This window comes from Pseudorca crassidens, chromosome 14 (genome assembly GCF_039906515.1).
Source record: "Pseudorca crassidens isolate mPseCra1 chromosome 14, mPseCra1.hap1, whole genome shotgun sequence".
Lineage (NCBI taxonomy): Eukaryota > Metazoa > Chordata > Mammalia > Artiodactyla > Delphinidae > Pseudorca > Pseudorca crassidens.
Genome location: NC_090309.1, coordinates 11870773 through 11938752, shown reverse-complemented (window position 1 = coordinate 11938752; position 67980 = coordinate 11870773). Strand labels below are relative to the sequence as shown.

The following is a 67980-nucleotide window of genomic DNA, read 5'->3' as shown; positions in this document are numbered from 1 at the left end:
CCAAGCTCCTGGAAAACATTATTTAAGTTCTTACTGGAAGAATGTTTTCAGAAGGCAACACTGCAGATGTCATGGTGCACACCAAGTCTGGCCAAGCCTCAAATCTATTTTTCCTTTTCCGAATTTCACTTAGCAGAGCCCACTCAGAGTTCAAGGCACAGAGCTCAGAAGGCTGCAGCCTCAGAGCAGGAACCGTTTTCCTTTGGAAAGGAAAGTTGGAGACCCCTGGAAAGGGGACTGGTGGCGCCTGGTGCAGCCTGGCCACCTGGGCAGGAGTTACCCAGGAAATCCTGCTGGGCTGCCCCCTCCACCTTCCTGCCGGAGGAAGGAGAGCAGGTCTGGTACTCCTATCTGCATTCCTGTGGAGACGGCTTGAGAGAGACCTGGGCAGAAGATTGCTTTTCCCTGTCCAGGTGGAGGGCGCTGGGCAGCAGTGACCTGAGCCCGGGCGGCCTGTGGGAATAGTGGTTTTCTGCCTTTGCTCTCTGTGCCAAAGCCCAGCGTCCCCCTCTCTGCCTGCACTCTCCCCACCCCTACCCCCAAGGAAGGATTCCTTCTGGTCACTGTGGCTGTGTTTATTTTGTATTTTATCCTACCTTGTGTTTACATGGCAGCCCCCAAAGCCAAGGCTTCTCAGGCGTGTTCCGGCTGTGTGCTGGAACCAGACAGATGTGCGCTGGAACCAGCCAGATGTGCACAAGACCTATTGTCCCTTGAGCCCTCTGAATGGATTCGTAAAGCTGGAAGGCACTCCCGATTTCGCCAGTGAAGAAACTGAAGCTGGGAATGGCTGAGTGACTTGCCCATGGTTTGCAAACCCAAAGGTCTCCAGAGCAGGGCTGCTTCCAGCACAGGCTACCTTATCCCACATTTTACTTAAATAATGCAATCATAGGATTTCAGGAATTTTATTTACAGGAACAGAGTTTTTCCTGTTTCTTTTTTTTTTTTTTTTTTGGTTTCTTCTTCTTCTCTTTCTTTTCTTCTTCTTTTACTTTTCAAGCATTTCTAAGTTTCAACACAGTTTTTTTTTTCCTATTATCAATTTCCATTTGTTTCCCTTGTCCTATGGCTGACTTCTATCTAGTGCTCTGGCATCTGCTCCGAATTAACCTTCTAAGGTCCCACTGCCCCAGCAGTACCGTCCCTTCTCTCTCTGTCCTCAGCTGCCCTTGACCTGTGGTCATCAAGGCACACCCTCCACAGCCTGACCTGCCAAGGCTGCGAAGAGCAGACAGACCGTGAGAAGAAGCCAAGCGCCCTCTATTCAGGGCTCCGGAAACCAACCTTTGACTTAATAAGACGGGCCTACCTCGATATTGTTTCTTCTGTTTCCTCTCTATCTCATTTTCAAGAGACTATTCTGGAATGTCAGGGGATGAAGGGGGTCTAGATGTCGAAAGAAAATATTGGTAAAGCCTTTCGGCAGAATCGGTTGCCATCTCCTGGGCTCAGTGCTGTCTCTCTGATACACTCACATTCCCTGTGTAAAGTGGGAATACAAAATGGGGGAGGAGCGGAGCGGCTGGGCCCGTGAGCCATGGCCGCTGAGCCTGGGCGTCCGGAGCCTGTGCTCTGCAAAGGGAGAGGCCACAACAGGGAGAGGCCCGCGTACCGCAAAAAAAAAAAAAAAAAAAAGACCCGATCAGAAGCCGTACCCAGTCTAAATCAGCCATTCCAGAGCGGTTTCCTGGGACCCTCACAGTGACCGACACGCCGCTTTTTCTCTTTCGGGTTTCTCTGTGGCTGAATCTTGTCTGTCATCTCATTCTGAGCTGCTTCTCCCTCTTTGTCTCCTTCACTCACCTCTATCTGTGATTCTAAGTGTAATCGACCCCCACTAAGCACCTGCACAGGGGCCCAGGAGCAAAGCCCAGCATGTGAGCCCGAGCCAGGATAACAGCGTAGGAACAGGGGGAGGATGGTCTAGCAGGAGCGCAGTGACTCAGTCTAATTCACTCTTTACACAAATATCTATCAGGTGCTAGCTCTGAGCACGGCCCTTTTGTGAGGGGCTACGGGAGGCTTTCACACTAAATCTCGAGCCCCAGCCAACCAGATCGTGTACTCCTGTGTTGAACTTTGAAGACTGTCCGCTTATGTGTGATGTCATGACAGCTAGAAGAGACGTTCCTCCCTACAAAACCGTTCCCAATTTTACAAAATGAAAATCTGTAGGAAAACAGATTCAATTGTGCCTTGATTAAAGACCGAACACCAGTTAACATCTGCCAAAAGGAGGAAATGCTGCAAATCCATGAATGCTGTCCCACAGTGAAGTCCAAGTCCCTGTGGGAGAGGCAGAACATGGACGCAGCCAAGGACACACAGCCCTTGAAATCAGACACACCTGGGCTGGATCTTACCCACTACCTGTTGCCAGTGTGACCTTGCAGCTCTCCTAAGCTTGGCAGGTCTCAGTTTCCTCAACTATGTATGGAAACAGCATTTATCTGAAGAATTATTGAGGGATTTCAAAATGATGAACATAAAGTGCCTAACACAGCGCCTAGCGTATAGTGGGGCTTAGTTAAAGAGTCTTTGCCTAAACTGACTCACGGTCCTTCACACGGGGACAACATAAGAAGGGAACCAACATTTCTTTAGCACCTGCTGTGTGCCAGGCCCTCTGTTAAGCGTTTCATGAATGTTCTCATTTATTCCCTCACAACCCAGCAAAATAGGTCCTATTATTATTCCCATTTTGCAGATTGGGAAACTGAGGCTTAGAACGCCTGATCACCCAAGATCCACATCAGGTTAGTAATCGGGAGAAACAGGATTTACACGTGGGTGTGTGCGATCCCGAGGAGCATGCTTTCTGCTGCCTTAGAAACTAAACACAAGAATTTGCTCACCGTTCTCCTCAGCCCATGTTTGATATCTTCTAAGGCAGATAGATCAAAATTAGCTTCAGGAGTACTTTTTCAGGGATACAATTTTACTGCAAACTGAGATTACACCTATACAATTAGGCCTGATTACAATAACCTCCAAGGAATTGTTGAAATTAATTCCTGGGTCTAGAATTTCATACTTAATATTCTTCAAAACAGGATGGCTTTGCCAGATGACTCTATTTGTCCCTCGGGATGCACTCCGCACTCGTTCCCACCCTGCCCTCGGCCTCGATGCCAACCTGTAGGGACTGCATCAACACCCTTGGGTGCTCTGTCCTCTGGCTGTGTGTAGCAGGTGGAGGTGCTCAGTAGGAGGTCAGATAGAGAACGGTGAGGTCCTGAGCTTGACTCAAGCTGGCTGTGTCCCTCGACAGAAGATCACTGCTCTTTTCAAGGCAATCTGTTCTCCGTCCCTCTCTTTCTCTGGGATTCCAGCAGCCCCTCTCCCTCTCATCCTCCGGGGTCCAGAGATAGGAAGAGCACCTGCATTAGAAGCTCTGGGATAGGGCACTCCCCTGGTTGGCGTTTGTACATCCTGTTCATATCCTGTTAATAAATCATCTGCACATTATACTAACTTGAGCAAGCCATCTCTCGGCTTTTGACCGATAGAGTGACCATTGGCAATAAGTTGAAAATATCTTTTTTCTCCAGAATTGTGGCTCTAGCAGGAAATGAGGTGACATACACACACACGATCAAGCTTGTGCACACACATTCTCTGGGCGAGGCACGAAGAGGTTACTGACAATCTTTCCCCTTGGTAATACAATACTATTTTTGTCTAAGGTTGTAATATACCCAGTTAAAAATACCCCTATACCACCTCTTCAGACTCCCTAAATACAGACTCCCTTGGCTGCGTGACCCAGTTCTGACTGATGGGATATAAGTGAAGTCTGGTGAGTGGGGCTTCCAGGAAAGCCACTTTCTTGATAAATAGAAAGACTCAACTGGTGTGTGTCCTTCTTCCTCTTGCCTGGAGCATGGGCCCAATGCCTGGAGGTGCGGCAGCCACCCCATGACCATGAGGACCAGATGGAAGTTTAGAAAGAGAAAAGGCCTATGTTCATAGCAGCAGTATTCACAATAGCCAAGACATGGACACAACCTAAATGTCCATCGACAGATGAATGGATAAAGAAGATGTGGTACATATATACAATGGAATATTACTCAGCCATAAAAAAAATAAATTAATGCTATTTGCAGCAACATGGATGGACCTAGAGATTATCATACTAAGTGACGTGAGTCAGAAGGAGAAAGACAAATACCATATAGTATCACTTATATGTGGAATCTAAAACGTGACGTAAATGAACTTATTTACAAAACAGAAACACGGGCTTCCCTGGTGGCGCAGTGGTTGAGAGTCCACCTGCCGATGCAGGGGACACGGGTTCGTGCCCCGGTCCAGGAAGATCCCACATGCCGTGGAGCGGCTGGGCCCGTGAGCCACAGCCGCTGAGCCTGCGCGTCCAGCGCCTGTGCTCTGCAACGGGAGAGGCCACAACAGTGAGAGGCCCGCGTACCACAAAAAAAACCCCAAAAACCAGAAACACAGTCATAGACATGGAGAACAGACTTGTGGTTGCCAAGGGGGAGGGATGGATTGGGATTTTGCCATTAGCAGATGCAACTATTATATAGAGAACGGATAAAGAAGGTCCTACTGTATAGCCCAACATCCTGTGATAAACCATAATGAAAAAGAATATATATATAAAACTGAATCACTTTGCTGTACAGCAGAAATTAACACAACATTGTAAATCAAGTATACTTCAATAAAATAAACTAAAAAAAAGAAAGAAAGAAAGAGAGAAGGCAGAGGGGGCTTGCTCCCTCAATGATTTCTTTGAGACATGCCAGTCCTTGGGCCTCTTACTTCCAGATGTCTTGTTTGCTAAGAAACGTAAATCCCTGTTTGGTTAAGCCACTGGTAGTTGGATTTCTGTTTCATGCAGTGGAACCCAAATCTATGAGTCCATTGGGTTATAAATATATAAATGATTAAATAAATAAAAGGGGGGGGACAACAACTCTTCCTTACAGAAAAATTACAATCAGTAAAAGTAGAAAAAATGTAAAAAATAGAAAAGTCACCTTTAGAACACTACAGTAATAATTGCTGCAGGTAAGACCCACTGATGAATGCTAAAATTAGTGGGTAAATATTTAAGCAGAAACAGGAGTTTGGCATAGCTTCAAAGTATCTCCCCCCAAATATTTACAAATATTAGAAAGGGAAAAATGTAAATTTACAGTGGATCAATGGGGCATATCAACATCAATATCATGTACCCTCTGATCTGAGGCACAGAGAAAGGTACGTCACTTCTGGGACACGCTTACCCAAAATGCATAGCATCAATCCAATCATGAGAAAAAAATGAGATAAACCCCAATTGAGAGACATACTGCAAAATACCTAACTGGTATTATCAGGCAATGAAAGATCTGGAAGACAAGGAACTGCCCCAGATAAGAGGTGCCGAAGAAGACATAGTAAACGCAGTGTGGGATCCTGGAGTGGGTTCCAGAACGGAATATGGACATGAGTGGAAAAACTGATGAAATATGCATAAATGCTGTGCTTTAGTTAAAGGTATCGTAGCAAGGTTTCATTCACAGCTTTGACAAGTGTTCTGTGGTTATATGCTAACAAAGGGGGAGGCTGGATGAAAGGAGTAAGGGAACTGGACTAATTCTGCAACTTTTCTGTAAATCTAAAATTACCTCAAAAAGATAAAGAAGCATGTCTGTATGTTATAAAATTTGATTTTTAAATTTCATCTTATATCAATTATGGTAAATGAGAATATTCAGGAACTTTTCCCGTTTTATCTAATTTTTCAAATTTATTAGCATAAATTATTGGTATTATTCCCTTTTTATCTTTTAAAAATCTGTTGGATATGTAGTGATAGCCCCTCTTTTATTCCTGATATTGGTAATCAGGGCTCTCTCTTTTCTTTCTTTTTTTAAAATAAATTTATTTATTTTATTTATTTATTTTTTGGCTGCATTGGGTCTTCATTGCTGCATGCGGGCTTTCTCTAGTTGTGGCGAGCGGGGGCTACTCATTTCGGTGCGTGGGCTTCTCATTGCGGTGGCTTCTCTTGTTGCAGAGCACGGGCTCTAGGCACACGGGCTCAGTAGTTGTGGCTTGCGGGCTCTAGAGCTCAGGCTCAGTAGTTGTGGCGCACGGGCCTAGTTGCTCCACGGCATGTGGGATCTTCCTGGACCAGGGCTCGAACCCGTGTCCCCTGCATTGGCAGGTGGACTCCCAACCACTGTGCCACCAGGGAAGCCCATCGATCTCTTTTCTCTTTTTTTTACTAGTATAGGTAGACATTCATTGATTTTGTTTATCTTTTCAAAGAACAAACTTTTAGCTTTGTTAACTTTGTTTAAATTTCATGGGTTTTGGATTTTTTAAAAAAATTGAAGTATAGGGGACTTCCCTGGCAGCGCAGTGGATAAAACTCCACGGTCCCAATGCAGGGTGCCCAGGTTCAATCCCTGGTTAGGGAACTAGATCCCACACACATGCCGCAACTAAGAGTTCACATGCCACAACTAAGGAGCCTGCCTGCCGCAACTAAGACCCAGCGCAACCAAAAAACAAAAAAACCTTTAAAAAAAAGTTTGAAATATAGCTGATTTACAGTATTAGTTTCAGGTGTACAACATAGTGATTCATTATTTTTACAGATTATATTCCATTTTAAATTATTATAAAATGACTATATTTCCCTGTGATGTACACTATATCCTTGTGTTGCTTATTTGTTTTATAATCAAGAGTTTGTATCTCTTAATCCCCTACCTCTATCTTGCCCTTGTCTCCTTCCCTCTCCCCACTGATAACCACTTGTCTGTTCTCTATAACTGTGAGCCCATTTTTGTTTTGTTATATTCTTTCATTTGTTTTATTTTTTGGCTTCCACCTGTGAGTGACAGCAGAGCATTTCTCTTTCTTTGACTTCATATTACACTAAACATAATACCTTCTAGGTCCATCCATGTTGTTGCAAATGGCAGAATTTCATTTTTTATGGCTGAGTAATATTCCATTGTATACATGTACCACATCTTCTTTATCCACTCAACTGTTGATGGACACTTAGGTTGCTTCTGTATCTTGGTTATTGTAAATAATGCTATGAACATTGGAGTGCATGTATCTTTTTGAATTATTGTTTTCATTTTCTTCCAATATATATCCAGGAATGGAAGAGCTGGATAATATGGCAGTTCTATTTTTAGCTCTTTGAGGTGCCTCAGTACTATTTTCCATAGTGGCTGCACCAATTTACATTCCCAGCAACAGTGCACTAGGGTTCCCTTTTCTTCACATCCTCACCAACATTTTTTATTTGTGGTATTTTTGATGATAGCCATTCTGACAGGTTATCATTCTGACAATGATATCTCATTGTGGTTTTGATTTGCATTTCTCTGATGATTAGTGATGTTGAGCATCTTTTCATGTGCCTGTTGGCCATCTGCATGTCTTCTTTGGAAAAGTGTCTGTTCTGGTCTTCTGCCCATTTTTTACTCAGGTTTTTTTTTTCTTTTTTTTTTGATATTGATATGTATGAGCTGTTAATATATCCTGGATACAAACCCCTTATTGGTCATATCATTTGCAAATATTTTCTCCCATTCAGTAGGTTGTCTTTTCGTTTTGTTGATGGTTTCCTTTGCTGTGCAAAAGCTTTTAAGTTTAATTAGGCCCCATTTGTTTATTTTTGCCTTTTTTTTTTTTTTTTGCCTTCCAAGACAGATCCAAAAAATATATTGCTACAATTTATGCCAAAGAATGTTCTGCCTGCGTTCTCTTCTAGGAGTTTTATGGTTTCAGGTCTTAACTTAGGTCTTTAATCCATTCTGCCCCCCTGCAGTATTGGGAAAGTAGACCCTTAATTGTGAAGGCTACTGCCGAGCTGTATGGTAGTAGGACAAATCAGAACACCACCAAGCTTGATATTCTTACTGAAATTCAGGAATTTTTATTGAATAAATGCGCCCTAGGTTGCTGCAAGACTGGTCAATTTCCAAAGTTCAAAAAAGGTTAATTCTGAAAGTTTTCATGAGGATTTCCATTGTTTATATGATACATTTTCAGAGGTCTTTAGTCCCCATTTTCTCTGATGTCACCCCACATTATGTTTTTAAGCAGTCAGTTTACATGGTTGGACTCTAGCCAAACTTTGTCTCTTATGTTAGCAGAAATCTTAGTTTCATTTTTTTAGCCTTAGATGGGTGCATGGAGTCTGTACCACCATACATGCATAGTTGAGGGAAAGCCAGTGACTTGGGAGGTTTATACACAGAATATGGTTCTTACTTTCTTTGGTTCTCTCTTTCAGTAATTCTTTCACTTTCCAGCTGTTGTGGTTCTTCTAATTTCTGTCTTCCAGCTCAAGTAAAATTCAGGTTTTATATCTGGGTTTAATCTCCACTCGGCACAAACTGTGGCCTGCCCTGAGTGTAAAAGCCATAAAAATGGGAAAGGCACCCAGTACAATTCCCTTCATCCAAGTGTTGAGTACCTTCCAGTGTCTCCCTGTTTCTGTCTCTCTCCGATGTCTTCAAAGTAGCTGTTATTTAAATTTTATCTAGAGTTGTTGTCTGCGGGTGAGGTTGGTTCAACAGAAGGTAATTCTCCATTATCAGAACTTGAAATCCACAAATACATTTTATAATAATAAATCCATTATTTAAAAAGCAATTTCTTAGTGAAAAGGCCAGCTTGTTCATTCCCCACTTAATTTTCTTTTTTTAAAAAAGAAAGGGGACTTCCCTGGCAGTCCAGTGCGGTGGAAGTCTCTGCGCTTCCACTGTAAGGGGTGCGGGTTTGATCCGTGGTCAGGGAACAAAGATCTTGCATGCCATGCAGTACGGCCAAAGAAATAAAAATAAAAAATAAATTGAAAAAACAAAAAAGGAAGATAACATTTAGAATAGAATATTTTATTATCAGTATGTTCAGTAGCATTAAAAATAAAATAGACACTGTCTTTAACTCTCTGGAGTCTACTATGCCTCAAGGAAATGTCCACTTATCAAATTAAGAACCAGAGAATCAGAATTATGACTCTTTATGTAGAGACAAGAATGTGGTGGCTAGAGTGAAAGACAGCACAGTACTATAAAATGACGTAGCAAGGGATAACCAAATCATAGAAAGTACATTTCAAGCTTTGATGTGCAGTTCAACCTGCCTGTGGCACCTCCCTCCCTCTGACCCTAAGGATCCAGAGTTGAGAAGAGCAATCTAGGAGACAGGCTCCCACTCTGGCCTGAGACCTGGGGCCAAGGAAGCTTTCCTGGTTCCTTATTTTCTCATCTGTATAATGAGCTCAGAGGTCCCTTGGAGCTTTCAAGTTCTAATTCTGAGAGAGACTGGAAATATACCTAAAGGAAAAGGTTTTTTTTTTAATTTAGTTTTGGCTGCGTTGGGTCTTCGTTGCTGCACACGGGCTTTTCTCTAGTTGCCGCGAGCTGGGGCCACTCTTCGTTGCCGAGCGCGGGCTTCTCATTGCGGTGGCTTCTCTTGTTGCGGAGCACGGGCTTCTCATTGCGGTGGCTTCTCTTGTTGCGGAGCACGGGCTCTAGGCGCGTGGCCACAGTAGTTGTGGCTCACGGGCTCTAGAGTGCAGGCTCAGTAGTTGTGGTGCTCGGGCTTAGTTGCTCCACGGCATGTGGGATCTTCCCGGACCAGGGCTCGAACCTGTGCCCCCTGCATTGGCAGACGGATTCTTAACCACTACGCCACCAGGGAGACCTGAAAAGTTTACCTGAAAAGTCTTTTTTTTTTTTACCGGGATGGTGGTACTCTTTGTTTACATTTAAAAATTTTTTTTAAATTTTATCCCTAAATTGGCATTTGGTAAGTAAAAGTAAATGAATAAAAATCTTGAAGGCAAGAATTAGAGGCCAAAAATAGAGATGAGCCTTCTTCAGAGACATTACTTTGGCACCATCTGCTGGATAGTGTTTAAAAGCGTTCCTGTACATAAACTTGCCTGGAGCTTCTTCTTATTTCCCAAATGATTTAAAGGAAATACTGTCAAAATTATTTACATCTGAATTCAGTACCATACCAGCTTATGTTAGTGGGAATTTAGCTGTCAATCCACTATCACTGAAGGGGCACAGGACATACCTTGGGTAACTTCATAGTTTTTAAATTTAGTTGCTGATTCTTTTATTCAGTATTAATGTATGTCCACCATGTGCCAAAAAGTGGTGTCACATGATTTTGGCAGAGACGACTGTTGCTCATGGAATACCACAACTCTTCCACATTTCCCAGGAGTGCACTCTTCCCTTGAAGGTCAGGTGAAAGGGAAATGCGCCCTTGTGCTTTGGAGCACCAAAACTTCCGTGTGCTTCCTTCATCCCACATTTCTCTGCCAGAGAGACTCAGAACCTGTATTAGTTTTCTATGGCTGCTGTAACAAGTTATCACAAACTGGTGTCAGAAACAATTCAAACTTATTATCTTACAGTTCTGGAGGTCAGAAGTCCAATATGAGTCTCCCTGAGCTAAAATTAAGGCGTGAGCAGGGCTGAGCTCCTTCTGGAGGTCCCAGGGAAGAATCTGTTTCCTTGAGTTTTCCAGCTCCTCGAGGACACCTGCATCCCTTAGCTCATGGCCCCTTCCTCCATCTTCAAAGCCAGTCATGGTGGCTCAAGGGCTTTTCATAATGCATCTCTCTGACTCATGTCCTGTAGTCACATCTCTGAGTCAGTTGGGAAACAATCTTTTTTTTTTTAATTGGAGTATAATTGATTTACAATGTTGTGTTAGTTTCTGCTGTACAATGAAGTGAATCAGCTATATGTATACCTATATCCCCTCCCTTTTGGACCTCCCTCCCACCCATCTAGGTTGTCACAGAGCACCGAGCTAAGCTTCCTGTGCTTTATAGCATGTTCCCACTAGCTAGCTATTTTATGCATGGTACATATATACAATGGAATATTACTCAGCCATAAAAAGGAATGCAATTGGGTCATTTGTAGAGATGTGGATGGACCTAGAGTCTGTCATACAGAGTGAAGTAAGCCAGAAAGAGAAAAACAAATATCGTATATTAACACATATATGTGGAACCTAGAAAAATGGTACAGATGAACCTATTTGCAGGGCAGGAATAGAAAGGGACACATAGAGAACGGATATGTGGACACAGGGAAGGGAGGGGAAGGTGGGGCGAACTGGGAGATTAGGATTGACATATATACACTACCATGGGTAACTTCATTTTAATGCACGTAAAGAAACCTTAGAATGTGTTTGAATTTCGTATGGAGTTTGTTTCAACTCAGTCTCAGTAGCATCTACCACAATCACCGTTGCTTTTTTTTTTAACTGTTGCATTTTTTTTTTATACTAACCTTATCTGTCTTGGGAAGGCCTGTACACCAGGCACTTTATTTTATTTTATTTATTTATTTATTTTTGGCTGCGTTGGAACTTTGTTGCTGCACATGGGCTTTCTCTAGCTGTGGTGAGCGGGGCTACTCTTCGTGCATGGGCTTCTCACTGTGGTGGCTTCTCTTGTTGTGGAGCACGGTCTGTAGGCACACGGGCTTCAGTAGTTGTGGCACGTGCACTTAGTAGTTGTGGCTTGCGGGCTCTAGAACGCAGGCTCAGTAGTTGTGGCGCACGGGCTTAGTTGCTCCGTGGCATGTGGTATCTTCCCGGACCAGGGCTCGAACCTGCGTCCCCTGCATTGGCAGGCGGATTCTTAACCACTGCGCCACCAGGGAAGTCCGCACCAGGCACTTTAGATACAATATCTTAATCCTCTAACAAGCAATCACATGTTTGTTAAATGAAATTTCCCTTCTCCCCAGGACTTTGAGGACAACCCTTCAAGGACACTTCTCGCCCATAGCTGGTATTGTACCAGTTTTGTCAGGGTGACCTTGGGTAAGTTATTTAACCGCCCTGTCTCAGTTTCTTATCTATAACGTGGCTATACCTCCCTCATTGTCTACTATGAGACCACAATGGTTAGCAAAGCCTGGCACTCTCCAGCACTCCCAACACTCCCTGAACTGTCATCACGGTCATGACAACAGACCCTACTTTTCCTCTGGGACTACCCATCCTGCCCACCCCCCAAGGCTGGGAGAATTCCCATGAAGAAAATTCTCCACGTCCCATCTACCTGGGGCCAGACGGGTTTTACTGATTAATGGACTCAGCTGTGATCTGAGAACACATTTGTTTCTAAAGTTTCTGATATCATACAGCCTAGTTATGGCCCTTTAACATGTTTATTTCTCAATATGTTGACCTTAGAAAATTGGAAAAACATAGGTTTGGAAGTCTCCCCTAGGCCAGTGACCCCAAATAACCTGCGGCAGAAGCCTTGGTTGTCCACCAAAATCCTTACTCTCCTTTCACAGTTCAAATAGCAGGCAGGGATACGGCCCGTGCCATTTCCCAGTCCAGCTGGCAGTTCGGTGTGGCCACGTGACTGAGTTTTGCTAATGGAATAGGCTAAGAAGTGATGGGCACCACTTCCAGGTCTAGCCCTGCAAAATCCCCAGGCTGGAGCCACTCTCCCCTTCTGCTGGCTAGATGCAGATGACAGGCCCCAGGAGACGGTGGGCCCACAGGATGAAAATAAACCTTGGGCCCCTGAGGGACATGTGATTGCTTGTTAGAGGATTAAGATACCGTATCTAAAGTGCCTGGCGCAGACTTCCCTGGTGGCGCAGTGGTTAAGAATCCACCTGCCAAGGCAGGGGACACAGGTTCGAGTCCTGGTCCGGGAAGATTCCACATGCCCTGCTCACCTCTACACCTATCCTAGCACAGTTACAAGGTCAAGAAATAAACTTCTTTGTCTTAATCTACTGAAATATGATTGAATTATTATTTATTATTAATTACAGCCTAGCTGAACCTGAACATTCATCCTGAGTGCCACTGTGATGTGTTTTCACTCAGTTCTTTCCCTACTTTGTGTTTACATAGATGAGTTCACATATGTGACTTTGTATTATATTTCTTACAAGTACGTTTCTACGTTATCATATATTCTTCATAATTTAATGGTTGCAGAGTATTCCATAAAGTAGCTGGTAAACCGTAACTCACTTAACCATTCTACTGTTGATATTTAGTTTGCTTCTTGTTTTTTCTCTACTTTAAATAATGCTATAATAAACATTTTTGTGCAGAAGTCTGATTCTATATTTTGAATCATTTTTAAAAACGTCACCAGAACTGGTATTATTCAAAGGTTATGAACTGGTATTATTCAAAGGTTATGAAAAGGTTGAACTTCTTTTCACAAAGACTGAATTAGTTACACTACCATCACTAATGATGTGCTCATTCCATCAGACATTAAAAGCGAAAGAAGTTTTACAAATACTTAAGAGCATAAACATATCAACTTGATTTTTTAAAATTTCCCCTTTTATTTTGCATTTCTTTGATCACTACTGAGATTGAACACTTCTTCATGTTTGTTAATTAGTGGTACCTCGTCTTTCGAGAATTTTGTTTATGTCCTGCCATCTATTGGAGTCTACATTTCCTGTAGATTTAAGTAATCTTAGCACTCATAAATCCTATCAAGAATGGATGATACTTCCCCGGTGGCGCAGTGGTTAAGAATCCACCTGCCAATGCAGGGGACACGGGTTCGAGCCCCGGTCCGGGAAGATCCCACATGCCATGGAGCAACTAAGCCCGTACGCCACAACTACTGAGCCTGTGCTCTAGAGCCCGCGAGCCACAACTACTGAGCCCATGCGCTACAACTACTGAAGCCCGCGCACCTAGAGCCCGTGCTCCGCAATGAGAGAAGCCACCACAATGAGAAGCCTGTGCATCGCAACAAAGAGTAGCCCCCGCTCGCCGCAACTAGAGAAAGCCTGTGCGCAGCAATGAAAACCCAACACTGCCAAAAATAAAAAAAAAAAGAATGATCATCCAAAATTTCAGAAAGCATTTTATTGTCAGAACAAATGTTAAGGCACAAAAATACATCAGTTTTTTCAAACAAAAATCTTTGAAATAGTTTTGTCCTACATTCAGAGCAGCTTCTTCCAAATAATACAATAATTTAACCTTTTAAATAAAAATATATAACTTCTTAAGCCCCTTTCTTCCCAAATACATGTTTTCCTAGTTCTAAAGAAGTTTCTTATTGAGCTCCTGTGTTATAATGTACATTTCCTTAAATCTAGTTTTGTCACTTATATACATTCGCTATGTAATTTAGTACTTTAACCAACATGTTAAACTTCTTTCTTATAAGGCATGGTGTTTTGTATTGCTTATCACATGCTGTTGATCATACAAAGACACAAGTACCAAAACTAGGGACTTATAAATCTAGCATAATACGCCTCATAAACCAGTCCTGTATGGCCTAGTGCAATAGACTCAAATCCCTTTTGAAAAAAGGATATAAAAATCGTTTTATACTTTCATGTACATGTATATCTTTTATACTTTCAGTCTTCACATTACAGTAGTGCAAATACAATATACTGCCGTAGAGGGGGAAAGTCAGTACTCTCTACAGGATATGTGAAAGATTTTAAATATTATTTTCTTTACAGGAAAAGTAAAAAGTATGGGAGCATCATCTCTTGGGCTTAAAAAATTCCCATATTCATCTATTTTTCCTTATTTTTTGAAATAAACTAACTTAAAGCTCCACTAAAGCAGATACTAATACTAATCTAACTCAAATCATGAAAATTCCCTTTTAAGCAGATTTCATACTTCACATAAACCTAACATGAACTGCATAATAAAAACACTTAAGCATTTTGCCTAGGAACACATAAAACTGGACTCTTATTCTCAGATCCCTGCATTAACAGGGAAACCCATCCTGATGGCATCCTAAGAATAAAATGATGTGACAGCCTCAAAGACCCTGATGCCCAGTTTCTGGAAACTTTGTGCAGAAGCGGGGATGACGAGCTGTACAGTGGCTCTGAGTGTGACTTCTCCCTGGGGTCCTTCATCAGAACTACGGCTACAGCCCCAGGGAGCCCCTCCTGTGCACACGAGGGGGCCGAGAAGGCCCTCTGTAGGAACACTCGCTTCAGCTCACGAGTCACCAACAAACACAACTGCCACTGAAGGTGACAGACACGGTATACGCCGCCCCTTGAAAAACATTTCTGATGAGGTTATCAGGAGAAAATACTGCTTTCTGTGATTTGGAGAAAAGTCTGCATTTCGCTGTGCACCTGAGCCATACCGGCAGCATCATTTTTCTTGCCAGCTGCAGACAGAAGTGTTTTTATAAACACTATCAAGGTTATGTGAGAAGCATTTTCCCTTATTACTACACAGTTACCATCAACTCCCCACTCGCACTCCACGACATCTGCAGCTGGAAACCCAGGATTCTACATTTCAAAATTCAACAACAGCCCTATGAGTTGGGGATCAACCTGCTTCAAAATCTGGGGACTGGCGTTAGACACAAATGTTAGGAACAAGAAGGCACTGGTCAGCTCTGAAACAACTGGGCTGAGGGTAAAATACACCAAAACCAGAAGGACGTAAATGCTGGGAAAGATGGTAGGTGGGAGCCCATTATTGTGGCAGAAACGGAAATAAGGAAGGGAACCCACACTGTTAGATGTTCTTTTCTTGGGAAGGATGTCCCAAACCTTTCTCAGTACAACACAGTCAATAGTTACTACTGCAAATAAATTTGAAAGTATCTTTCAAGAGGCATTACTACTAGAAAGTTTTTTTTTTTTTTTAAAGAAGATGTTGTGGGTAGGAGTTTATTAATTAATTTATTTATTTTTGCTGTGTTGCGTCTTCGTTTCTGTGCGAGGGCTTTCTCTAGTTGTGGCAAGCGGGGGCCACTCTTCATCGCGGTGCGCAGGCCTCTCACTATCGCGGCCTCTCTTGTTGCGGAGCACAGGCTCCAGACGCGCAGGCTCAGTAGTTGTGGCTCACGGGCCTAGTTGCTCCGCGGCACGTGGGATCCTCCTGGACCAGGGCTCGAACCCATGTCACCTGCATTAGCAGGCAGACTCTCAACGACTGCGTCACCAGGGAAGCCCTAGAAAACTTTTTTACTAACTCCTATGAAATGAGAAAATGAGAAGCCAATTCATAACGCAGGCTTTTGAAAGAAATCATTTTGTTTTGTGGCTTCACAATGAAAAAAATCAATGAAAGGTTATGATTTAAGTGCTTGTACTGGTTAAGAATTTAATGCTTAATCAAAAACTCTGGTGGCTTCCCTGGCGGCGCAGTGGTTGGGAGTCCGCCTGCTGATGCAGGGGATGCGGGTTCGCACCCCGGTCCGGGAGGATCCCACATGCCGCGGAGAGGCTGGGCCGTGAGCCATGGCCATTGGGCCTGCGCGTCCGGAGCCTGTGCTCCGCGGTGGGAGGGGCCGTGTACCGCAAAAAAAACCTCTGAAGTCATCCTCAACTCACAAGGTTAGAACTCCTTCAAAGAAAGACATATAGGATTCTAACTTTAATTCCTATTCTAAATGTTCACTAGGCTGTATCTTTGGTCAGGAGAGCAGCAAAACATTCACCATTTTCATCATACTATATTCAACGGCTTTTCAAGTTTAGAACGTTCTGCATTAAAAAAAATTTTTTTTTAAATTTCAAATTACACATTACATATATAATGTAACAAAATAATGTATAAAACATGGTTTAAGGTTAAAAAATTAGTTACAAGATTAATAGTGATGTACTATGCAGTTAAATATATAGTTTTTTATGAAACCAAATATGCTAGGATTACATAGAAGGTTCTAGTTTCCTCAAGGTTCACTGGTATGAGCCTCCCAGCTCGCCAGGGAGGAAGTGCTCTGGTGGAGCCCTGTGGCCAGGGGACCCCACCTGCCCCAGGCATTCAGCAGCAGCACACAGATATCTGGCCTGAGGGAGGGGACAGCGGCAGAGCAGATCTTTGGAAGTAACCTCTCTCCATGTACTGTGCTCCCCTGAGCTCAGACAGAAAAGACCAATGCTATGATTTGATGTGTGTGGTGATAATTACACACAAGGGCTTTGTGCAGATGTGCATACACACACACACACACAGAGCAAACCTAACCATATAAACATCCTTATGTTCCAACGTTAACCAAGTTCTACTTCTTATCAAATTGCTTCAGCATGAAAATCAAAGAGAATTATTATTGCATCTAGTAACTATAAACCCAAGAGGTGGAGACACTGCTTCACCACACCTCAGAAGAATCGCATCACCTGAATCAAACAAAGGTCAGTGGAAGAACAGTAGGAGTGTTGATGTAAAAAAGTTGTCTTAGGGCTTTCCTGGTGGCGCAGCGGTTGAGAGTCCACTTGCCGATGCAGGGGACACGGGTTCGTGCCCCGGTCCGGGAAGATCCCACATGCCGCGGAGCAGCTGAGCCCGTGAGCCATGGCCGCTGAGCCTGCGCGTCCGGAGCCTGTGCTCCGCAACGGGAGAGGCCACAGCGGTGAGAGGCCCGCGTACCGCAAAAAAAAAAAAAAAAAAAGGTGTTTTAAATTGTCATATTTCCCAGGAAAAAAAAAAGAGAACCCAAACCCACACGCCTGCCACCCATCAGCTAAGGGCATTTGGGCACCTATCTTTATTATAATACTTCTCTCAGGTCATTGCCAAGTCTAGGCAATTTAATGGACATTAAACTGGCATTCAAGAGTCAGCTTAATAAGGGTTGCAGAACCCTCCCACCAACTGAATTCTTAGTTTTAGTACATAGATTGCCAAGATCATGCAATAAAAACTTATTGTACTGTATCAAAACAGAGTTCTCTTTTAGTCTTGAGGAAGTCCTTCACTGTTATGTAAGCTTCATTTATGTGGGTTCCAATCACATTATTTTTTCTGAAGAGAACATTTTTTCTGCCATTTCAGATCTGGTCATAATTTCCTTAAAAAAAAAAGGGAAGTTATTCATCAAAATGTTGATGCTCCTTCCAGGTCCTAACAGAATTCTCTATAGCGTCTCTACGAAGTAGTCAGGATTTTGTGGGGTACATGCCACGATACACACAGAAATATTAGATATGGAAAATGAAAACCATATAATCCAGACTTCCAGTAATGGAGTGCAATCCATTATCTGTTAAGCTCAGAAAACTGTAACATTTCTAATTCAGAATCACCAGTGTGAGGCAGGGACAGAGCTAAAATGGATTTCTTAGGCATAGAGCTCATCTAGGGATTTGCCTGACTCTACTACTTTAGGTATTTTTGAAATTACAAATCAATTATTTATCAAATGAATACTACAAATGCCCTTTTAAAAGTAATTCCAGGGTATATCTTTCCATAGAGTTACAAATCCTGGAGTTCAATGGTTTTGTAGCAAGGTGCGTATACACGACAGCCTCCTCAAAACTTCCCATCCCACTCTGGCCAAATCCCCGCGCTGATGCCAGTCTTCTCCCTGACCTTTCAATGAACAGAGCTGTAGCTTCTCTCATATTCTACAGCCACCACGTAAATTACTCCTTAGCTACCACTCACTTCCCGCTCCTCTTCCTCTGGATAAACTAGTGGTCCCCACGTCCATCCTTTAATCCTTGCACTTCAGACGTCTTCCTGTCCTGGGCCACCCTGCAGTGTCCAGATGATCTATAACTAATTTTTGCCCCCCAAAAACCTTCCTAAATCCACATCATCTATTCACATTTCCTACCTAGTAAATGTAACTCAGTTAGAAACTTTATTTAATACCCCAGGAAAATATCTACAAACATAAGAGATTGATTTAGACAAACCGCCACCTTGAAGTCTTCTAAACTCTTACATCTTAAGATGTTAGAAAATCATAGACGCAAAACCTCATAGGAGGATTCTTCCCTCCTTTCACACCAATAAGTATTTATCTTGCTCCTGTTTTAAATGAGGATCCAGTTCCTTAAAACTTTACCCACAACTCAACGCAGTCTTTCAATCCGCTCAATTTGTAATCATTTTCAAAAGTAACTTTCAGAGCTTCTTTTGAAATACATTTCTACCTTGTGAAATAACAGCTCCAAGACATAAGCAAAAATATATTTTACCTCATCTGAATCCACTAATACTGGAAGAACTCTGAAATAAAAGAAAAAAAAAGTTGACAATATTATTCAAAGGCAGTGTATCTACAAAGCTGAATATAGCATATCCTGTGATCCACCAAGTCTCACTACTGGAAGACAAGTCAACAGAAGTGAATACCTAGTGCTGCCAACAGACACGGAGAAGAATATTCATAGCAGTGTTGTTCTTAACAGGCCCCAAATAGGTAAACTGGAATACTATACAGCCCCCCAAAGAGGTATAAACTATTGAGGGATCAAATTTTAAAAACTGACACAAGTCATCTACAGTTACAGACATCAGCACAGCAGTAGCTTTGGGGTCATGATTTGGGAGGAAAACAAGAAGATGGTTTTTAGGGTATTAGTGATGTTCCAGTTTTTTTTTTTTTTTTGCCGTATGCGGGCCTCTCACTGTCGTGGCCTCTCCCGTTGCGGAGCACAGGCTCTGGACGCGCAGGCTCAGCGGCCACGGCTCATGGACCCAGCCGCTCCGCGGCATGTGGGATCCTCCCAGACCGGGGCACGAACCCGTGTCCCCTGCATCGGCAGGCGGACTCTCAACCACTGCACCACCAGGGAAGCCCATGTTCCAGTTTTTGATCTGGGTATCTGGGTGCAGGTTACATGAGTATGCTTATATTAAAAATTTACTGAGCTATATACTTATTTAGAATTTGTGCACTTTCCAGAATGGGTGCTATACTTCAAAACTTTCAGTTAAAAAATTAGCTGACATATGAAAATAATTATAACTTCAAAATGGAAACAACAACAAAAATCAGCAATTCTAGAGGCTAGTATGTTGGAAGAACATCAAGGACTAAACCATGATGAATGAATAATTCCAAACACAGTGGGCATCCAATTATATCTTTGTTTTTTAAGCCCCTGGTTATTTTTTACTTTGAATAGTTGGACAAATACCTTGACTAGTGATGTGCTATCTAATTTGAAAACCCACATGTCATGTACTTTTGTGAGAACTTAAGAGGGATGAATAGGCTTGACTGTAGTCATCATTTCACTACGTACATATATATCAAATTATCATGTTGTACATCTTAAATAAACACAAATTTAATTAAAAGATATACCTATTTTTAAAAAGATGGATGAGTAAACATATTATGAAAGGTGGTATTTATGGTATCAAGTATTTGTTTAATCCTATGTCATTGTTACCATTGACTGGACATAAACCAGTGAAGGATACTGAAGAGAGAAAAAGTTATGCAACAGAACCTTTGCTCGGGAAAGATTATATGGATAAAAAGACAAATGTAGAGCTTCGATGTGCAATGGAGCACTGAGAGGGAGAGCCCAAAGGGTCTGCATGCCAAGGTCACAACATGAAAGTCACATCAACGCACAGTCCAGAGGATGCTACTAAGAGTGCAACCCATGGTGGAGACAGAAGAAAGAGAAGTCGGGGCCTCACCAGATGTGAGGAAGGAGCCAACTTATATGGCTTGGAATAATATTAAGGGAAATCCAGACTGCTTTAGGGAAAGATGATCCAGAACCTTGGGAGCCCAGAAGACAGCCCATTGAGTGCTTAGCACCTCGTTTAGAGATAAACACTGCAATCTCCAAAATGGTTCCTTTTGTGAGGTAAATGACTATTTAAAACTTATTAAGATGGACTCAGCGCATTGAAGAGGAAGGAGAACTATGCTAAGCTGGTCTTTTTGGTTTATCAGAGACACAGAAAAGCCATAATGAATACCATACGAATGTCACATAACACATTAGATCATATGGTTATTCATGATCTGTTTAAATTGTCCTATGACTTGCAAAAGTTTTGGTCCACTTCTATTGATGTATAAAGAAGTGTTTACCTGTACATGAAGTCCGGTTTCTAAACTTGCCACGTAAATTGCACATGAATTTTGGGTAGCGTTGTGCTAAACTTCTTGTGTTTAAAGTTTTCAGAATGGACACACAGGTTCCTAAGAACCTAAAATGCTGGAAGCTATCTTGGATTGTACAATTCTACGCATTTCACATAAACGGTTCATGAGAACATAAAAGAAGACATTTTGCTCTTTTATATTCCAGAGGAATTTTTGTAATCAGGCAGACATTCTACTTACAGAAAGAAATTGTAGAGACTAATGAGTCTCTAAGACATAAGGAGAACTGCCCAGGAGCCTTATTGCTTTCCACCAAGAAGTGGTGGCATAGTATGAGGTTACTCTACTTAGGTGATTTCCTTCTAAAGTACTCAGTAGTGAATTTCCAAATCTGGAAGATAACGGTTGCCACCTAATCTGAATCTCTCCACACACCCTTGCTCAAAATTCCATGAAGTCCCTAAGGATTGCAAACAAAACCACACACAACTCACAGTCTTCCGCATAACCAGAACACAGCAAACCTGAAATTATATGTAAACAGAGAAATAAATGCCAATACCAACAAAGTCCCTGCTGTCACTGCAAGCTCATGGGTACTGAGAGTGGGGAAAGAGAGGTTTGAGAGACTCTGTGAAAAGTAGAGGGGAAGGAGAATTTAGACAAAGTATAGACAAACCTCTTCAAGAAAAATCAACACTAAGTTCCAAAATACTGACTGAAGGCCAGTGACTTGGTAGTTCACAGTATCTGCTACAGGGAAGGGGCTTAAATTGAGTGGAACCAAAAGTAGCAGTCTTGAACAATTATGGTTTTCAGGGGAGAATCAGATACATGGAGGAGTGGTACCCTCAGAGCTATGGCAGCACCATGAGTAAAAAGAAGGAAGTAGAAGGGGAAGATTAAAGATCTTGTAGAAATAAAAGAAAAATAAGACACCACCAACCTCCCTCTCTCCATACCTCCATCCCATCAACATTTTCCATAAATAAAACTATAATTTATGCAACTGATGGAAGAAAGCACTCAGACTAGGAACTCTCACTACCAAATGCCTAGGAATAGGAAAAACAAACAAAACCAATTCCATATAATGGTGCAGGAAGAAAAAAAGAAGGAAAATGAAAATCAAAGTGTTTTACGGTAGAAGAAAGCTACAGCTATAACACAACACTCCAAATTAGATGAAATAAGTTAAAAAGAATATTTGGTGATATTAAAAACTATAATAAGAAATTTTAAAACCAAGAGCAAAAATGGATAAAAACAAAAGAGGAAGAAATTCAAAGAGTCCATTAAACTCTGGGAAAAAAAAAAGACAAAATCATCCCAGCAATGAAGAAAAAAATTACAAGGCACCCAAGGCAGAACAAATTTAAATAAAAATTTAATATGTGGCAAGAAAACTACTAAGAAAACGAAAATGATATAAAGAAAGAAGTAAAAAGGATTACAGAGAAACTAGTAAAAAAAAAAAGGAAGACAGCAGGTAAAGGTGGAAAGAAATCAGATGATTCCTCCCACAGAAACATTTATAAAACCTGGACAAAAATATTAAAAATAAGTAGTTAAAGGCACTGGAAAATGACCAAAGGGAGTGGGGATATGAATCCAAGTAGCTCAACAAATTCCAACAATACTCAAAAAGGAAACCACACCTAGGCACATCATACACACACTGTGGAAAGCCAAACGTAAAGAAAAAAATCTGAAAAGTGGCAAAAAAATGACACAGTACACACATGAGGACAATACAACTAAAAACTGACTTCTCTTCAAAACAATAGAAACCAGAAGATATTGGAGGGATGTGTTGGAAGAGCTCAAACAAAAGTCAATCAAGATTTTTATATCCAGCAAAACCATCCTTTGAACAGGAGGGCAAACAAATACACTTCACATAAATAATATTGAAAGAATTAGTTTCTAGCAGACCCATACTGTAAGAAACACTAAAGAAAGACCTACAGGAGAAGGTGATAACTCAGATATACAGGAAGGAAAAAAGAAATCATAAAGGCATGTGAAGGATATTTATACACCTATTTTCCTTTTATGACTATTAAAAGAAAAAAAGTATAATAGTGTACTATTAGTTTCATAACGTAAAGGCAGTTCTTACCTCATATGAATCTGATATGTGTGAATTTCAGTTACCACAGTTTAATTAAACAACACCAGTCCCTCAACAAGATAGTTCAAATTTCAGTTACTCAAAAGCACAATGAGATACCACTTCACAGCCACTAAGAGATCTAAAATCAAAAAGGTGAACAATTACAAGTGCTGACAAGGATGTGGAGAAATCGGAACCCTCATACATTACTGATAGGATTATAAAATGGTTCGGCTCTGGGAAAACTGCTTGGCACTTCCTCAAGATGTTCAACATACAGTTACCGTACGATCTAGCAATTCTACTTCTAGGTATATACCCAAGAGAAAAGAAAAACCCAAGAGAAGGAGACAGTCCTGAAGGCAGCCAAAAACAAAACAGAACAAAACCCAGGTAACATATGAAGGAACAGAGAAGAAGTACAGCAGACTTCTTTCTAAAACTATGACAGCTGGAGAACATTCAAGTGACAATCTTTGAAGTGCTGAAAGAAAAAACAGTCAACTAGGAATTCTATAACCCGCAAAAACAGCTTCCCAAACAGCCAAAACAAAGCCTTTTTCAGACAAATAAAACCTGACAGACTTATTACCAACATACTTGCATGACCAGAAACATAAAAGAAATTCTTCAGGCAAATGTGACATCATACTAGACAGAAACTATCTAAAAAGGAAGTAGATGGGGGCAGAGAAAGGAACAAACAACATGTGAAAACATCGTATTTGGCTATCCTGTTGTCTACTGTGGAAACAGCTATCTGGAATTTGTGTGTCATAAAGGACACTGATAAAGAAGAACCTGAATAGCTCCAAGTTCCAAGCTTCCTCTGCACTCTAGTTTTCCTATGCTCATGTTTTTCCTCCAAAAGCTTCCCCACCGTACATGGTATCGTGGTTACATGTGTTTAAAAAAAAAAAAAGTTTGAATTCTTCCATATTATAAAGTTAAAACAAAATGATTCTGATCCTGATAAACTTATATAAGAAAATGTTGGAGTTGGTTATAGGGCAGGAGTATTAATAGAGTTGTTGTACAGTGAAAAAGGAAGGAGAAAGACAGACCAAGGCAGGGCTGTGTTTTCTCTGCATTTCGATACGAAGTTAATCAGTCATATACTAGCGATAGGGGCCTATAAAAACATACAGCGTTGAGAGTTTTGAAAAGCACATAACGAAGCATGAAAATTATCCCTTTATACTACAGCCTAAATTTTAGATTCAAACTTTAGCAGAGGATATTTACACATCTGTGAATGAAGAGGGAATGTTTTCCTCCACCCACTTCAAATCTTCATCCTGCAGAAATAAATATTTACATATTAGCTTTTGCTTAATAATGCCTGAAAGCAGAATTTTTAAATAGAATGTATATATAATTTAAGCATTTAAATTCAAATGCATGGCATTCTTTTAATTTCTACATAGCCTAAGAAGTTGACACTTATGCCACACGAAAATTATGCCAGTATTTTCTTAAACAGTCAAACGAACACTTGGATTTTGGATTTTTGTACTTCTCTGGTTTTGGTTAGATGCACAGGTGTTATTTTTTTGTCTTGAAACACCACAGTAAAAATACGAAGAGTTGACTTATAAGATAGAAAACAGCATGAATATTGACTTGTATTAATTTCTTGCTTCCAGCATTCAGTATGCCTCCTAATCTGTTCACTTTATGAGTTTATAATTTTTCAGCAGAAAAAGGTGATGGTACAGATATTCTAACCTTACAAAAGCCTATTTATTTCAGTCACTTGTGTTTAGTGCTCATGTTTCTGTAGGAGAAAAGAAAAGCAGGTCAATTGGGGTATCTAAATTTTTTTTTCAACAGAAACTTGCTTACAGTTATCTCACTGGGAGTAAGAAAAATAAAAGGTATGTTGAATATTTTGGTTTATAATGTAAAATAAATCAAAATGGCTACATGGAATCCTCTGGTTCTAGCATTAATTATATCTTGCTTACTTACAGAGAGAGAGAAAGCAACTGAGCCAGTACTAATAGGCACCCCAATTCTCTGAGTGAATCTTGGGTAGAAATGAGTCAATCAAGGAGAGACAAGGTCCCCGAGTTCTGATCAAGAGCTGACTACACGGGACTTCCCTGGTGGCACAGTGGTTGACAGCCCGCCTGCCAATGCAGGGGACACGGGTTCGAGCCCTGGTCTGGGAAGATCCCACATGCCGCAGATCAACTAAGCCCGTGAGCCACAACTACAGAGCCTGTGCTCTAGGGCCCATGAGCCACAACTACTGAGCCCACGTGCCACAACTACTGAAGCCCACATGCCTAGAGTCCATGCTCTGCAACAAGAGAAGTCACTGCAATGAGAAGCCCGTGCACCACAATGAAGAGTAGCCCCCGCTCACCACAACTAGAGAAAGCCCGCGCGCAGCAACGAAGACCCAACGCAGCCCAAAATAATTAAATTAATTAAAAAATAAAATAAAATAATTATCTAAAAAAAATAAGAGCTGGGCTTCCCGGTGGCACAGTGGTTGAGAGTCTGCCTGCCGATGCAGGGGACACGGGTTCGTGCCCCGGTCCGGGAAGATCCCACATGCCGCGGAGTGGCTAGGCCGGTGAGCCATGGCCGCTGAGCCTGCGCGTCCGGAGCCTGTGCTCCGCAACGGGAGAGGCCACAACAGTGAGAGGCCTGCGTACCGCAAAAAACAAAAAAACCCAAAAAAAAACCCAAAAAATAAGAGCTGACTACACAGTTTAGAGAAATGAAAACATTTTCCCTTGCTATATGTACAAATACTGAGCTTTAAAATAAACTGAAACATATCCCTAAAATAAGAGGAAAATCTCTTAGCAAGCTGAAACTTGAATAGTTCTAACACCAGATAATTAAAACTGTGGAACTTTTTAAAGTTTAGTTAAATTACCATAAAACTACTCAAAGAACACATTTTAAAGAATTATTAGTTACCAAAAATAAGGATTAGAGAATTTACCAAATCCAACAAATGAAACTGTTTCATACACCATCCATCCTGTCAGAACTTAGGTGCGTACATAAATTTTTACACCTTATTAACCACAACATATGTAACTGTAAGAAAGCCAAATATAAAACTGTATGATAGGCATTTCCATTTTGTTTAATTACTCTCATAATTACCACTTTTATGCATAAATAATATGCATAAAATATTTAAAAACTCATCTCTACCCAATATTTTAACGTTTTATTCAAGTTTACATGGTTTAAAAGTCCCTTTCCAACAGGCAACAAATGTTATCTAAAACAGCTTCAAAAATCACACAAAAGTGCTGAAAAATTACCACAAACTTTCACTATACAAAGCTTCTCAATCTTTAATGTGCATGTGAATCACCTACGGAATTCTGTTAAAAAGCAGATTTAGATTAGGTACATCTGGTGTAGGCCTGAAATTCTGTGTTTCTAACAAGTTCCCAGGTGAGGTTTGTGCCGCTGGTCCAATGACAGCACATGAAAAGTGAGGGTTTACAGCAGTACAGTTGTCAGACTTAACTAGTATCACTACTTAGTAACATTTATTTTCATACAAAAAAAACTAGTAAAAAGTGTTCTCCTGAAGGTCAATGAATGTGACACTCTTATAGAGTTCTAAAGTATTAAAGACTGAGATGCTATTAAATATATACTATACTCACAAAATTATCAGAAGTAGCAGGTTTAGCTGTTCCATTGGAAACCATTTTTGAGACTCTTAATTTTATTCCTTCAGCTGTAATGAGAAACATTATAGAAATTCATAAAATTATAAAATAATATTTTCCTTTGTAGCTTCACATTTAATAACCCTATAAAGAGAGTTAATAGTGGAAGCTTTGGGCTGGGTGCTGGCTTTAATATACCATTTGGGAATGTAGGAGGGACAGAAAAAGTTAAAAACGTCATAACTGTTCACAAAAACAACCAGGTTCTCAAGTTGCTAGCCTGAATTCCAGTTTTAGAGGAGTTTAAATAAACAAGCAAACATACATACATGCACACATTAGGTAGTTTCAGTACATTTTAAAGTTCATGGATTTAAAAATCTACAGGATTTACGATATATTTAAGAATAAAACACACCTTTGGCCATGCTTTCACTTCTCTAATGTATAAATGTATAAATTTTATACACTTCTCTAATGTATACATTTTTGTGTTTATGGTATAAATAAAATAGGGAAGAAAAAGATTTTCCTTGTATTTGACCAAGGCTCTTCTTTACGCCAGCAGGTTTAGCAGAGGAGAGATTAAGAGCATGAGTCCTGAAACTAGATGGCTTCACTTGGAATTCTGGCTCTATCTATGTAACCTCAGGCTAAGCAATCAACTTTCTGTGACTCAACGTCCCTGCCTGTAAAATGGAATAATAATAATGTCTACCTCAGAGAATTCTGATGAGCGTTAAACAAATTAGAGTATATAAGGTACCTGAAACATAATGTCTATGTCCAATAAGTATTCACTTTTGTTACTACAATAATTTGCAAAAAGTGCTTCTCCATAAAGTAGGACAGTTGGTACAATATGATGAGATCAAGTGCATAAGGGGATATAATGAGTGAAAATGAGGTTCCTCAATCTGAAAATGTTTCCATGGGGCGTCTGAAATCTCAACATTTGAGATCCTTCTCTTAAAGGTGTAATACACTGATTTTTTTTAACTGAAGTATAATATACAAAATAAAATACAAACTTTTAAGTGTACAGTCTGAAGAGATTTTTATCAACTCTTGTGTAACTACCATCCCAATCAAGACATTTAACATTTTTATCATCACAGAGGATTCTTTTTTTTCATTTAATATTTTCTTTCTTTCTTTCTTTAGGTCTTAGTTGTGGTATACAAACTCTTAGTTGCGGCATGCATGTGGGATCTAGTTCCCTGACCAGGGATGGAACTCAGTCCCCCTGCATTGGGAGTGCAGAGTCTTAACCACTGTGCCACCAGGGAAGTCCCCACAGGGGGCTCTTTAAATTCCTTTCTGGTCAATCCCAACCCCACCGGAAGCAACTATTGCTTTGATTTACATAATCACCACAGTTTACTCCTGCCTGCTCTAGAACTCCTTATATAAAACCGTAAGGACTCAATATTCATTGGCTTTGACTACTTTCACTCAACATAAAGGTTTTGAGATTTATTCATGTTGTATAGTGGTGATTACTTTTGCTTCCCAAACAGTATTCCATTGTATAAGTATACCACTATTATTTTATCCATTCATCTGTTGACAGACATTTGGGCTATTTCAGTTTGGGACCATGAAGGATCAGGCTGCTATGAAAGTGCACACAGTGTCTTTCTGTGGACATCTGCTTTCATTTTCATTTTTGGATAAATATTTTGGAGTGGAATGGCTGGGCTATATGGTAGGTGTATGTTTAACTTTTTGAGATACTGTCAAACTGCTTTCTTAAAACTTCTTATGACTTCTTCCATAATGTATGAGCGATCCAGCTGTTCTACATCCTCTTCCGCGTTTCATGCTGCCAGTCTTTTAAATTTTAACCATGCTAGTGGATACATGGTAGCATTTCACTCTGGTTTTAATTTGCGTTTCCCTGACGACCAGTATTATCGAGCACCTTTTCATGTGCGTACTGGCCTTTCCTTTGTCTTCTTTGGTGAAGTGTCTATTTAAGTATTCCATTTTTTTTTTTAACAAATTGAGTTATCTTTTATTGATCTGTAGGAATTCTTATATTCTGGATACAAGTTCTTTGTCAGATATATGTATTGAGAAGGTTTCATCCCAGTCTAGGGCTGGCCTTTTCACTTTCTTGTTTCTCTTGATGAACGTAAGTTTTTAACTTTGGTGATGGCTAATTTACCAACCTTTTTATTTTACGGTAACTGCTTTTTGTGTCCTAAGAAACTGCCTAACCCAAGGTCATGAAGATATCTTCCTGTTTTCTGCTAGAAGAGTTATCGTTTAATCTTTTACATCTAGGTCTGTGATCTCTCTTGAATTAATTATAGGTGATATTCACGGCAGGAGTCTAGGTGATTTTCCCATGTGTTTATCTAGTTGTTCCGCACTCTGCTGAAAATACTATCTTTTCCTCATATAAAGCCTTGCTGCCTTTGTCAAAAATCAATTGACAAATGAGGTTTCCAATTTGGAGCTAATTTAAATATTATATCTCTTTTAAAAACAAGAGCTTTAGAGACCTCCTATTACATTGGAATCAATCTGGTGCTAGTAAGAGTACATTCTTTAAAGTGTTATTGCATTGATAAAATAATCTGAAGCAGCAACAACAAAATCCACTGAACAATATGTACAGATTTATTTTTGGACTATTTTTTTGAAGTTGTCTGAAATTTCATTTTATTTTATTTGTTTATGTTTGGGACTCTATTTTCATACACTGATGCATGTATCCTTATGCCAATACCACACTGTCTTGATTAGTATAACTTGAATTTTTCGTCTTGAAATCAGTGTTAAGTCCATTAATTTAATTTTATTTAGATATAACTTCCACACCATAAAATGCACCATTTTGAAGTGTACAATTCAGTGGATTTTAGAACAGTCACAGAATGGTGCAATCATCATCACTGTTCATTTCAGAAGCTTTTCATCACCCCCGCCCCCACCAAAACCTCATACCTATTAGCAGTTACTCCCAACTCACTCCTTCCACCAGCCCCTGGCAGCCACTAATCTATTTTCTATCTCCATGCATTTACCTTTTCTGGACTTTTCATATAAATGGAATCATATAACATACGATCTATTGTAATTGGCTTCTTTCACTTAGTATAGTGTTTTCAAGATCTACGTTGTAACTACAAGAATGTTTAGGTTCTTCCAGATCTTTTGTATTTCCGTACATATTTTAAAATCAGCTTAACCATTTTTTAAAAAATCAGCCAGAATTGCAATTGGGACTGTACTGGATCTACACATCAATTGAGGAAGTGATGGCTTAATAATATTGAGAGTTACAATTCATAAACATTTACTTATTCTATAATTTCTCTTGGCATTGTTTTGTATTCTTCAGTGCAGTTTTCCACATTTTTTTCCATTAAATTTATTCCTAAATATTTTATTTTTTGAAGCTCCTGTAAACAATATCTTAAATTTCATTTTTCAATTACTTCCGGTCATATAAAAAAAATCTAATGTCTGTATTTGGACATATATCCTATGATTCTGTTATATTATTCACTTATTAGTTCTACTGTATTTTTTCTTTTCTATAGACTCCTTAGGATTTTCTACATACTTAACGTTGCTGAGGAATTACCTGGCACTCCAGTGGTTAGGACTCCGTGCTTTCACTGCAGAGGGCGTGGGTTCAATCCCTGGTCGGGGAACTAACCCCACAAGCCGCGCGGCACAGCCGAAACAAAACAAAACCAAACCTTGCTGTTTGTAAATAAAAACAGGTTTCCTTCTTGCTTTCCGCACTTTATGTCTTTTGTATGCTTTGGGTTGGTTTGTGTTTTGCCTTTCTGCACTGGCTAGGAACTGCTGTCTGATACTGAGTCAACGTGGTGAGCAGATATTCATGTACTTTGTTCCCAATCTTGGGAGGAAATTATTCACTACTTCACCATTAAGTATGATTTTAGCTGTAGAGTTTTTTCACACTATTCTGTAATTTGTTTGCTAGGTGGGTTTCTTTTTTAAAAAATCATGAACAGGTGAATTCTGTGATGTGTCTTTCTGCACCTACTGAGATAATTATGTCATTTTTCTTCCTTACTCTTTAGATGAATTACACTGATTGAATTTCAAATGTGGAAACGGCCTTGCAACCCTGGGATAAAGTCCACTTGACAATGATGGTCTTTCATTATTCTTCTAGATTTTATTTACTAAAAATAAAATAAAATAAAATAAGAGTGGTATGTGGGATCTTAGTTCCCTGACCAGGGATCAAACCTGTGCCCCCTGCAGTGGAAGCACAGAGTCTTAACCACTGGACTGCCAGGGAAGTCCGTTTAAATGAATTTTATGTCTCTACTCATGAGTGACACTGGTCTGTAACTTTCTTTTGTCTTTGTCAGATTTTGGTATCTGAGCTGTGCTGGCCTTATAAAACAAGTTGGGAAGTATCTCAACTTGTTGAGATAAGTATCCCTACCTCCTCTATATTCTTTTTTTTTAAACATCTTTATTGGAGTATAATTACTTTACAATGGTGTGTTAGTTTCTGCTTTATAACAAAGTGAATCAGCTATACATATACATATGTCCCCATATCTCTTCCCTCTTGCGTCTCCCTCCCTCCCACCCTCCCTAACCCAGCCCTCTAGGTGGTCACAAACCACCTAGCTGATCTCCCTGTGCTATGCAGCTGCTTCCCACTAGCTATCTATTCTACGTTTGGTAGTGTATATATGTCCATGCCACTCTCTCACTTTGTCCCAGCTTACCCTTCCCCCTCCCCGTATCCTCAAGTCCATTCTCTAGTAGGTCTGTGCCTTATTCCCGTCTTGCCCCTAGGTTCTTCATGACATTTTTTTTTTTTTTTAGATTCCATATATATGTGTTAGCATACAGTATTTGTTTTTCTCTTTCTGACTTACTTCACTCTGTATGACAGACTCTAGGTCCATCTACCTCACTACAAATAACTCAGTTTCGTTTCTTTTTATGGCTGAGTAATATTCCATTGTATATATGTGCCACACCTTCTTTATCCATTCATCTGTCAATGAACACTTAGGTTGCTTCCATGTACTGGCTATTGTAAACAGAGCTGCAATGAACATTTTGGTACATGACTCTTTTTGAATTATGGTTTTCTCAGGGTATATGCCCAGTAGTGGGATTGCAGGGTCGTATGGTAGTTCTAGTTTTAGTTTTTTAAGGAAACTCCATACTGTTCTCCATAGTGGCTGTATCAATTTACATTCCCAACAACAGTGCAACAGGGTTCCCTTTCCTCCACACCCTCTCCAGCATTTATTGTTTGTAGATTTTTTGATCATGGCCATTCTGACTGGTGTGAGATGATATCTCATTGTAGTTTTGATTTGCATTTCTCTAATGATTAGTGATGTTGAGCATCCTTTCATGTGTTTGTTGGCAATGTGAAGAAATGTCTATTTAGGTCTTCTGCCCATTTTTGGATTGGGTTGTTTGTTGTTTTGATATTGAGCTGCATGAGCCGCTTGTAAATTTTGGAGATTAATCCTTTGTCAGTTGCTTCATTTGTAAATCTTTTCTCCCATTCTGTCACCTCCTCTATATGCTAAAGAGTTGCCTAAGATTAGAATATTTCTTCCTTAGGTATTTGAAAGCATTCACTAGTGAAGCCAGCCATCTGGGTCTGGAACTTTATGGGAAGATTTTAAATTTCAAACCCAATTTCTTTAATAAATGTATGGCTATTCCAATTAGTGGCATAGGGTTAGAATTAAGATTAGGGTAGTTTCTTAAGTGTATTTCTCAAGGAATTTGTTCATTTTATCCAAATGTCCAATTTGTTCATAAGAACTTCTTACTTACCCTTTCTTGCTGTAGTAATGTCCGCCCTATCTTTCCAATGTTGGAAATTTGCCTTGCTATATTTTATTTCTGGTTTAGATTACCTAGAGGTTAATCAATTTTTATTAATCTTTTCAAAGAAACTTTCAAAGCAAAACTTTTGGCTTTGCTTATTTTCCCTATTTCCCCCTGTTTTCGATTTCACTGGTGTAGACACAACTTTATTATATCCTTCCTTCTAATTACCCCAAGTTTAATTTGCCATTCTTTTTCTAGCTTCTCAAGATGGAAACATATTATCAATGTTTTCTTGGTAATATAGGCATTTAAAGCTATTAATTTTCCTCTAAGAATTGGTTTAGCTGCATCCTGTAAAATGTGACATGTTATGCTTTTATTATCATTAGCATGAAATATTTTCTAATATTCCTTCAATCCACGAGTTACTTAGAAATTATTGCTTAATTTCTAAACATCTGATTATTTTGTAGATATCTTACAGCTGTGCATCTAATTTAACCATTGTGATCAGAAACATACTCTGTATGATTACAATCCATTGAAATATATGGAGACATTTTTAATGGCCACACATATGGTCTATCTTATTCAACGTAGACTTGAACCTTTATTCTTTGGTTGCTAAATGCAATGTTCTATAAATATCAATCAAGTCAATTAGGTCGATGGTTTTATTCAACTCTAACTGTGACATCTGGGCCACCTCTAGATTGATCTTACTGATTTTTCCCTCAACTATGGATCATGGCTTCCAGTTTCATCCTATGTCTAGTAATTTATCATTGTATACTGGACATTGAGAATGGTATCTTATAGACTGGATTCTCTTATCTTCCTCTGGGAAGTGTTGTGTTTTGTTCTAGCAGGCAATTCAAATTATTGCTAGATCACTCTGATCTTTTGGGGATATGCTTTTAGATTTGATTAGGGTTTATTTCAGTTTAGCTTTAGTCCTAGGGTAAATTTCAGTGGTCCTAGACTGTGGTCTTTACTTCTAAGGAGTGGCCCTTCTGGGGTTTTAATGGAAAGCACTTTTAACTTGTTGAGATTTGAATTTCAAACTCTGCTGTGGCAGCTGCTGAAATTTCTGTTCCGCTTCTTAGCCTAATAGCTATTGTTTTCCCCCTGGCTTCTTGGAGTCTCACTTTGCGCATACCCAGTTCAGGTATCAGATAAGACTACAGAGACTTTATAGACTTTCGAATTTCCCCCTTTGTGGCTCTCTCTTTTCAGGATTTCTTCCATCAATCTCCAGACATTCTTACAGCCCCAAATTTCACTCTCCAATTCCTTGCATCAGTAAGAGTATACCTGTCTGCTTGTGCTCTAGCCACTGTACTGTCTCACTGACTGGGCATGAACTCTTCTTTCATGGTTCTCTTCTTTCAACAGTGAAATCTCCTCCACTTTCTGCCTGCTTTTCTTTGCTCTCCAGTGCCTCCAATAGTTAATTAAAAAAAAAAAAAAAATCTGTCCAGAGTTTATTCTAGCTATCAGCAGGAAGATTAGCCCCAAACAATTCATTCCATCATTATTGGAGCCAGAACTAACACACTGAATTTTAATATCTCTGCTGTGAATAAGTTTTGCAGATTTCTTTTCTTAATAGAAAAGTCAGAAAAACATGAAAGAATTAGTTGTAGGTGATAATCTGACGAGAGGAGGTAAAAGGAAGTGTGGACACTGAAGACACACTGATTATGTTGCAAATTTTGCTGACTGGGTAGATTACAAAATTTTCACAGTAGAGAAACAAAAAAAAATTGTGAAAAAGAATTGTTACTAATAAGAGAAACCAAAGTAAGAGGAAGGAAGAGTGGAATAAAGATAAAATTACTCTTTACATCTGAGTTACATACTTATGTTGCCGTAACAAATGCTTTAATTACAGTGTTTTGGTAAAATTAATAAAATGATAAGACACTTATGTATAAATTAATAGAAAGATGAAAACTAAAGCACTAAAACCATAATTAGAAATGCTTTGGGCATGACCGGGAAATTACAGATGTGCACAATTTTCAAGAGCAAGAAGAGGTGATACAAAGAAATTCAGCAATCATCATTAAGAAGACGAATATTGTTTAGGAGCTAAGCACAATACACACCAAATCACTCTCGTGGGAAACAGTGCAGCTATTCCAATACTTAGACTTTAAGAGCAAACACGTAACAAAAGCTCAAACTATTTTAGCAATCTTGAAAATTTCATTACTGACTTCTCTTCTGTGACTGTCTACCATAATAGAGGTTTCTGCAGATACAGTTTTAAAAATATTTTACGGGAAAAAAAGTGTATCTGACCTTGCATCACAGGTAGAGGTACAATATTTCTTTGTTACAATATATGCAATGGTCATTTAATGAGAAAATATGCCACTCACTTAAATTTTCAGATGTTACCATGAATTCTTCAATTTCATCATCAGAATCATCTATTAAGGGCATGAAGGCATATCTAAATCAAAAACAAGGAGTAGTTTTACTAGTGTGTTTGAACCTGTTCAACATTCAGTTTACATCTAAAAGAGTCAGTACACACTTTAAAAAATATATACACTTAAAAAGTTTCCCATAAATTGAAATGATAAAAATTTAATTATTTTACTCTCAAATCAGCAAAGGTTACTGTGAAGAAACTGAAACTGGGGTTCCCAAACCCGTTGGTAAAAGCATCGATGGATCAAATTTCTCTGGAAGCAACTTTGAAATATCGAATGCTCAGGGAAGGGAATTTTCTGCTGTACTTTTTTCTCCATGTCAGGTTTACCTCCCTGCCCACTATTTTTACTTATCTCCTAACGAAAAGAAATTGCTAACCTGATTGGTGAAAATAAAGCACACCACTCAAGCCACATTTACTGGGTCCAACAGCATTCAAAATGCATTGCTGATTTAAAAAAAAAAAAAAGCACTGCTGATAATAGCAACAAAACTAGAAACTAAGTGTCTAATAATTAGGGACTGCTTATATAAATTATGCTACAATCATATGGAATGCCAGAAAGCTATTCAAAGTAATATGGTAGGTCTATACAAGATGATAAGGAAAGACACATTTTAAACAAAGAAAGTGCAGAATAGTGTATATATGTATGTATGTACTATCATTGTTGTTGTATAATATTTAAATCTGTTTTTAATCAAAAAATTTCCTATTGAAGTATAGTTGATTTGCATGTTGTTGTATAATTTTAAAGAGAGAGAGAAACACACACACTAGTATATACTTTTTCATTTTTTCCTAGAAGGAAGAAACTTAACAGTGCTTTGCTTGGGGAAGAGGAATGAGGCAAGGGAAGCTGTGGGGCTTCCTGTCACATGTAGTGTAAAGTACAAGTTTCTGAATTTCGCATTCAAGCTCTTTACGATGTTGCTCCCGCTTTTCCTTTCCAGCTTTATGTACCACCAATGTAAGGGTAGTAACCAAACTGTGTGGCTTGTTGGCCTCCAAAGTATGCCATGTCTGTTCCCGCTACCCCTAGAAAACCTGCACTCTTTTGCAGGTCAGCCAGTCACTGTCCTACTCCTTTCCTAAAGGTGTAACATAAATGCTGCCTTTTCATGGACCCCTCTTCCACCTTCCTGCTGGGCTTATGTATCTCTTATTTCACTGTCTTGCTTTTGTTACATTTGTCTCCCCACTTGACTGTATGTACACTCTTTAACAGCAAGGATTACCTCTCCAGTTTCTATAAATGCTGTTTTAACATTGTAGCAGATGATGAACAAATCCTTGCCAAATTTGAACTTTCCTATGTTAGGTACCTCTGATTGTTTGCTGATGGTCTCCACAAAAACATTATTACAACAAGGATAAGGGAAAAAAGGAAGCTCCAAAACGCATCATCAATCCAGCGTTCCATCCAATCCTATAATAAGGACAATTCAAACAAGAAAAGTTAATTTTCTGCTAAACATACAGATTTCCCATTCAAATAGTACATAATGACAAGTACTAATGAAATCTTTCCAACCAGTAAGTCTTCCAAATGAATAAGCACATGTTTTTCCGAGAAACATAAAAACTAAGAAATGCTATCTCCATAAAATCATTATGCTTACTTCAGTAATATTAATGCTTACTTCAGCCTTATAACCGATATAATGAATAAAATCCTAACAAATATATAGTATATATATATACTATATATATATATATATATATATAGTATATATATATGATATATAGTATCATAAAAAGAATTAGAGGGACCTCCCTGTTGGCGCAGTGGTTAAGAATCCGCCTGCCAATGCAGGGGACACAGGTTCGAGCCCTGGTCCGGGAAGATCCCACATGCCATGGAGCAACTAAGCCCGTGCGCCACAACTACTGAGCCTGTGCTCTAGAGCCTGCGAGCCACAACTACTGAGCCCATGTGCCACAACTACTGAAGCCCGCGCACCTAGAGCCCGGGCTCCGCAACAGGAGAAGCCACCGCAATGAGAAGCCCATGCACCACAACGAAGAGTAGCCCCCGCTCGCCGCAACTAGAGAAAGCCTGCACACAGCAACGAAGACCCAACACAGCCAAAAATAAATAAATAAATTAAAAAAAAAAAACAATTAGAGTTTAAAAGGGCTTCAGAGGTCAATTATTTTCTAGACAAGAACAGTTTCTTCTCTCACTAAATTATCCCTACAGCAGCAGAAGTCCAGGGTTTTCAGAGGGCTCTTCATAATTATTTATAAAGAACTACAGACTATTTCCAAATCAAGAAACCCCCAAGAGGGTCTTTTATTATTTTAAGTCTGAGAAATGTATCTTCTTCTAACTAGAGAATCCATGAAGGGTATCTCCTGAATGTTCACAATGAGTATACCATCCTAGAAACATGTCAGGCTTAAGGTTTACAGTCCTAAGTACAAAACAACCCAATTACACTGTGTGCTGGAAGAAAAAGATTTCCTGTTACCTAAAATTATACAGGGGGAGGATTCCTTTTCAAAATATACAAAAAGAAAAGGGCATAATTGGAAAAGGAGATTTAAGAGGAACTTTTTCAGACATTTAAAGAAGGCAAATGTTTTTATAATTCTTTACAAAATAATTCCAAGTAAAGAAAATCTCCACTCAAATTATCTGTCTACAAACACAAAATTCTTCAACCTTACACAAAATCAAATAGAATAATTAAAAATGAAAACTGTTTAAATAGGAAGATTATACTTACTGATTGACATTTTGCAATTCTAAATGTCTTAGTTGTCCACACCATAAACACTACAGATGCTGAAACACACCAAAAAAAGTCAACCATTGAAAGAATATGCAATACTAAAATAATGTATTTTAAAAGAAAAGTTAGATAGCTTACCCATTATGGCAAAGATCAGGGTATTTGTGAAGTGCCTGTACAAAGAAAATTTCACTGTGTTCTTTCTTAGCCTTAGAGTTTTCATAGTTTGTCCCAAACTTATAAAAATGTGAAAAAAGTTAAGGAAAAAATTTTAAATAGTAATATACAGTTAAGATAAAAAACAAAACAAGAATCTTCTGCTACATTTCCAAACTTAGCACTGCTATATAGTACTGCTACATATAATTCCTATAATTTAAAACTAATAAACACACAGAAAATGTTGTCTTATCCAATATTGTATAATCATGATACCAATTTCATCACAGATATTGTTTTACAATATACCACTGTCTGAACTAAGTAAACACACTTCAAGGAAAAAAAAAACGTAAGCGAGAAGACCTATGATGTGCTCCTTCAATGCCAAGTTCTTGAAACAGAGAACAGAGCAGGACACACACCAAATGCCAAGTCCCCCTTAGGCCAGACACTCTTTACAGATCCCATCATGACATGCCACTTGGTGTGTGCTTTTCTGTCTGTTTCTTTCTTATTTTGTTGTTTCTGGTCTATTCTCATTTTATCCTCCAAATGACCATAATTAAGAAGTTACATCATCTGCCAATTCCATTTTATAAACTGAAACTGAAATATGTCAAGTAACACAAATCTGGACTTAGGTAAAAAGAGACTTTATTGAAGAGATTATTGCAATAGGGAGAATGTTCCGACTATAAGATCCGAGAGAGTCCCAAAGGTCAGGCAGGGAAGGGCTTTGCTTTTATAGGGAGGAGTAAACAGGTGTCGAGAGCAGCAGGTGTGAGAAGTGGGTGGCCTGACGGGACAGTTGCTCAGAGAATGACTTTCCTTGAAGTCTGCAGGTTTTCAGGAGGGGCCATGAAGGAGGGCTGTGGGTGGATGAAAGCTCGGGAACCCGGGGGAAGGAGAAGGCTTAGTTTGGTCCAGTCTGGTATTTTGTCCAGATTGGTCAGTGGGTACATAGGTCTGTGTCTGGCCTTGTCACAAGTGAACATGGGGGCACCTGGGAGTCTCATCGAAGTCCTATGGGGAAAGGCATCTGTCTGTATTGACAGTAAGCCTTTTCCCGGAACACGAAAGGGTGGAGGCTGTCTTAACCACGGCTGTTCCAGGAGCACAGGGCTCAGGTAAAGTGTGACACTGTCAGGTACAAAGAAGCAGAAAGAGGCTTGTCCACTGGCTCCTCAGTAGTGCAGCTGTGCTCAAGCCAGAGCTCTGTAAACGGGAGCTGCTTCCTCTGCAGCACCTGCTAAGCCCCGTTCAGGGACCACACTCTGAACATACATAACAGAGTTGAGCAAAGGAATGGAAGTGGCACAGTTTGCACTTAGGCCTCCTATTTAAATTCCAAATACTTCACTCATCAAAAACTTCACTTTAGTACTAAAACTACCAAAGCTGCTTTTCAATCTTTCTGAATGACCAGTAAGTTGCAACAGAAGATCAATTTCTAAAATAGCACAACTCAACCAATTAGGCCTGCTGTCAGAATTTACAGACATGCAAATGTGCTTTATTCAATAAACATGATCAAGACCGAATACTTCTGAAGCAGTAATGAAAGCACACAGGCCCCATGATCCTGACAAGAGAAGCACCTTGGACATGCTGCTGCGCTAGGAAAAGGATATCCACCAGCACAAGCTAGAGTCAAGAAGAGACAGAGGGAGGCTGGCCAGGAGCACAAGATCAGATCATTTGCCTGCAGCAAAACAGCAAAAGAATAAAACAAGCAAGCAGGAGAAAAGAGGCAGAAGGCTGTGGCTTTGGGCGCTTTCAGGCTATTTTTTCTATTAATATAGAATTAGATTCTTACAGGAGGAGCTAGATGAGGTTCATCAAAGGTGAAGGAAGCAGGGTCATTATTCCAGCACTCAATTCTATAAGGACGTAGTCCTGCTTCTTTGCTTGTCATTGGTAATCATTTAGGAAATCCACTACCTTTTTGTACAGAGAAAGCAGACTTTTCATCTCAGTAATGAAAATTACCAAACGGCAATCTAAAAGCAAACGTCAGAAATTCAGGTTGAGGCAGAAATGGATAATGCTAAATTTCCTTTCTCTCACCATGAAATACTAACCAAGAGAACTTTAATTCCTGGATTTCTTTATGACTTTTACCTCAAACATGTTTATTAAAAACATTATTAATTAAGCAAGCTAAATCTTTCCCCTTATTTTCCTTATCTCCCCATCCCCATCTGGCTCATTATGTGTTGGACCAAAGCCATTGCTGTCCATAAAGGTGGTAAGTTACCCTCATTCAAATCCAGATGGAATCAGAGCGTTTACAGCCACTTTCCTCTGGAATTTTCTGCCAAGTTGCATTACTATGTATTTTTCCCAATGAACCCATGTACCACCTTGGAGATGATTAAGAACAAGAATACTTTGAAATACATATCTGTAAATTACCAGGAGGAAAGATAATATAGATTTTTAAAATGTAACGTTTACAAGGCTCTAAGCACATACAAGTTTAGAAGTAAGACAACTCCAAAATGAATAGATGTCTTAAGCTCATTTTCTAAACTCACAATGACAGAAGAGAAGACATGAAGATTGGAGACAGTAACGCTGAGCCCAGTAGCCAGTTCACCTCCCCTGCAATTCTGCCTGTCCAGGTCCCAGGGTGTTGGCACTGCCTGCCCCTTATCCTCAAGTCAGGTGAGAATCCCTGACAAGCGATGAAGCCGGGGCTTCGGCAGAGTGGGCTCCACACTGGGGATGAGTACTCAGAGCTGGAACCCTGCTCACCTGCAGAACTGAGGAACGGACTTCACCTTTTGAACAACTGAATGACTCTACATGGTTTTTTTTTTTTTTTTAGTGTAGAGAATATGAAAAATTACATTAGAGTCAGAAATTTTTACGACTCGGAGAAGATCAGATTTATATTACTATAATTTTATTCAGTAAACTTGGATTCTCAACTGGTAGCTCTCAACAGAAGTAGAATCCAGTTTTCAAGCAAGTTGGTCGAAACAACTCTTTAAATCAGGTATTATCCCTTTACGGACACCCCTCGGACACTAGGGGCTACCTGGACACAATTTAGGAGGTCTGCAAATGCCTCACTGTAGGAAAAACTCCTCGTGTGAATGAAGTGTGTGTTTATACATAATCTGTGAAGAGGCTCCACAGCTTTCATCAGATTTGCAAAGGCATCTCTGCTGCCAAAACCCAAACAAGGCTAAGAACCACTGCTTTCGAGAATAAAAATAAGTTAAAAGATTTTTGTTTTGTTTTTAACTTGGAAGCATATCGAGAATTCACAAACAGGGAATTTAAAGAATAGATAAGACCGGGTTTACCCACAAGGAGCTCAGAAAATCCTACTAACAGTGTTACACCTGTTAGCGCACCTTCAGAAAGAGACAGCTTCCTGTAGAGAAGGGACACAGGCAATTTTAAGCCCTCCGGCCCTCCCTGTGAGAGACAAAGATGAGAACATGGAAAGAAACACAAGGAAAACAAAATCACATTTTACGTTAAAAGCTAAAAGATAGGGCTTCCCTGGTGGCGCAGTGGTTGAGAATCTGCCTGCTAATGCAGGGGACACGGGTTCGAGCCCTGGTCTGGGAGGATCCCACATGCCGCGGAGCAACTAAGCCCGTGTGCCACACTACCGAGCCTGCGCTCCGCAACAAGAGAGGCTGCGATAGTGAGAGGCCCGTGCATCGCGATGAACAGTGGCCCCCGCTCGCCACAACTAGAGAAAGCCCTCGCACAGAAACAAAGACCCAACACAGCAAAACTAAATAAATAAATTAATAAACTCCTACCCCCAACATCTTCTTTAAAAAAAAAAAAAGCTAAAAGACAATTATCAAAGACAATAGCAACAAAAAGAACTGTGTAAAAATAAAAGCTTATGAGTTTCAAAGAGGACATAAATGTCAACAAAACAGATACAAATAATGTTCTGGATCCACAGAACCCTGCATTCTGCTCTGACCAGGTTGTAGTTTCTCTAGAATCCCTCCCATTTCCACGAATGCACTTTAGAGGGTCCTGCCTAGGAGAGGAAAACAGTGGAATTGCCCAGACTCCACTGGAGTCACTCAGTCAGCGAGGAGGAGCCTCAAGGATCGGTTAACACTGTCTCTGAAACTTTTCCTGCTGTGCTATGGCCTCTGGCCCACCACCTCCAGCGAACCCACTCTCTTGCTGTCCGCCGTGACCCCTGGAATGAACCAGGCAGACAGGTGCGCCTCGGGAACTCATCTCTCTGCAGCGCTAGCCACTGCTGAGCACCCCTCCTTACCAAAGCTTTCCTAGCCTCCACCCCAGGGCGACTTCCTGGTTCTCCCACCTCCCTTCGCCCTGGACTTCCTTCCATGCATGTTTCCGCCCCACGAGGCACTACCCTGGTTCCTCTCCACATGCTGGTCTACCTGTTCTTCTTGGGTCACTTCCACGGCTGTGACCTTCTCCCACACAAAGCTGACTCCCACCTTCGTCACCAGCTCTGACTCCTCTTGCTAAGCCAGGCTGGGACTTCCAACTCTCTTCTTCACACTAATGCCCCAGGCAACTCAACCCTCACCCACTGTGGTCCCTTATCCATGTTTACCACCCTGAGCATGGCAACACTGGTCCAGCCACCTACTTGAGACGTGCATGTCTTCCTGGGAGCCCTCTCTCCCTTTCCCCCCCCATTTCTAGCCAGCTTGTCATCCAGAGTCCTTCCATTTCCTCTGCCCCACTTCTAACCCTCACTATCCCTCCTTTGGCCCACTGCAAAAGACTCCTTACTAGACTTCCCAGCTCTAGACTCTCCTTTCCCAGGCATTTTTAAAAATGCCATCCTTGAGTTCTTTCTTACAAGATTTCATCATGTCATTCACCTGTGCAGCCTCAACTCCTTGCTACTTTCCACCTTCTAAACTCTCGAGCACGTCATTCTATCCTTCCCTTCTGGTCCCACCTTCTATGATTCTCCCACACACGTTACCTACAGGCAAGCTACTCTGAGACATCATGCCGCTGTCTCTATATTTTCATGCTTTCAACTATTTGGTCCCCTTAAATCTTCCCAGAATGCTTTCCCCTCAGTTCTTTTCCTAGTAAACCCCGATTTGTCCACTCAGTCTCAATTAAGATGTCACCATCTCCCTGAAATCTTTCCTGATTTTCACCCTGGAGTAAATTTCTCTTTCCTCTGTCTGCACAGCACCTCTCTAACGTGGCAATTACTATCGCTATGTTGCTCCTAGTTATGTATTTTTCTTCCTTACCAGATCGCTCAATATGTGCATTTAAGTTTGCTGAACTACTAGAAAAAATAAGGATATTTTTTGTTCGAGGAATCGTTACTTTTTCACCTTCAACTAAATTTCTATATTGAGGTAACAATAACGCATGAGTATACTTCTCTCTATTATTATTACACACTAAAAATAATCCGATTTTAATGAGACAACAATTTTAGGACACAGTAAAGGATATGAACCATACAAAAATGGAGTCAATAACGGCTAAAATAATGTCACCAAATACAACAGCTAAATGGTTAGAACCCTGAAAAATAAAAATAGGGAAAAAAATCTGAATGTAAAAGTTTCATTGTATTATAATAATTATCATCTGATGAAGAAAAACAATTTATCTCATATCATTGTTTTACAAAAGGCCACATAAAAGATGTTATTGCCTAACAGAACTGAGTTTATGAGCACATGGAAGTTACCTGTTTTGGTGTCAACAAATGTTTGTCATCAACTTGTCCCGTGATAACGTAAAAGTGTGTTACAAAGTGGCAAATAAAACACAGCGCATCCCACCCAACTCAGGCCAACCATTTCAATCTCTGCCCTCTCCGCACCAAACCTGCAGCCACGGCTCCTAAAGAAACGGACTCCTCATCATCCCCACGTGTGTGAAAGGACATGCAAAAAGTAAAATAAGGAAAAGGAACTGTGTGGAAGGGTATAAACAAACCATAGGCTGGATGCGTACTCAAGAGCTGACAGAGAATCATATTTAAAACGGTCACATCTAAGATGCTGACTGTGTAAAATTTTAAAGAGATACAATGCAAGCTATCCATGGGGTGTTTATCCTTTCCATTTTCTTTCTAGCACAGATTAGTTTTCTGTGAATTATACATGTAAATGCAAAGTTCTTCATTATCATGTAAGAGTAAAAATAAATGCACCTTTCAAGGAGCAGGTGTATCTAACCCAGAATGCAGATGTGTCAAAGACACCAGAAGAAGAGTGAAGCTTTTAACATTATTGGACAAATGTCCTGCTTTAAGGGTCAGATCAATCTACATGAAGTAGACGTACGTGGCAATATACAGATTATTCACTCTGTGCACAGTGATCTGATTTAAACATCTAATAATCCAAAAGACGTTTTGAGTAAGAATTACAAGGTTCTCTGAATCAAGTAAAAATATAATAAGCTTCTTAATCCCTCAGTTGTCAGCCATATTATTAAGGAAAACCTAGAGCTAGAAATGTAGGGGTCTTCACAGATACAAATATTCGCTCTTCTCTAGAGTAAAGCATTGCTGCCCATGTTGCTAGAGCCGTTTCTCCCCAGAACACTACCTCCTCCTGGTTTTTCCAAGCGTGGAGTCTGCTGAATCCCTCAAATTCTGAGCCCACAGGAGTCAGGGAAAACTTACAACCAAAGGAGACTTTAAAAAGCAATGACACGTAATATCTGTATGCACAAAAGGTAAAATTAACTGCTCTTCACTTACACGTTTAAACCAAGGGTTAAGGAAGAAATGAATGTGTTCAGACTGCATAATGATAAAGATGAATGTTCTTCGTGAAGAGCAACCACGAACATTTTTGAGATGGAGCTAATTCCTAGGATGACGTCAGGTGGTGTGTTCATAACCACATCATTTAAAAAAGTGCTCTGTTTAGCCTTATACTTTCAGGACGTGTTAGAAAAGGGAAAGAGTCCACACGGGGGAAAATAAACTCAAATTGGGCCTTTATCACAAATTTCCTATCTTTAAAAATTCATCTCAGGAGATAGAAGTAAAATCGTATTTCACAGCAACGACAAAAAAAAGTGCAAGTGGAATGATGTAGTTTTTACCCCAATGACTCTTATCACGCCTTCAGCAGCTGCAAAGATAAAGTAAAGGATCCCCAGTCCGATGACCCGGTGCATGACTGTTCCTAGACGAGGCCTGGTACAAGGAGAAGCAAACCGAAAAAAGAGAAAGAAGAAGCAAGGTAAGTAAAATGTATCTGAGTACAGTAACTGGCCCCATTTCCAACACCAGGAACGTCGCTATCCAATCACGTCAGTCCCTTCCCACCTCGGAGGTACTTTGTTTTGGGAAACAGCATTGTTTCCTGGGAAGAAGGCAGAAACAGGCTCAAGGAAATCTAGCCTCCTTCTCTAGGACTTGAAGCTGTACTGATGCCTATGAAGCAACATTTTTGAGGCCAGAGGATCTTGCTGCTGAAATCCAAGCAATATGATTAACATAACCCAGGTACTATGTCTACAGAATGGACGAGAAGAGTGATGAAACCTAGGAAGTGAGCGCCAACTTCTAAGTGTCACTGGCAGAAATAATCATTTAATTCTTTCACTAACAGAGATTGTAAAGTGTTCTGAGATGTGTCTTGTCAGCGATAATCCACTGATTCTATGACTTGGGCAGAGAAATAGCAGGATGTCAGGAGATCGAATCCCACTGCCTTCCCCTCTTAATATTCCCAAACGACAGTCCGGAAAGACTTCAGCTTTCATTCTTCGGATTGAAAAGAATTAAAATAACAGTTTTGATTCTTTGAAAGTATAAATGAGTTGAGAACATGCAAAGACGATGATTTTTGCGATTAGTCATTTGAAAATAGAACTGAAATTTCGAGAATTCCCTGGTGGTCCAATGGTTAGGATGCGGTGCTTTCACTGCCGTGGGCCCAAGTTCAATCCCTGGTCGGGGAACTAAGGTCCCTCAGGCCACACAGCGTGGCCAAAAAAAAAAAAAAAAAGAAGAACTGAAATTTCATGACACTTGCAAATCAGAATTTATTATGAATATGTTTTAACTCAAAAACCCTCTTTTCAGAGTAATTAGAAGAAAAAACTGGTTTTGAAAAAAAAATACTTACGATGAAAACTGAACTAATACCCATAGCTCATATTTCAGACAATTTATCTAATTTAGTTAATCTAAATTCTGGTTCACTATAGCCAGCTTACTGGAACCCTGCAACAGCCAGAACTGTTACCGCTTTGTAAGGGTTGAACACAAGTTGACAGTGAAGGGATTCAGTCAAAAAGGGCTGAGCCCTCACCCACCAGCTCAATCTTCTATCCCTTTCTCAGCCACCACCCTCTGCACCCTGGCACCTGATGCTCATAACTACAACTGTGAGCTGCTACTGGGACCCAGAGGGTTTTGTGTTCTATATACTGTACTGAGGCCAAAAAACAAAAGAAAGCAAAACAAACGAAAAGAAGGTTTCCTCGCTACAGTCTTGGTAACTGCACCAGTCCGGAGCTCAGAAGCACACGTGCGTGCATTAGTGCACGCTTACTGAGTGCACGCTGTGTGCCGCCCAGCGCACTGGGGCCTTGGGATACAGCAGGACACAATACAGGGAAGTCACACACAAGTCGGGGGAAGAGACAACAAATGCTAAGAAACACATCAAAAGGCATGAGGGACTAGAGCGATGGAGGATGGGCACTGGTTAGGGTCCCAAAGGGCCATCCTCCCTGGGGGGTGACGGTGAGGCAGAGAACTAAAGGAAGTGAGGGAGCAAACCATGCCTGGGATCCGGGGGGGAAGCTGACAAGCAGAGGCCTCTCCTGCACTGTGAGACACGTGTCTGCTGTGTTTAAGGAACAGTGAGAGCAAGAAAAGCAGCAGGAGGGAGCAGAGTGTTTGGAGGGAGAGTGGCAGGAGACGAGGTCAGCCATCGGAGAAGCCACAAGATGGAATCTGGGTTTCACTGAGTGAAATGAGCAGAAAAGTAATGAAATTGGAGTTACATCTTAAGAGAATCATCCTGGCTGCTGCTGTGTTTGAAAAGACTGACAGGAGACCAGGGCAGAAGTGGGGAAACCAGTTTGGAGGCTACTGGAGTGTAGTCTCGGCAGGAGAAGATGGTGGCCTGGATCAGGGTGGTGGCTGTGGAGGGGTGGGATGGGCTCATTCTGGACACTTTCATCAGTCAGAGCCACAGAACTGGATGAGAAAGCCTCGGGGATGCCGGTCACTAAAGCAGAGGTCTGGGGCCTGAGCCCAGGGCCCCCCAACACTGGAGCTCGGGAAGACGAGGGGGCTCGGCACAGGAGACCGTGAAGGAGCCTCCACGACCGGGCACCTGCAGGGGGCTGAGCGGGGCCCTGCGATTCGGCAAGGAGAGGTCAAGGTGACCTTGACAGGCGCAGTCTCAGTGGAGGAATGGGGCCAAACCTCACAAGGACAGAAAACGAGGGAAGTGGGAGCGGCCAAGTACAGACAACACATCTGAAAAGCGCTGCTGCACACAGGGGAAAAGCAATGAAGGAGAAACAGAGGAGAGGGCCATCCGGGTTCAAGGGAGGCTCTGCTTCTGAAGATGACAGAAATAACAGTGTGCTGATGGGAACGGCCCACCGGAGGGGGAAATTGACGCTATCAGAGAAAACAGGACAGACTGCTGGGACAGCTTCTTTGACAGAGGAGGTAACAGGACCCAGGGCACCAGGGCAGGGCGGGGCTTAACCGCACACAGGGATGGTCCACGCCGTACAGGAGCAGAACAGGCTGCGTGTGGTCCAGAGGTGGGGAGGATGACACAGACCTGACAGCCGCAAGTCCCTTCTGGTGGCTTCTAATTCCTCGGTGAGAGAAGAGCCAAGATCAGCTACGCTGGATGAGGGTAGGGAGGTGCGAGGAGACAGAAGGGGTGAATGGTCTTGCGCAGAGCGGAGAGTCAGAACACGAATGGCACGGAGACCAAGAGGTGCCAGCAGCACTGAGGGCGCCCTTCAAGTTCAGAGTCACGGAGTGAACTGAGCCAGGCAGTGCGGCGGGGTGTTCTCCTCAGGCTGACGCTGCAGCCCCGGCCGAGCCTGTGCAGATGGAGAGCTGGATTTATCGAGGGAGGCTGACAAAGGAGAAGGCGGAGGGCCTCAGGGGTGGCAGGGGTCATCAGTGCCCTGCCGGCCCGTGGAAGGTGGTGGGATCAGTAGGCCGGAGGCCACAGCAGGGACCAAGAGTGCCTACAGCTGACACATTAGAGAAAGGAAACAGGAAACGGGGGAGGCTGAAGAGTAGATTGCTTCAATGTGCCACCATGGAGAGGGTGCAGCTATACACAATAATAAATAGATAATAATCAAGTCTAGAAGACGGCCAGGGCACTCAGTAGTTGAGGGGAGGTGACAGGTAAGAGCGGCAGAGGTGAGGGGGTGAGGTCAGGTTTCTTAAAGGATCCTCACACAGATACTCAAATCACAGGGAATCCTGACAGTGAAGTGCTGAGGAGAAAGACAATAAAGCAAGTGCTCGGAGCGGTGAGGGATGAGGGGAAACCTGGCGGCTGACAAGGCCTGCAACCCGAAGATGCTGCTGTGGTCCAGTGTGAGGGCTTAAGTTTCTGGGAATCAGAGGGTCTTAGGCAACAGGCTCTTCCATGTTCATGCCCAGGGACTCAAAGGTAAGAGGGAGAAAAGATCTGCTTGAGAGGGTCCCGAAAGCGGGTCCTCAGGCGACTGCCAGGTTTCAGCCAGAAATTCTGCTGACCCTGGTGTTTCATGAGAGCGCTCTCTCTCACAATATCTCATACACAAACATGACCCCTAACTATGTTGTCTAGGAAACAGAAAATGGTCTGAACCTCGAGAATCATTTAGAGTTTTCCATAATCCTTATAGTTGATTATTCATCTAACTATGAAGTTACTGGAATTCAACTTCAGGATCTTTATTTGAGAAAAGAATAAAACAGCCAGTGCGTGGAAATCTTTTAAAAACACGTCCTTGCAGGTATTTCCCTCTGGGATTTGTGTTAGGACACCGAGAGGTGCCGGGTTTCACAGGGGTCATAGCGGAGATGGATGGGATCACAGGATGGGGACACGGTGTCTTTTCTGGGCCCCGGTACTTACTTCACAATGCCGTATCCCAAGCTCACAATGATCACCAGGAGGCGAGCCAGCGTCCTCTTAATTGCAGATATCAACTCCGCAAAGATCAGTAAACTCTGGGCTGAGGGGGGACGAAGGAAAATCATTCGCCCTGGGTCCATCTGGACGCCTGCCGCCAAGAGTCTAAATGGGTACCGTGTACAGTTACGTCCTGACCTCAGACGAATTCGCCACGTTGAATTTAAAGGTCATCTAATCCAAGTGATGTTTGAAACCTCAATGAAGGGGATTCTGATCGGCTCTACTGGGCACAGCTCTCTCACGTCCACTGGAAATCTGTCTCCCCGAGCTCCCCTCTGTTCTTATTCTTCCCCTTGAGGCTACAAAGGATTGTAGCCCTTTCCTGTTCTGTAAATATCTGAAAACCATAACGCCCTCAAGAGCTCTCTTTTCCCCAGGTTGCCCTCATCATTTACTCATTCACGCTCCTACCGTGTGGCTATCACAGTAAAAGACAAACCACGTTCCCTGCCCTCGTGAAGCCTGTACTCTGGTCGGGACAAGTAAACGGACAGAATTCAGCAAGTGCTGGAGGTCACGCTGTATCTCCCAGGATTGTGATGAAAGCGACCTAATCCACACGGGGCAGGAAAAGCTTCTCATAGGAAGTGACATCTACACCAGGGTTTGAAGGCTGAGTAGGAGTTAACCGTTTGGAGGAGGGAAAGGGGAAAGCAAAGGAAATGGCACATGCAAGGGCATGGAGAGAAAAAGAGACAAAGCAAAATATGCTGCAAGAAGTGAAAGTTCGGCATGTCTGCAGCAGAGCGTGTAACGAGGGAGGTCAAGAAAAGAGGCTGGGGCAGAGGCAGGGCCCAAACACCTCAGTTTTAGGCTAGGCCATGAGTCAGGGCCTGTTGCTGAGGGCAGTGGGAAGTCAATGATAGTAAACAAGGGAGTGAAAAAGGAACTAGTCAACTACAGCCCATAGGCCAAATCTGGCCCTACATCTGTTTTGTAAATAAAGTTTTATTGGAACACGGCCATGCCCATTTGTTGTCTGTGGTAGCTTTCATGCTCCAATGGCAGTAGTTGAGAAGTTGCAACACAGACTACATGGCTCGCAAAGCCAAAAATATTTACTGTGTAGACTTTGCAGGAAAAGCTTGCTGACCCTTGGAATAAAGTAGACAGCTTTATTTTATCAAGATTGCTCTACTTAATGGCTTGGAGAGGAATAGACTGTAGGTGAGGAAAACGCTCAGGAGTCTATTGCAGAATTTAGCCAAGAGATGATGAGAGTGCTGGCGGTAAAGATGGAGAGGAGAGCCATTCAGAAACGAGTTGTGAATCCACCTAATATTCTTGTTTTCAGTTCATGTTTCTCTGCCTTCTCTAGAAGAAACCACAAGAGACCTTGCCCAGTACCTTGAAGAAGTGCAGATATACTAAATTTATTACATTTGCCTAACTGCCAATCTAGAAGCACAAAACAAAGAAGTCAATTGACACGACCTATTCTTAATGTATCCTTGCTGGGTCCTAACAATCACTAAATCATCATTGCTTGATTTTTCTGAAGTCTATCCTTCCAGGACCAATGCTAAGCAAGACAGCCTGGGTTACAGAATTTACGCTTGGGAAAATCAGAAACAACATCAGCCCAGGCCCCGTCTGGCGCCTCTCCTTTCCACAGGACTCCTCAAAGACAAGGACAGCAGTCTGGGGTTTCTCTTCCAAGGGCCTTCTGGTGTCATCTCAGAGGGCTTGAAGGCCCTGAGGAAGATAGATGGTCTTTCCTTCTCTCCATGGATCTCAGGCTTTTGCTGCCCTTCACCCAAGTTCACGCCACCCTCTTCTAGACAGGGACCCCCACCACTGGCAGCAAAGGAGCTGACCCGCCTTCTCTGACATTCAAGAATGCTTTAACCCCCAGTCATATGCAGCAGCTCTATCCTTCCTTCCTTATCTGGTTTAGGGCAGGCACACACACATACACATGCACGCACATCCCTAAAACTTCTTATAGGGTAATAATACCTCTAACATGTCTCCCTGGATGTTTGTCTTTTCTTTATTGTCTTGTACATGTCTTTTTAAACTTTTCCTTTTGGGAAATTACAAACATTCTTCGACACAGAGAAAGCGATATAATGAACTCCCACGTACCCATCACTCAGCTTCCATAATTATCAACATTATGCTAAATTTGTCTCATCTATTTTCCAACTCACCCTCTTTTTTTCCCGGAGTGTTTTAAAATAAAGAGCAGACACAATTACACCCTTTGAAAACCTGTACCACGATCATTTGTAACTGACCACTCAGAAGCACATTCCTGAGGGCTTTCTATCCTTCTGAGCTATCTCCCTTTTGAAGGTTCAGTGATGGAATTAATTGTACCTTTACTTCTCTGGCCCTTTTGAACTCTATCTTCTAGAAGTCTGGGGCACCCATCTGAGGATGCCCCACTATATGCCCTGCCTGCTTGCCACATTCCACTGTGTAAGCTGGGATGGTATCTCCCACGGTCACATGAAGTTCTTTGCAAAGAGGGTGCAGTCACCATGCATCCTGGCACTACTAATTTTACTCCCTGTGGCCAAATGTTCTTTTCTTCTTTGGAGGGGAAAGGAGAAGACAGAGGATGGGGAAAAATACAGAGAAATACGTTAAAAGGATTGGCAGCCCCCGATGTCCCCAGTCCAGAATTTCGTGTTGTTTAAAGCTAGTCACGGGTAGCTGAACCTTAGGGAACAGGAATTTTCTTTTCCCCAGGAGGGAAGTAAGGGAAAGCCAGCAAGAAGAAAACAGAAAATGAAGACCACACACATGCTAGCCTGGATCAGAGCCCTACTCTGATATTCTCTTCTTGGCTTCCCTCCTCTTCACCTATATGGTTGTTCCCAAACCACTGTATGAAGGTGGGGCGGGGGGTCCCCACAGCTCTGCTCACAAATGCTGGGCGACTCTTGGGTCACACCATATTCATGGACACAGTCACCACTTACTTGATAACCCAGTGCTGTTGATGTTTTGGTATTCAGCATAAAAAACTGCTTTTTCAAGCATTCCCAGGAAAATAACAGCTGCAATCCAGAACTGGATTCTTAGTATATCTTTCCAATAGCAGGCAGACCACATCAGCCAGAGTATGCCATATAAGATATAAATGATACACATCACCATGTAGAACTGTGGGAGGAGAAGCAATTTTAGTCAGTTAAGCCTTCTGGTCATTTGAAAATTGACATTTCTACATTCAAGTTTGCAATCCTTTATTTTCCAGTCACCATGGAACCAGAAATAGAGGGTATGTCAAAGTGTTAGCTACTAAGGAATTACCACCATTGAGCTCTTAAAATGTTTAAATGTTCCAATTAGGATACAAAACTCATTTTTAAAAAAAGGAAGAAATGATGAGAGATACTCACAATCATCAGAGGCCAATCTGATGCAGAGATATATCCATGAGGCCCCATCATAGAAAGAGAAACTGGTGAAGGCAGGGTGGGGATAAAGAAATTAAGGCATTAAAATTAACAACCAGTTTTCCTTAAGTTTTTCAATGTAAGCTCATTTTAAGACTCCAAGAATACAAACCAAGTTAACGCATGCTGAATTTTAACCTTTGATTATGTAACCGTATGAAGATATCTTTACGTATTTGTATACATGCTCTTGTAAAGTGTGGGCCAAGTCAGATCTTATGCAGACAGCAAAGTAGTCCTGGTCTGAGATTGGCCCTGGCTGAGTCCCTGACCTAGCTGAGGACTTTGTCTTTCTTAATGTAACTTGGATAAATTCTGAACTCCAGGGACTTCCCTGGTGGTCCAGCAGTTATGACTCCGAGCCCCCAATGCAGGGGCCATGGGTTCCATCCCTGGTCAGGGAACTAGATCCTGCATGCTGCAAGTAAGATCCCACACGCTGCAACTAAAGATCCCGCACGGTGCAACGAAGATCCCGCACGCGGCAACCCAGCACAGCCAAATTAATTAACTGATTAATTAAAAAAAATTTTTTTTTAAATTTACTGAACTCCAGAATCTAGTTTGGGTTGTTGTCTGAGAGCAATAACAAACAGAGTGCCGAATACAGTGCAAGACTTGCAAGGCTTAGCAACTGCGCCAGTTACTAACCAGCAGAAGCTTAAAGCTGCCTGCTGGTGTCAGAGGAAAAGACGCCACACCTGGGAAGGCAGGGCGCACAGGCTGGGGAGCAGGATGGCAGCAAGGCCCCTGCTCCCTGTGTGGCATGGTCTGGGCCCATTACAGTACCTCCGGGAGGAAGGCCTGCTTCACACTCTCCGGAGCAGCCCCCCCACCAGCTTCCCCGGGGAAGACCAGCTCTGGGCCTCCTTTGCGGCCATGCCTGACTCACCTCACTGCTTTCTCCCTCCTCTCTGGACTGGGTGCCCCCCAGAGACAGAGCCTGGTTTCACTTCTGTGTCCCAGAGGGTGAATCAGAGCAGTTTGCAAATCCCCAGGATCATCACATGCTGCTTGGCTGCTGTCAGCCCAGCAGATACCCAGTACAGAAAATGACCGCTAAAGCAATTCCAGGACCCATGGAAGCATTCGCTCCCTTGAAAACCGCTTAGTGTGAGCCCGCTCTCACACTGGGCACCAGGAGCTACGGTTTCACGAGGCAGAGAGCATCTACCTTATGGGCAGGCAGGGGAGCTCACAGACTGCAGAAGCCACAGTTGCCAGACATGCTACTTGTACTCCTAGGCTACAAACAGATTCTTTTTTCTTAAACTTTTTAAAGAACAAAAATTTTGAACCCCTGATGATGGCCATTTTCAAGTAACAGAATATAATCCACTTCAAGTATGATTAAGGTGTCACCTACCCATTTCTACATGTTAAAAAAATTTTTTTTTAATCTGGAAGGATGGAGAATTTTGTATCCCTCTATCAAGTTTAAAACTTTTTAAATTAATCTTCTTTTTTTAATTCACCCTTTTATTTATTTTTTCTTGGCCACGCTGTGCGGCTTGTGGGATCCTAGTTACCCGACCAGGGATTGAACCCTGGCCCTCGGCACCCAAAGCACAGAGTCCCAACCACTGGACCACCAGGGAACTCCCAAAGTTTATCTTAAATTAATTTAAAATTTCCATTTCATTTAAAAAAAATATATTAGAGTTAAGATAAGCATAAAGTTCTAAGTACCCCAAATAAACAGATTATTCATTTTTGTGATTAACAGAAAATCATTTTTGAATAATGTGTTTTAACAGAGAATGTAGATTTGGGTTAATGACAAAAATACAGAATACAGTAAAAGCAGACAATAAAACATGCATACTGTTTAACTATACCATTCAAATTCCAGCTTGCATCTGTTTTTTCTGTTTTAATAGAAACAATAAAGATATGAAACCCATCTCTCTGTGTTTTGGCTACAACATCCTGAAACAGAAAAAAAAAAAATCCTTCATGTTATTTTTTTTAATTGCTATATAAGATATAGCTAAACGATTGTCCACCACATTTTAAAACAACTTTTAAGAATTGAATTGGGTTACTTTAAAAAAAAAAAAAAAACACAGATAAAAGGAATGGTGGGCTGTGGAAGGACAGTGGGTAGTGGAAGGATTTCCTCCATTTGTTTTTTTTTTTTTACCACCATCCTCCCAGGCCCAAAGGCATGGAGGAGGAAAAAAGCCTTTTCCACTTGCCAATGTTTTCTACTTTTTATATAGTTCTACAGGTTTTCCCCCCAATGTTACCATTCTATGTTTTATTTAATACTACCTTTGAAATAGTTTTTCTAATATCCTAGTATAATCAAGCATTTATTTATTTATTTATTTATTTATACTTTTTGGCCACGCCCTGTGGCATGTGGAATCTTAGTTTCCTGACCAGGGATTGAACCCGCACCGCCTGCATTGGAAGCACGGAGTCTTTAACCACTGGACCACCAGGGAAGTCCCAAGCATTCAGTTTTTAAATGTGTGTTTTTTAAAATTGAACTGGGGGAGAAAGATGTCAGATAACATTGCTGGAAATGACTCAGATTCGGTGTACAGGCTAAATTCCTTAAGGCACTCTGTTGCTAGCAGTCCCACTGAGGCCTGAAACTGCCCACTTGGACTGCCTGTGAACCCTGCAGTGCCCTCATGTAGCTGGACCAAACTTTTCACACTCCTCCTTCCTGAGTATTTCCTATCCTTCCCTCTCATTTCCTACTCCTCCACCTGTGACAGTTTGTGCAAAGCAAAGAGTTGGTCCAGCCACTGTAGAGTGAATGCCCTTCCACTATCAGACTACTCTGTAAGATGGTTGGAGAAAACAGTATGAAAGCAGAAGGGTCCCAGTCTAAAGGCAAACATCAAGCTCTTCTAAATCCACTTTCAGTCCCTACACTCAACTCCTTGTAATCCTCTCAACCTCTTAGTCTTCTGACTTTGAGTAATTTCCCCAAATTCCAAATTTCCCCTCCCCCTCGTGCTGCATCATGGTTTCTATCTATTTCTTTACTTCCTTAATGACGATACAGCTCCGCCCACTGCTGTGCTGCCTCAGGTATTTGGCAGCGGAATTTTATTTTTTAAAATAAAGAAAGACTACATAGAAGTTACTGTTAAATCACACCTTTAAAGAGATTTTTAAACAAAGACAGAACCAGGTATGTACAAAATTCACACAGACATATGTAAGGAAATATACTGTTTTAAATAATGCTTCTTGGGCTTCCCTGGTGGCGCAGTGGTTGAGAGTCCGCCTGCCGATGCAGGGGACGCGGGTTCGTGCCCCGGTCCGGGAGGATCCCACATGCCGCGGAGCGGCTGGGCCCGTGAGCCATGGCTGCTGAGCCTGCGCGTCCGGAGCCTGTGCTCCGCAGCGGGAGAGGCCACAGCAGTGAGAGGCCTGCGTACCGCAAAAAAAAATAAAAAAATAAAAAAAAAAAATAATGCTTCTTTTTTCTTTCCTAACTCTACTAACCCTACTTTAGATCACTCTCTGAGTATCTGTCCATCAGCAGATTCTGCTCAGTCTTACTCTAACTTGTATGTATTTGATTTAAAGGCAAATAAAATGACTTACCGCTGACCCTTCCTGGTTTGTAACACTTCCGGTATTTGTTCTTAGTTCTTTATTCTGGAAAAATAAAATAAAAGAATTTCATTTTATATTGTTGCATTTCCATAAGGAAAAATAGTTTCAACAATTAAGAAAAAAAATGTGTTATGAAAAAAGTAAAGATTAAAGCTGAACACCAGAGAACAAACCTCACTGTATCCCAAACACGCGGAACAAAATCCTACTTTTGAAAAATTACTTCCTTAATCAGGGCAGTGGTTACCGTTGGCAGGGAGCGTAGTAGGAACTCAAAGGGAGCTCGAGGTGCTCAAAGGCCCTGATCTTGATCGGGATTCACACGGGTGGGTTCAGGTTGTGAAAATTCATCAAGCCCCACGCTGCTGATACGCAAGCTTTGCTGTAAACTTACGTATATTTATTATACCTTGACACAAATTTTTAAAACAACCCTTTAACGTTTTTATTAAAGACATTTTCATTTCAGAATTTACAGGACAAAAAAATCACTTAAAATGACCCACGGCCTCACCACCCAGAGATGACCACTGTTAACATTTTAGAATCTAGTCTTCTAGGCTAGGAGGAGAAAGTGCACAAAGGAGAGTGTTCAAGTGTGTTAAATGCTGGTGAGTCAAGTACACTGAAAGACCTTCAGTAGGAGTAATAGACCTAGGGATCTAATGACATGGAGGTCACTGGTGACCTTGACTAGAGCTGTTCTGATGGGATGATGGGGGCAAAGCCCTGACTGGGGTGGGCAGAAGAGAGATGAGGGATGGAATGACAGCAAATCATGAAAGGATGATAAAAGGATCCTCTTCCAAGGATGACGCTGCAAAAGGCACAAAGAAATGGAACAGTGGTTCCACTTATTATGCACTGCCACACACACAAAAGAACTAAACCTAATAACTGACAACTTAAGCACCTTCCTTTATCAAAACACTGATAAAACAGAAGTTGGTACTTGCATTCACTGGGAGAGACGTAAATTCTATTTCAACATCGCAAGACAGGTACTCACATTCAATAAGGGAAACGCCTGAGAATTACGGTTGCAATCTAAGTTTTCATTTTTTGTTGTCCAACATTCGCTGCTGTTGAAATAATGACCACAAAAGTCTTCACTGACACTAAGTTCATGTTTTTGTGACAGCTCCTATGCAAAGTAAGATTCTACGTCATAATTTATTTCCACTTAATATCTAAATAATACCAAAAAGTTATTCAGCTTGGAACACTTGAAACACGCAATAGAACAAAATACCAAAAAGAAAGTTTTGAATATAATTTTCAGTACGATTGAGGTAATCATAACATTTTAGCCATTCTGATGTGCTCAGATACAGTAATACATAATATAATCATTCTCTTATAGTAATAAAAGTGATTAAGATGTTACTACAAGGAAATGGTTCACAGAGAAATACAAAATACTTTGTCCTGGGGCTACTTCCATTTTACTCCAGGTATAAAAGATTTTACAGAGAAAGAAAGCAGCATTTAATTACAAGGAAAGATAAACCAAACACTCAGTAACATAAAGCAAAGATGGCAAACCCAACTGAGTGCAGGGGGAACACTCATTTACACATCAACTAACAATGAGGCTCCTAGATGGATGAGGAAAACCGCGCTCCTAATGGCAACTCCCAGGCATGAAGAAAAGGTTAAGAGGCTTCCATTGGCCAAATATGAGACAATTTGAGCAAAATACATAAAAACAGTAATAGATTATAACCCACCCAACAAAGTTAAAATCAATGAGTCCATATTGATAATTGATTGACTGACAGACGGATAAGAGAGAGGAAAAGAGTGCAACCTCATAGTCGAATGCTAATAAATGTAGAAGAAAACATGGAATTAGAAAATCATTGTTTAGCAATCATCACAGTGGTAACTGTGCCTTGATTCAGGCAAGAATCAAAGAATGTTAAAACAAGGACCGATGAAGAAACAGGATATTTACACATAAATACAAAAGTGTTTCTTCACAAATTAGTGTTAACAACAAGGAGAAAAGTAGTAGCTTTACAGTGGAGAAACCTGGCAGAAACTTCCTTAACTGATCAAAGTTAATATCACCAAAAATGGGACAAAACAGTATACTTTCTGGTATGCCTGCCAAAAATATAACCTGAATTTAATCACGAGGAAACGTGAGAAATATTCAAATTGAGGGACATTTTGTAAAAATAAATGGCTTGTACACCTCAAATATATCAATGTCATGTCATGAACCACCCTCAACACCTCCACCCCCCCCCAAAAAAAAACCCTGCAGAAATACAAGGTGATCCTGGATTGGATCCTGTACCAGAAAAAGAAAAGAAAAGAAAAGAAAAGAAAAAAGCTGCTAAAAAGGATGTTGTTGGGACACTGGCAAAGTTTGAATATGGTTTATTAGCTATTATATCAATTAGCATTGTATCGCTGTTAAATTTCGTAAATCTGATCTCTGTACTGTGTAATCTAAGGGAATATCTTTGTTCATAGGAAATACACACTGACCTAACCCGGTCTCTTTTTCCTCCTCTCACACTCTCCCCCTCCTTTTCCCTCCTCTCCTCTTTCTGAGGTCTACTTATACTCACTAAATCTACTCACACTCACTGAAGTTCCAGGTTCCCTATTACTAATTTTTTGAACGAAGTGAAACTTTTACATTTCTTCTTTAAATTGAGTTGGTTTTCATTTGTGCGTGACCCACAGTCCCCTTATCAATGGTTTCCACAACTCTGATTTAAATATTTACTAACATTTTTCATAAGATACAAGGAAACTAAAAGATCTGTAGTCTCAGAAAGCATATACTTTGATATAATTAAGGCGTTTATTGCCTAAGTCCCAAAATCTGTGGTACTTCTCTATTCCTGGCCTCCTCACTTGATAAGCTAATAAATCTTAAAACTCTTAACTTTTCCTTCATAGCTTTAGACACATTTAAAATTTGTGTTTTACTTACTTCCAGCTCAGAATATTGATTGTGACAGGGATGATGTTCCAAAAGCCACACTATGGTAAACTTCACAGGCCCAGGGCAGCTGAATGACTTAACTGTTTAGAGAAAGGAAGTCTCATTTTACAACAATAATATATATACTTTAACATAAACTTAAGGTTTCAAGAATGCAATTTAAAATAGACTACTTTGGACTTCCCTGTGGCGCAGTGGTTAAGAATCTGACTGCCAAGGCAGGGGACATGGGTTCGAGTCCTGGTCCGGGAAGATCCCAAATGCCGTGGAGCAACTAAGCCCATGCACCACAACTACTGAGCCCATGTGCCACAACTACTGAAGCCCGCGCGCCTAGAGCCTGTGCTCCACAACAAGGGAAGCCACCGCAATGAGAAGGCAGCACACCGCAACAAAGAGTAGCCCCTGCTCACCACAACTAGAGAAAGCCCGCGTGCAGAAACGAAGGCCCAACGCAGCCAAAAATAAATAAATAAATGTTCCTTTAAAAAAAAAATAAATAAAATAGACAACTTTAAGGAAACCATGAGTAAAGTATTACCTAATTTCTCCAAAAAGTCACTGCAAAATGAGACAGATAAATTCCTTAAATTAAATTATTATGGTTAACCAAGGCTGAGGCTGGTAGAGTTTCTGGGGCAGAATACCCAAGAGGTGGGAACTACACAGAGAAAGGGTCAATGAAATCTGCATACAGATCCTTGGTCTCTGGCTGCATAACAGCCTGCCCGTGCACAGGGACAAGCTGAAAAATTCTGAGTTCACATGGGGATGGGAACTAGCCAGAGAGGAAAGGCCTCAGTAAACACACCCCGTGTCTGGGAGAGACGCAGAAGAGTCACACCTTAGAAGTGGTGCTAAGTTAGTTCTAGAGTAAAGGCTACCCCTGATCCCTCCTAAAAGAAATTAAAAACAAAATTGGAAAGGATCGAACTGACCCCAAAGAAACGTAACTGTCTGCCAGAACAAAGTTGTTCACGGAATACAACATTCTAGTACTCAAGAATGTGAAATTCACGATATCCACTAGCCAAACAAAAATACTAGATACACAAAGTGGGAAAAGTTGACTCATAATCGTGACACGAGTCAGTCAATTTGACAACGATGTGCACTGTTCTGTGTGTCTATCGCAGTTCCACAGTGTTAGGATTACAGTAGCTTCATGTTCAGTTCTGAAATCAGAGAGTAAAAGCCCTCCCACTTTGTTCTTTTTTAAAATTGTTTTGGCTATTCTAGGTCCTCTGTATTTGCATCTAAGTTTCAGAAACAGCCAGCCAGTTTCTACATAAGTCTGCCTGGATTTTGATTGGGATTAATTGAATTTATAGGTCAATCTGGGGAGAATTGCCAGTATAATGTTAAGTTATAGATTTATCATAGATGCCCTTTATCAGGTTGAGGCCATTTCCTTCTATTTCTAGTTTTCTGAGAGTTTCCATCATGGATAGGTGCTGATTTTTTTCAAATGCTTTTTTGTATATATTGAGATGATTATATGATGTATTTCTTTTATTCTGTTAATATGGTGAATTACACTGAGAGATCTTCACCAGTGGCTCCACATGACGGCATCTTGAATGGAGTAGCTAAGAGGGGTCACCTTAGCTTTCCTTAGGGAAAGCAAGGCATCTGATCCACCAAACAGCACGGACACATACCCGAGGGACCAATGCTTAACTTTGTAGGCACTAAAATTTGGCTCTGGGACTTCCCTGGTAGCACAGTGGTTAAGAACCCGCCTGCCAATGCAGGGGACACAGTTCCGAGCCCTGGTCTGGGAAGATCCCACATGCCGAGGAGCAACTAAGCCCATGCGCCACAACTACAGAGCCTGCGCTCTAGAGCCCGCACGCCACAACTACTGAGCCCATGCGCCACAATTACTGAAGCCCGCACACCTAGAGCCCATGCGCCGCAACAAGAGAAGCCACCATGACGAGAAGCCCGCGCACCGCGACAAAGAGTAGCCCTCGCTCGCCACAACTAGAGAGAGCCCGTGCGCAGCAACGAAGACCCAATGCAGCCATAAATAAATAAATTAATTAATTAAAAAAGTCATTCCTAACAAATATTTTTTTAAAATAATAATAATAAAATAAAATTTGGCTCTGTGAGAACTCAGAGACTCAGTTTCATCTTTCACACCATGGATGTAAAACTTAATGCCCAATTACTCACTTAAACAGTAACTATAAAGTAGATGATGAGAAGGCTGCTTGGTGAACATGGCAGCAGAACAAGGAGGCTCAGGTGGGCACTTCATCCACCCCCGCCAGCCACAGTGTTAGAGCTACGGTCATAGTTACAGAAAGACCTCTCTCCCATCAGTGCTGGGACACTGCCAGCTTTTACCTGACTAAACCCTCATTTTTTTTTTTTACGTTTTTGTTCCTAACTCCCTTCTGCTGCTCATTTTTCTTTCTTTAGATATGTTAATACTAAATTGTGGTCTACTTTTAGGCTGATCTCGGACATTACATATTGATTTAAAAAAAATTCAAATTCTGTGTTTCAGTGGTCCATATAACTTTTTATTCCCCCATGTAATTTTTTTGTCTGCACCAGTGTTTTAAATGTTGTCTAGACAGTGAGACATGAATTTATTAAAGCATTGAGAGGCCAAAATTTTTTCCTCACCCACCTTGGGCTTCAATTTCCTCTTACCAAGCTCTTATCACCACTGATGATCTATATCACGAAGCTGCTTTGAACCGCCTTTGCTTTCTAGCTGATGGCTGGCCTACTTCCGTCAGCAAAGACCACACACGGCAGAATTCTCCAACAAATGTTCAGAGCACGGTGTGAGAGATAAAAGGGCCACGGCTGTGGGTCCCACGAAGCCAATTTGCTCTACCCAACAGAAAAACTACCCCTTACCCCAAACTTTAACTCTGGCAACCAACTGACCTAGTCAAGTTACTGGAAACACCTAGAGGGGTTAGTGCACAGTAAATATGATCCAATGTAAACTCATTAAAAATACTGCAGACCTCAAGATCTATGACTTGGTAGTCATGACACACCAGTATTTACACAGACAACACAGTCCCTAACAAATATTTTCACTTTCATAAGCTCTAAAATCCTAATTGTTAGTGTCTAATAATTTTTATTTCCTACTGTGATCATGTGTATATTTAGAAAATTTTCAGAAACACAAAGGTTTCATCACAATCATGGCATTTCATATAACCATAAAAAGAATTTACTGAATTTTAAAAGGGATTCAGAGTCAAATTTCGGAGGTCAAATCCTTTTTTGCTGAAGACTTCTTTACTAGGTTTTAACTATAATTTTTAAAGAATGATAAAGAATGATTCACATTACATTTTCTGAGACAGGATCAGAAAAATTCATTCTTGAAAATAACTATGACCCGACTGGAACAAAAGAAACCCTTAAAATGTTAGGATCACTTAAAAACATCTGCCTAGTTTAAAATATATAATATTACAATGTGTTATGTTAGTTTATGTTAAATTAATGCATGAGTTGATACTACATGTTGCTCATTTATAATTTATTGTTATTTTACTGTTATATTAGTTTATTATACTTACCAGAAAACTTGATCTCAGTAGAGTTAAACATAGTTTTCCTAAATATCAAAGGTCCTGATTTCTATAATGAAAAACAAAGAAATACAGAAAGCTCTTGTTAAAAAAATTTCTCTCTACTGTTTAAGAGTATAGTTTTATCCTGGAAAATACATAGTTCTAATCCTTTAACTCCTATGCCTGGAGTGATTATTCTTTGAAAATGTAAATCTGGGACTTCCCTGGCAGTCCAGTGGTTAAGACTCCGTGCTTCCACTGCAGGGAGCACAGGTTCAATCCCTGGTCGGGGAACTAAGATCCCACATGCCCCGTGGCTCGGCCAAAAAAAAAAAAAAAAAGGCATTAAAAACATAAATCTGATCACATCACTCACTGGCTTAGAACTTTGTCTCATGTAATCTACTCCCTGCAGTGGATGTGAGGCTCCAGAAGGCTCCTGGGGCCAGCAACACACGGCGGGTGAGTGCGACTGCCACTGTACGATGACTGCTGTTCAGACGGAGAACCTGTCTGTGCATCTGCAGCTGCTCTCGTGGTATCAACATAAATGCACTTCTGATAAAACAACTGACCCTCTCCCTAAGTTATGGTTTGCCGCTGTCTCTTTATAAGAGACCAAATCTCACTGCCGCTCACAGGGCCCCGCCCACCTCTCTTGCACCTTTCTCTCAGGTCCTCAAAAACATGATACTCCTTCCTGCCCTCAGGACCTTAGCAGTCAACTTGAAACTGACTTGAAATCCCCTCCCTGTCGCTCTCTTTACCTAGTTATTTCCTTCTTACCCCTGAAAGCCCAGTTCAAATATCCCTTTCCTCAGGGTGTCTTCCCCTGGAGCCCACACCAGGCCAGGCCCTCCCTTCCATGGTCTGTAAGACCCATTCCTCACAACCCGTACCACAACCAAAATGAAATCTTACACTAGTTATTTAATGTCTGCCCTCACCAAGAAAAAAAATCCTGTGAGAAGGGATCACGATAAACGAACATGTGGTTAGGAATTAAAGAAAAACACTGACAGGACAAGCAGCTCTTTCTTAATAACCTCTTCTCCCTCCTCAACAGTTTCAACATCAATAAAACCCCGGGCCCAGACCCCTCCTCTGAGCTGCACATCCACACACCCAATTACCTAAAGGTCATGTCCACTGGATGTCCAATAGACAGTCCACACTCACTTGCCCTAAACCAGAAACCTCGTCAGGGAACTAGATCCCTCATGCCACAACTAAAGATCCCGCATGCTGCAACTAAGACCCAGCACAACCAAATAAATGAATATATTATTAAAAAATTTTTTTAAAAAGAACCATTTCTTGATAGATTTGCAGAGCAAATGAAAGAAAACTCCACTGTCCTTTCCTGTTCTGAAGAACAAGTTTTGACAACTTGAAATGGGGAAAAAAAAAATCAGCCTACTCTTTGCAAAGAGCTTTATGGATTGCTACTGTCCTGAATCACACAGGACTAAAGATTACGTGGGACCCAAAGGTAATTTTTTCTTCCTCACGCAGGAAGCAAAGTCATTCTCTCCCCATGGCCTTTGGAATCTCACCATCCAAAGTATACTTGGCAAAGATCTTTACAGATATGGTCAAGCAGTCTGTATGCAGCCGATTCACTTCCAACTTATTCGGACTTAGTTTATGCTACTGCCTACTCACTACAGAAGCAGCATCAAACGGTAAGTGTGGTTCTCTGAGTTTTGCTTTCTACTGTTCAGAGAAATTTAATGATGAAGATACACAGGCTCTATCACTGGCGCACAAAATAGGGCACCAACCCAGAAGAATCCTGGAAAAGACGGTTGCACTGGGTCTTAAAAGATTCAGAAAGATATGTACTCTCCTTCCTTTATGCAGCTTTTGCGTTATAGGAAGAATCTGTAGCCTCTGGTACTTTCTCTTTCCGGTTGAGGAAATCAAAATATAAGTTTTGCCTTTAGAATTGGGACATCGTTTCCATACATGTGGAAAATACTCATCTCAAATGGAGCTGGATGAAACCTCTGAATCTAGAAAAGCAGGAGATAAGGCCTCTTCGATTTCCTGTCTCTCTTCAGCAAATCTTTCCAAAATTCTACCTCTGCATTCCTCCCACATCATCTCATGTCTACTGGATGTCAAGTTCTCAAATGGCCTGCCCTGGAAAGGAAGCGTTTCCACACACTCATGCCTCCAGACAAGCCTTGCAAACATCCCTTAATTTCTTTCCAAAATTCTACCTCTGCATTCCTCCCACATCATCTCATGTAACTACTGGATGTCAAGTTCTCAAATGACCTGCCCTGGAAAGGAAGCGTTTCCACGCACTCATGCCTCCAGACAAGCCTTGCAAACATCCCTTAATTACACATCCTGCCCCCGCCCCCCGCCCACACACGCTCCCGGAGCTGTGATGTCAGGAACCCAAGAAGAGGGAAAGAGGGGTGGGGTGACTATTGCATGTTCCCTTCTCATTTAAAGAAAGAAAGAAAAAAAAAGGCACAAGCTCCTTCTAAATTTATGCGGAAACTGAAGCCCTGTGGCTGCACCCGGGCACGAGGAGAGGTCAAATCCAAAGATGCCGCTAGGAGTGCCGAGGGGTTCAGGGCTCAGGTCTGAATAAACGAGGACCTGATCTAGCCAGAGCAGGTCGGAGCAGAGCGAGGGGCCAGGACTTCGGGAATGGTGATCCTCATGAACAGGGTTCAGAAGGGATAGCAATCCCCCAGCACACAAGCTTGACTGATCCTCCCCACAGCCCAGGTCGGGCCGGAGGAGGGGACGCTCCCCGCGCCGAACAAAGAGCCCAGAGAAAGTATCAGGGCACCCGGGGCAGGCCCGGCCAGATCAACAAGACCGAGACCGGCTCCTGGAGCCCAGAGAGCCCGGGGAGGACCTGCGGGCCCGGGCAGCACCTCGCCTGGGTCCCGACACTCCACTTACGTCATTGATCGTCGCTGCCCAGAGCCCGAGCTCGGGGACGGCGCCCACAGCCGCCGGGCCCCAGCACAGGAGGCAGAGGGCAACTCGCAGCAGCGGGCGCCTGGCGGGAAGGCGGCCGCAGGATGAGAACCAGACCCCGGCCCAGCTGGTGGCGGCCATCTTGACGCGGAAGCCGCACCTGGCGCTCCGTGGCGCCCGCCACGCCCCAGGCCCGCACCAGGTGCAGCTCCGCCCCGGGCGGGTTCGGGTCCGGGAAGTGTGGCTGGGGCATGGGGGCGGGGCTCAGGGCCGGCCGGGGCGTGGAGCTAGAGGTGGGGCCAGAGAGTGGAAAGGAAAGGGGGCGGGCTAGAGGGAGGGGTCCGAGCATAAAGGCGGGGCCAGGCAGGGCTGGGGAGCCGGGAGAGGAGGCGGGGCCGGGAGGGCGTGTAGGAGATGGGCGGGGCTCAGAGTCAGGCCGGGGCTCAGAGTCAGGCCGGGGGGAGGAGGCGGGGCCGGAGGGGAGGCGGGGCTCTAAATCAGGTCCACGCTGGAAGCGGCTTCAGCCCGAGGCGGGAAGCTGAGGTCCCAGAATTCGCATGGCTCTGTTCGAATGCTTAGTGGGAAATATAGGATGGAGCTACTAGCTAAGGTTTTTCTCTGTGTATTTCAGTTTCTTGAATCCTCTGCATTTGTCCCCCAACCCCCTCATCTCAGGGGAAATAAATTGTTCTCTAAATTCACGGTAAGTGCCTGGAAAGTGCTTTGAGGTCCGGTCCGTTGAACCCAAGGCGTAGTATTGTGAGTATAATGTCGGTAGGATGGTTAAAGATTTTTAGAACAAAGTTGCCTGGTTACTTAAAGCTCAGAGGGGCAGAGCTTGGGTCTGTCTTAACTGTGTACTTCGCCAGGCATTTTTGACTGTGAAACCTGAGTAAATGTCTTGCTGTCAAAGAGAACTACAGTAGCTTATTATTAAATGTAAATAATGTCCAGAGGGAGAATACAGTCCTAGTTTAACATTGTCATTAACGTAAAATAGGATCGATTTATAGTCAAGAGGATCTGGCCTTATCAGTCATCTCAGTCACTTATTTAGACTAATTACTGAGAGCCTAATGTGTAATAAAGACTGCACGTGCATTCCATACGTGCCTTTCCCAGCAAGCAGTTGTGATCATTTCTATGTGGGTGGAAATAATAGACTACGCCAAGGCCTGGAGGAACAGAAAGACCTACCAGATGACTGGTTATTGGTGTGAGATGGACAGTGGCAAGACTGCGAATATTTAAACAGTAGCAGAACATCCAGGTCCTCCTAAACACTTTAGTCTAAGACATCAGAGGGGCAATGATGGTTTTTAAGCAAGGCGGATGAAGTGACCAGATTCTTTTGGTTAATCTCAGTCATATGAAAACTGTGTTAAGGAGGGCAATGAGATGATCAGTTAAGAATATTTCAATACTTTGTATGACCAGTTAAGAATAAATTACAGTCATTCAGAGATGGTGGCCTCAACCACAGAAGCTTCCATTAGAATAGAGATTTGGATGGATTCCAGAAATGTGGGAGATGGAGATTTTAAATTAAAAGACCTTGGTGATTGATTAGATATTGGAGCTTAGGAAGGAGAGGAGTTGAGGCTGGAACCAAGGTATCTGGCTGGAACAAATGAGGTGTGGACCATCTGGAAGAGGAGAAAAGTTAGGAGATCCAGGACTACTTGGCTTCACAAAGGGGTAATTTATTTAGGTAACTGTACATTGGGGAAAGAGCAATACCCAAACAATTCAAGGAGTGTTGGACACACAGTCTGAGTTGGTATTGGCTCCCTATTAGAATGAGAGGCATAAGGGGCCAGGTAATAAATAGAATCTGGGCCCATAGTTGGATCCACTGGGTCCACAGACCCACGTGGTGGTAATTATCCTGGTTTCCAGATTGTATAATTGGAATATACATAATGAGTAGCTGAAATGACCTTACACTGGTCCTCGGTGTCTAGAATAAGAGCTGTCTTAATGGGGAAGTCCAGGTAGAATCCTCTGAATCTGCCCTGCTGGCCAAACCATATTGTCTCCTGGGGGGAATGGCAGAAATTAGTGCTGCCTTTAAAAGATGCAATGGTGGTGGCTACCATCACATCTCCATTTAATGCCTCTTCCACTGTAGGTGCTCCTGTTGGTACAATATTATTTACAAAGGACACTTTGTGTCTTTTTCCGTTGATCCACTCACATCCCTCTATCCCAGATATCCTTGTCCCAAATCTTCTGATCTTTCTCCTCCCAGATTCCTGACCAGCTGGCTAAGCCATTAACCACTGCCCATAAATCCATGTATGTTTAAACTTCAGACAACTTCCCTTTCCACAAAAAGTGAATAAACAGATGCATTGCCTGAAGCTCTGTCCCTGTGCCCCACCCTGGGGACACTGGAAGGATTTCTTCCTCACCTTTGTCTTTCAAGGCCGCCGCTGAGCAAGACTAGAGTGCAGCTGCTATCCTTTTTCAACTTGCCCCTACCTATGGAGCCGATCCACCTATGTACCAAGCTCAGGCTTTTAACCTCTCTATCAGCTGGTCATAAATAGGATCTTCCATGCAGCCCTGGGTGTGAACTGAGGGAGAAGCACTTTTG

General features: G+C 41.6%; 1 protein-coding gene across 2 annotated transcripts; it reads right to left on the bottom strand.

The window, feature by feature from the left end:
• Nucleotides 1-13879: 13879 nt before the first annotated feature.
• On the bottom strand, nucleotides 13880-65651 carry TMEM87B (transmembrane protein 87B). 2 transcript variants are annotated; one of them, XM_067704381.1, is made up of 19 exons: nucleotides 65364-65649; nucleotides 62442-62502; nucleotides 58867-58958; nucleotides 56923-57057; nucleotides 55902-55955; nucleotides 54170-54260; nucleotides 52275-52336; nucleotides 51852-52035; nucleotides 48862-48961; nucleotides 44840-44933; nucleotides 43227-43297; nucleotides 37751-37860; nucleotides 37607-37665; nucleotides 36200-36303; nucleotides 34816-34889; nucleotides 26615-26688; nucleotides 24213-24265; nucleotides 18975-19005; nucleotides 13880-17836 (listed from the first exon to the last, which is right to left on the bottom strand). In XM_067704381.1, exons 1-19 carry the CDS (start codon nucleotides 65520-65522, stop codon nucleotides 17777-17779), a joined length of 1668 nt encoding a protein of 555 aa, XP_067560482.1. In that variant the 5' UTR covers nucleotides 65523-65649; the 3' UTR covers nucleotides 13880-17776. The 2 variants fall into 2 exon arrangements, with proteins under 2 accessions (XP_067560482.1, XP_067560483.1); XM_067704382.1 differs by lacking the exon at nucleotides 56923-57057 and having other exon boundaries at nucleotides 65364-65651.
• Nucleotides 65652-67980: the final 2329 nt, after the last annotated feature.

Excerpts from the sequence above, each read along its gene's own strand:
- TMEM87B (XM_067704381.1), bottom strand. The coding sequence starts at position 65,522 with ATGGCCGCCACCAGCTGGGCCGGGGTCTGGTTCTCATCCTGCGGCCGC. Across the intron at positions 48,962-51,851 it reads CAACAGCACTGGGTTATCAA|CCCAGAGTTTACTGATCTTT; the intron begins GTAAGTGGTGAC and ends GTCCCCCCTCAG. Across the intron at positions 24,266-26,614 it reads CTGCTACTTCTGATAATTTT|GATGAAGATTTGAAGTGGGT; the intron begins GTGAGTATAGTA and ends TTATTTCTGCAG.